Here is a 68,645-nt window from a genome sequence, read left to right on the forward strand (position 1 = left end):
TGCCCAGGCTGTGAGGGGCAATCTAGTAATTAGCCCATCTGACCTAAACCCTAGTTTTCCTATATATACTAGCTGGAGGCAGCAGTCTGGGTATTCCAAACTAGATACTCAGGGTGTAATGCTTTAAGCAACCTTGTGCTTAAAACCCTAACCCTAACAGAGCGGACAGTGAATTGGAGGTGATAATTATTTATAAAACTATGATGACCTAGGGTGGCCATTTATAACTCGAACTGGTGATCTGTCAGTATGACACGTATCCACCAGACATGCTTATTTCTCTGAAAAAAGATATTGTGCAGCCGTGGCTGCACAAATGCAACACCGTCAAACGACAACAAAAACATGGGTAAGATAGTCATTTCACAGGTGAATCTCACCTGGGCCTCACATGTGAAATGACCACCCTATATTTGGGGTGGTTTTCATGCTGCACATAGCTCCCGCCACGGGCTGCACAAGAGCCAAGTCCTATTTTTCTTTGCCTTCAAACCTAGTTCGTAGAAGTAGAAAATTTTGAATTTGAAAGCAAAGGTTTGGAACTAATTAATTTTGGTTCTAGTTTTCCTTCTCCATTGAATGTGGGTGGGTCCGATTTATATCCCATATAGGTTGAAACTTGGGTTATGCCGAACTTTTTTTTTTGATAAACGGGTTATGCCTAACTTAAGCGCAAATTATGGGTCTTGGATCTTCTATTGCCGAGCTGCCTGGCAGATTCGTGTTGCCCAGATACGGTGAGGCATGCAATGACCACCTTACCCCTGGTCGAGCACCTTGCCCAAATGGGGTAAGGCGATCATTGCATGCCTCACCATGTCTGGACAACACGATCGATTCTGCTAGAGTAACTCCTATTTGTATCCCATTAGGCCCTGATGATCTCTGGTAACAATCCCAATACCTCCTTGACGACAATCTTCCTTCCACGACGTATCTGTATTCAGTATTTAGCTTATAAAACTGTGGAGGGGGGGGTACATACGTTACAAATTTTAGAATCATGAGCATTGGGACTCTTATCGACATGTGCTTGAGAATTTAAGAATTCATCATGAGCGGATTGGAAGAATTCACTTTAGTGCTTTACCACCTGTCAAACCTAACGGTTTGTTAATTTGGGGCAAAAATAGAGAGTGACATGTCTGTTGATGTATGGAAAATTAATTCCAGACTGCTCGTTCTGTGTATAGATTCATATAATTCTTAACCAGAAAGTAAATGTTGGATCTTATAGTGGCATTCTCACATACATTAACATTATATACTTTTTAAAACTAATTTTATGTGGCGTTAGATCTGTAAAAACAATAATTTCACATCAGATGTGAGTAACTGGATGTGATTTAATCCCAAGTGCGCACACAAACACAAAAGATGGATGGAATAGATTTGATAGATTGACGAAAGAAAGAAGCAGAACAATATAGAAGATATGAAAATGCAGATCTCATATAACTGGGGCTTCAATGGCTTACATTACATACATGGCACATGAGAGTTCTGAGCTTCATTTCCCATACAAATGGGACATTCCTCCACACTATAGTAAGTAGCAACTAGTAACCAAAGGCAGCATCTCTTATTCATATCTAATAGCTCTCTACCGATCTATCTATGATAACCCAAGTCAAGTAACCCAGTAGTAACAAGTCACTTAGTTGGGGTGGCCAGATTGGGGAGGCTTATAGTATGGAGGGTGACCATATGGAGGACCTGGCTTGTACTTAGGTGGTGGTGGTGGTTTCCCCACCTTAGGGGGTGTGTACACAGGAGTTGGTGGTTTCTCCCCCTTTGGTGGTGGTGGTTTCTCCACCTTAGGGGGTGCGTACATAGGAGTTGGTGGTGGTGGTGGTGGTTTCTCCACCTTAGGGGGTGTGCACACAGGAGTTGGTGGTGGTGGTTTCTCCACCTTAGGGGGTGTGTACACAGGAGTTGGTGGTTTCTCCCCCTTGGGTGGTGGTGGTTTCTTAGGGGGTGTGTACACAGGAGTTGGTGGTGGTGGTTTTTCCACCTTGGGTGGTGAATACACAGGAGTTGGTGGTGGTTTTTCTTTCTCCGGTGGACTATAAACTGGAGTGGGTGGCTTCTCTACTGGAGGAGACTTGTGCACAGGTGTTGGTGGCTTTGCATAATAGGGAGGCTTGTGATAATTGGCCAAGGTTGGGGTGGTCATGAGAGCCACCACTCCGAGGAGGAGCAACACTAGGAGATGGTTCTGCAGAATAGACATCTTTGTGTTTATGACTGCATAAACTATGAGGACCGGGGTGTCTATTTATAAAGGAACTGGGGCTTTGTCAGCCTGACACGTGTCAATCAAAAATGCATATATATATTTCTTTGTTTTTAGACATATGATGTTGTTTTAGGCCAAAGTTTTGCAATTTAATTTGGTTCTTGCTCCCATTAAATGTGGGTGGGACCCATTTGGTCCCACATGTTGAAACTTGGGCAACGCCACCTTATAAGTAGCGTAAATTATGGGGCCGGCAATGGATTACTATCAAACACTTTACACTCTTTCTCTTCTCCAACTTTTGTTTTCTCCCGCTGTTCATTTGCAAGCTAGAAATTTGGGTAAAGATAAAGTGTCGGCAACAGGTGTTACAGACCGTTCCCTTATGTGATCTCGCCCAGGGAGTGCTCAGTGAGGCATCTATCGGTACTAGGTTACTGGACACACGGAGATGCACGCTGGGCTAGTCATTTCATATTTTAGTAGCGTTACATGAAAGCACACATCCCCGCATCCAACAACCCAGCACCATTGGAGACCTTACTAGGCACTCCTTGGTTGCTGGGCTCGTAGGAGAGGAGCCTGATCCGTCAAGGAGGATACTCTAGCAGCCTTTCCCTATCTCTCTCCTCTTATAATATAAAATGACGACTTTGCTTCCTTTTGATGTATGGAATCGTTTCCTCTCACTTCATTGGTGCGTTTCTCTATGCCGCTTGCTCAAATAATTCTCTCCTCAAGTCTTACATTGTTGAGAGTTTCATTTTGAAAATTGGCCAACTTTAATTGAATGAGGATCTCTTTTGTTTATCTAATTTAAAGTGCATCGGAGGATGATCACTGCACCTGGGGGGATAAAAATTCAATGCACAAGTGAGTTGCACTGTCCGATGCACTGAACAGTGCACCACACTTGAAAGGATAAAATTCTTTATTATGTGTAACTTCTTTCTCATGTTCTGGTTTTCATGGGAATTGATCGTATTTTTCCACAAGTGTCCGTGAGAACTTCATTTCTCCTCTTGTGTTGGGTGGGCTTGAGTGGATAGAAAAAGAGAAGGAAATATGCTTTTGAACTCCTCGTATGTGGATGCAGTGTGACATTGTTCTTCCAGTCAAAGAAAGAAGAGAAGATGATGTGTAGATTTTCTTGTGGAAAGAAATCTTTCCTCATCTTCCACTCGGTTGTTGTCAAGCTTTAATGAAATTATTTTCTACTGTTGAAAGCCTTATGTATGCAAAGAAATAGAAGAAATAGATTATTAATACAAAATCTATGAAATTAATTATGCTTAAGTAATTAATTATTCCATGCATGTCTGGTCCAGATCCTGTATTGCTGAGTTGCCCAGCAGGACTGTGCTGCTAAGACAAGGTGAGGTGCGCAATGATCGCCTTACCCCCACTCGGGTAAGGCGCTAGGGCAGGGGTAAGTGGTCATTGCGCGTCTCACTGTGTCTTAGCAGCACAGTTGTGCCGGACAGCTCGGTAGTAGAGGATCCAAATTAGTTAATTACGTCAACCATGTCAAATGACCATATCAAAATCATCAATATTACAATGAAATTAAGAGAAAGAAAGAGAACTACACAAAGCCACCCAACATGGTAACAAGGAGAGAAAAATCCAATTCCCAACAAAGAAAAACAAAACAATCAAAGGACCCTAATCTGAAGGCCCCATATAGATACAATAAAACGACTCAAAGTGCAATCTGAATTAGTAGCATGAAGATGATTCACTCTAGTTTTGATCTCAAAATCGATGGAACTCCATATTTGGCTGAAGGTGCGGGAGGAGGAGGATCACCTCCACATATTCCTTTCCCACTTAATATGATACATCGACGCACAAAAATCCATCTTGACTACCCTCCTACAAACCGAGTTGCCCTTAGATTCTTTTTTAATCTATTTCCATCACCTTCAAAAGAAGGTAAAGTGGCATAGGAAGGGCAGAACTTCTCAATCACTCCATTCCAAATACTCAAGGAAAAAGGGCATACAAAGAATAAGTGGTCAATATTTTCACTTGCATTCCAACAAAGAATAATTTGAAATGATGATATTCCCATGAAGCAAGAATCCCTGGATGGGAAGAGAACTAGTCAAGGCACATCAGAGAATGAAATTGTGCCTTGGAATGTGGTGCTTGAACCAAACAACCTTCCACTAAGAAATTTGACTACATCCCCATTCCCAGGGGGCCTTCTGAAAATAACTCCAAGTTGATCCCACATCAAAGCAAGAGTGGATCGAGGAGGCTAGAGGGTCTAGAAACCATAAACCAGTAGATAAAATAGAGGAGACCAAATCCAATTTACTAATGAAGAATATGAAAGCATGTAAGCAGTATGTAATTGACACTGGCCATATCTTGTGAAACCGCTATGTGGGGATTTCTCTCATAATCTCATCTAAGCTTTTCTACTATAAACTAACAATATTCGGGTCTTATGAGAGGCTTAATCAGAGCCAAAGAGTTAAATGTTGAAAGATTATGGATAGAATGTGATTCAGCTTCTGTGGTGGTTTCCGTTCTTTCAGGTTCATTACCATGGTATATATGTAAAACATGATTGATATTTCAGTCAACAATATTTGAATTCTATCACGTGGAAGATGATGCACTGCTGCAGAGAAGCCAACATTATTACAGACTTCTTGGCCAAAGAGGCAGAAACATTCAACCTCGTCCTCCAATATAGATTTTCTTTCTTACATAAAGGAAAAGCTAATATTATTTTGGATGCTAGTAGTAGCCCTAGATTTTGGTTGCGTTAATTTTTTATTTTTAGGTTTTAAGAAGATCCTATTGATGGCATTGCCAAAAGTGAGATCTTCTTCAACTTTTGTACATTTATTAGACGGTTTGCCCTCCTTACTTCTATGTAATATATTTTAAGACAATCTGACCTCCTAGCAAAAAAAAAAAAAGACAATCATGATAATGTAGACTAACCACCTTCTATCTTTGCAATTTTTCCAATAACCGCATCTTCAAACGAATTATGATTATCGAATGTTTATCGTGTATTAATGCGGTTTGAGCGTTAGTTATCAATAAAGCTCACACACACTACTACGTACCATTCTATAAGTGGCGTACATGAACTTAGAAGCTTACCCAAAAAAAAAAGTAGATGAACTTAACAGGAGAAAGAATCAATAATAATCTTGGATGTGTCTTAATATACCCTTGAGTTATCTCCATAAAATGTCTTGAGGTTTTGGGTTAGACCCTTGAGTGGTATTTTGTGGGCTACCCTCCCCTCCTCCCCCACTTTATACAGCAATCAATTCAGGGTGATATCTTATCATTCACGCATCAACAACCAATAACAGACTAATGAGGAAGTTACAAAGATCTCTCTAGATTGAATTCAAGTAACAACCATTTAATAATAATAAAAAAATCAATAGTTCATGACTTATAGTGTCGCTTGATGTATGAATAGATGGAAATTGATCCCATACTCACTTGCATGCGAGTTTTTAAACATCATTCCGGGTTGAAGCCATGTTCCTGCTGCTCCAATTGTATGCGTCAACTTGGAACCCCTTAGGATATTTTGGAAAATACAAAAACCTAAGGGGTATTTGTGAACCCAATGGGGAAGGGAATTATTCTAAATTGGAGCCTACGATTGGAGGTAGCAGGAACATGGGTTGCAACCAAATTTTTTCCCACTGGACTCGAGCATCAAAATTCGATACAAAGTCCAATTAAGTGATGTATCACCTACTCTTTTCTATTAAGTCAAACCTAACGGTTTCCTTGCTGCCAAAACTCAAGAGTGACACCGAAAAAGATCTAGTGCATCCGGGCAGCCAGGCTACATGTGCAGCACCAGACTCAAGGCACTGCGCTTTGACCACCTTACGCCTGCTCAGGCAAGGCGCTTGGGCAGGGGTAAGGCGGTCAAAGCGCAGCACCTTGAGTCTGGCTCTGTACATGCAGCCCGGCTGCCCGGATGCACAGGAGCCAGGTCCGAGTGTCACACTCTCATTGTTGGGGGTGTATGGAAAATTAATTCCTCCATTTCTTCCATTACATCTAATAGGGGGGTGGAAATGATCACCTTACCCCCTGTCCGAACACACTGCCCCGATGGGGTCCACTCCCCCTATTAGATGTAATGGAGGAAATAGAGGGGCAGATAAATGGAGACGAAAATTTTCCTAATTTTATGTGGCATTTTATCCGTCATATTTTTTTTAATCCTAATTTTTAGTGTGAACTTGGCCACACTAGTTAGTTGTTGCAGTACTGATGCTAGCAAAACCCGAGCAAGCCATTCACACACACACACACACACACATACACACAAGCAAAAGATGGATGGAATATTGGATTTGATAGATTAACCAAAGAAAGAAGCAGAACAACATAGAAGATATGAAAATGTAGATCTCATATAACTGGTGCTTCAATGGCTTACATTACATACATGGAATATGACAATTCTCAACTCCATTGTCCCCTACGAATTAATAGAAACCAAAGGCAGCAGCTCTTATTCATGTCTAATATATAGCTAGATCTCTACCGATCTATATATTGACGCATGTCAAGTAACTCAGTTGTAACAAGTCACTTAGTTGGGATGGCTGGGGGGTGGAGGCTTGTAGTATGGAGGGTGACCATATGGAGGACCTGGCTTGTACTTAGGTGGTGGTTTCTCCACTTTAGGGGGTGTGTGCACAGGAGTTGGTGGTTTCTCCCCCTTGGGTGGTGCGTATACAGGACTTGGTGGTGGTTTTTCCCCCTTGGGTGGTGTGTACACTGGAGTTGGTGGTGGTGGTTTCTCTCCCTTGGGTGGTGAGTACACAGGAGTTGGTGGTGGTTTTTCAACCTTGGGTGGTGAGTACACAGGAGTTGGTGGTGGTTTTTCTTTCTCCGGTGGACTATAAACTGGAGTGGGTGGCTTTTCAACTGGAGGAGGAGACTTGTGTACAGCTGTTGGTGGCTTTGCATAGTAGGGAGGCTTGTGGTAATCAGCCAAGGCGGGGGTGGTGAGAGCCACCACTCCAAGGAGGAGCAACACTGCTAGGAGATGGTTCTGTAGAAGAGACATCTTTTGTGTTAATTCTTAACTGCATAAACTATGAACATCGAGGGTGTGCATTTATATAGGAACTGGGGCTTTATCAGCCTGACACGTGTCCACCAAATATGCATATTTTTCTTTGTTTTCAGACCTAAAGTTGTTTTTGGCCAAAGGTGAAAGGTTGAAACTTGGGTTGGGCTATGCCACCTTAAGCGTAAATTATGGAATGGGGCCGCCCATGTTTATTTGCAAGAAATTTAGATCAAAGATAAAATGGCGGCAATCTGTTTTATGGGGGCCGTTCATATGGATGATTCACTTGTGCACAAATCCAATGGGAAAAGGTTTTTTGTTATCCAAAAGTGGGTTATGGCTACTAAGGACTGGTTAGGTTTCTTTCTTGTCATTGATGACAATTGCATCCTTTGCATGTCTGTTTTCGAAACATTATGGCATTTGTTTTTCTCTTGTAAGATATCTAAACACTTATGGTTTGCAAGGCCCCTTGGTCTGCACATTCAACACATTCAAGCTCCTTCAATCTTGAACTTTTTTTTTGAGGACCTCACCCTTAATTTCACCGGCCTCGATCTTCTTACCAAATTTAAGGGCACTGACATTCGGTCCATATCTTCTATTACCATGTACTATATTTGCTTATTTAGTAATAAAAGGGTCTTCCAAAACCTTCCCTTATCACCTGGTCGTATTCTACACTTGATTAATTGTTGGATTTCTATTCATAATCTTTTGTCATTCCTTGTAAAGTGACTTTACTGATGACTGTGGGCATTGGACCAAAGTTAAATACAAATCCCTACTCATGCTGATCGCCACATTCTTCCAGATCTTCTATGGTGCGGGCTGCCCGTCCTGCCTGTGTTGCGCAGACACAAGGCGGCGTGCATTGACCGCCTTACCTCTGCCCGAGTGGGGGTAAGGCGGTCATTACATGTAGCCCTGTGTCTGCGCAGCACAGACAGGACAGGGCAGCACGCCGTAGAAGATCTGTGTTGTATATATTGTGATAGTTGTGTGGACTATCACAAATATACCTTTCTTTGGATGGGCTGCATTTTAATCTGTAGTTCTTAATTTCACTTTGTTACTTTGAGCTGTGATGTTTTAGGGACGGTGTTGGCATCATGCATGGCTTGTCCCAAGCCATGGAAGAAGGAACCCTGTAGATAGAGGGTTTGGGTGTGGGTGGATAGTAAAGAACTCTATATATGGCTGATGCAACCGATTCCAAAAGACTAGCGGACCCTTGATATTTTCGAAATTTTTGATAAAAATCCGTGAATATACTTCCAAACTTAAGGTTTCCTTAAGATCCATGTTGCTCATGACCCCATATAGCTGAGTTTCCCTTGACTTCTTGGCTTGGGCCTATTTCCTCTTACTTTCAGTTACTTTCATATCTCTTTTCGCACTTCTCATTTCTTGTGTCTTCATTTATTTATTTTTCTTACTTTGTTTTACAAGGATACATGTAGCCAACCCCATTTAGATGGGATAAGGCTTAGCTTGTTGTTGTAGACTCAATCATTCAAGCTCAACTCAAGAATTAAATTTTATGAATTTTTCTTCAGTTCCCATTGCTCATGCGCATGGGAGTAGGTTTCATTGTCGGCAATCAGAATTTTAGAAGGTGGAAGATGAAGTTGGGAGGAAAAAGGAAGGGAATGTGCCTCTATCTTCGTTTTTAATCAAAAGGGTAGAGGAGTTCTTCTAGGGTTAGTTTGGAGATTAAAAAAACAGCAGTAGCCTAATTGCAAACCAATAACAGAAAAGCTATGAAAACCGGACCAAAACCAATCAAAAGTCAAAACTAATCAAACCCAAAATATTTCTTACCAGTTAGGATTGAGGTTAAACCATTAACAAACCAAAATCGATTCAACACAATCAAAACCAGACCAAACTGACCTATTGACACCCCTAACTCTGCGGCTCTGCCAATCAGAGATTGTCACTCAAAACATTCGGAAGAACCATTGGGATTTCAGGATTTTTATGCAGAAAGTTTTGCCGAGAAGGAAACGTCTTTTCATCTTCCAATGTACCGTCGCCACTTCTAAATCTTCAAAAAATTTGAATTTGAATTGTAACTTCCAAATATACTCAAGATCAAGAATGCCGGTGGTCGAAATACTCAAGAGTTCTTCTTTTGCAATTTCCGTGAGAAAAGAACCCCCCAAAGAAGAGCAAATGGATTGGTTTTATCATCTTCAGAAACCTATCGATCTTTGGAGGAGAAGAATCGATGAAGATGACAAACTTGAAGAATTCATCAGGAGCGGGTGTGTTCTTGAAGACTGTAACGGAGGGAGATGGATAAAACACTATTCCAGTTTTCACAGAATACTGTTAGTGGGAGAGGGAAACTTCTCCTTCTCTGCTTGCTTAGCCATGGCTTTTGGCCTTGCTACTAACATGGTTGCCACTTCTCTGGACTCTCTAGGGACACCCACCTTCTCCTCTCTCTCTCTCTCTCTCTCTCTCTCTGTTCGTGTGAACAATGAAATTAATTTAAGTGGGTTGCAGGGTTTTTGTCAGAGAACTACAAGGATGCCCTTTCAAACATTTTCAGTTACTGAGAAGAGGCTGCAATGTAATCCATGGGGTTGATGCGACAACAATGGCCGACCATTATTCCTTCCAAGGGATGAGATTCGATAGAATAGTTTTCAATTTCCCTCACACAAGCTTTGACAGTAGCCTACCTCGAGCAGAACATATTAAGTAAGTTTCAGAATCCCTCCATAAAAGAATGAAAAATGAGGGAAAACAGAGTACAAATATATTAACTTTTCCTTTTTTTGTTCTTAGGCGAAACCAAATGCTGTTACTGTATTTTTTTGGAAATGCACAGAAAATGCTATCTTATGCAGGAGAAGTTCATGTAGTACATAAGACAAATGGGTTTTTTCAAGAATGGGAGATTGAGAAGTTGGCTTTACAATCGGGTCTTCATTTGATAGATCAGTCAGATTTCAGCTTGAACGATTACCCAGGTTACAGAAACAAGTATGGGTTTGGGGGAGACAGGGACTTCGATTGGATGCCTAGCAAGACTTACAAATTTGGTATCCAAAGACAAAACTGCCTATTCTTTTAGTTTCTGATACAAAACCTGCATTGTGTTCTTGTTTGACCCAAACTGTCGATGAAGATTCTGTAATTTGCAGGTTGATCATGTTTTGGTCCTCTGGATAAATTAAAATACTATTATGTGAAATCTGACATAATTAAATCAATTCTGTTTTTTTTTTTAATCAGAAAATCAATTCTGTTTTTTTTTAATCAAAAAATCAATTCTGTTTTTGTATGTGATTTACAAAGAGAGACTGAAGAAGAAAGGTTTTTTGGAGGGTGGGGGTGCTGGATACACCCTGGGCGTGCTGGGCTCCCTGGAGAGGAGCTCAATATGTATCCAAGAGTTGAGCTATGCCGCACACATCTTGGTGCACGCCTAGGAATGTATACGGCACAGCCCAATGGCTGGATATACCCTGGGCGTGCTGGGCTCCTTGGAGAGGAGCTCAATCCCTAAACAATACTTCTTTAGTCTGTAGGTGTATTTATAGGGGTGCCAACTGATGAGTCCAGGCCGGTTTTGGTTGGGCCTAATCGGTCCCCCCCCCCCCTGACTTTTGGTTCCCTCATCATGATCGGTCCATTTAAGTGATTAGTCCTCGTATGTTAAGCATGATCCCATTTATAAAGAGGTGGTCGGGTACCATTCTTTAATAGGATTAGTATTAAGCCATTTATCTCTAAATGGGTTGCCATGCCTGAAAATAGGCTCTAAAGCAAGGCTGCAAGGGAAAGATCGTTCATTGTTGCCATGTTGGGAGCCTAGGAAGTAGAAAGTATTAATGAGTGGAGTTATTCTGCCAAAAAACACACCAAAGTTGGGCTCTTTTGGGCTTTATGGCTTTTGGGTTTGGGTTAGATTAAGAAATTAGCATGGCTTTTAAAGGGTTGGACTCTTGGGTGTTCAGCATTGGTCGGGCGACTGTCGGGTTGGACCTCTACATTGGGGATGACCGTCTGTTATTTGGTTTAGGCTTGAACTTGGCATGTTTAATTAAAAGTCTGGGCTTGAGCCAAGCACATTTAACAAACGGTTCGGATTTGAGCTCGACATGTTTAACAAATGGACCAGATCAATTTTGGGTGTTATTTCCTGTTCGATTTGGTCAGGCTTGTCGGTGTATGCTTGGAATTGACACCCCTGTATTTTGAACTTGACATTGTCATTTAATTGCCTTTTTTTTCTTATTCCTAAAAATTCTTCAAGTTAGATAAATAAATGGGGTTTTTTTAAAGATAATTTGAAAATGATTTATCATTATGTAATTATTAAAAGCTATCATTGTTTGTGCATGTTCCAAGATACATGTGAAATGATAGATATTTAACATCAGTGGAAAAAAAATGTATAACATATTTTTTTAAATTTTTTTGATAAAATAAAGTATGATATACTCAAAGGATAAGAAACTGAAGTTGCAAATCTATTCAGCCTAGGGGGTGTCAATAAGAAATCCTTTTTTAAAGTATTAAATAAGTGTCACTTTGTTGGTAAACCAAGTTTTTAGACTAAATCTGCCTTTCAAAAAACATAGTGACTTGGCCTAGTCAAACCTAATTAGGAAAAGCCACACCTATATATATGATAAAGGCTCTCTAAACCTAAGGTGCTTTTTTAGCTCCTTCAATCGGAATCATATCATTTATCTTTATTGAGATGTCCATAGGCCTCTGTTGAACATGATCATACCACCTCAAACGACTCTATTAGATCTCGTCATTGATCTGGGTAACTTCCAAAAAATCTCCAATATAATTGTTTTTTATTTTATCTTTCCTAATTTTTCACACATCCATCTTAACATCTTCATTTCTACTACACATAACTTTTCAATAAGACACTATTTAAATGCTACCCCATAAATCATAGTGAGTTGATGTAAAACACTAAAACTTAGGAACCTTGTCTCTCATATATAATGTCCACACCATGTTATCAAAACAGGTCGGCACATGAGCCGATGATCCCACACTCCTTTTTCTTGGTAAAAGCTGATGATCCCACTCCAACACCCAAAACTGATGGGAGGGCTGGAAAAAATCAAAGAAAATAATTTACGGGCGAATTAGGAAGTATTAGGGTTTTGTTTCACAATAACCCTAGATGCTCTTTACCGTCATTAGATACGCCTGAATGATTGAATTTTCTTCCGGCAAATCACTATACTTTCATGTCATCAAATCATGTCATCACCACGCTCCAAGCCACTGTAACCGGACAGTCTTGGTTTACCAAAAAAATAGAAAACTAGGCAGTTTTTCAAACTTGTGGGACCCAATTTTGCAAATGTTAATAAACGCTAAAATGGACCAAATGTTTCCGTTAGCCGCCTCAATTATAGCCCTTTTAAGCCTACCCCTATTTTGTTGATGTGAATATGCTTATCCACTGAACACGTGGCAGTTGATAGTGCTCCAAAACAATTATAAAAGGCAGCCCTAGTGTGCTTTTTTTTTAGCAAGAAACCACCCCCCAAGCAAAGATGGCTCTTTCCCGTTCCCATCTCCTGGTAGTGTTGTTACTATTGGGTGTGGTGGTGGCTCTCACCACTCCCTGCTTGGCCCAATACAAACCTCTTCCCCACAATCCCCCCCCCCTCGGGGAAGAAAGCACGGCCAGCGTTAGAGCACATGGCGGCACCAGTAGTAACCACTACCACTACTACAGCTTACAAGCCTCACAACAAGGGACCTGCATGTGTATAAGGCTTCTCCAGTATCAAATGTTGAGAAACCGTGAACCTAAACGATGGAACCACCGAAGTAATAAAGCACAACTCAATAGCCTCCCTTCTCGGTCTTCTAGACTAGGTGACTTACTTAGTATGTAGATATGGGTACTTACTCTTCTTAGATAGCTAGCTAGATACATAAAAAATTAGATATGAATAAAGAAGGGAGGTGTTGTGCTGCCTTAATTTGGAATGTGCTTATTATGATCGAGTTCAACTCTCAATGAACATAAGTTACTACTTATACTAAAGTGTTGAGGAATGTTCTTTCTATGATCTCTTTCTATGAGACTATGAGTAAACTCAGTAAAGGATAGCCATTGTTATTTGCATTTGCAATTTCCTAAATTTGAATTGTTTCCCTTCTACCATTAGTCTGTGATACGTCAAAAGACCACTCCCAGCGAGAACGAGCTAAATGGTGCGCGAATTAGCGAGCAGTCACCTAGCAGGAAGGAGCGACCTCATCAGGTGCGAGAGTAGATAAGCGAGATACGCGCTGACCGTAGCCTGAGGGCGCAACTTGTTCCCATGTCAGGGTTGGCCACGGCGCACCCTGGTCGTAACGGCCTAGCCCCAGCCAGTAGGAGGAGCGACCTCCATACTTCGTATAAATAACGCAAAACCTGCCATGAGCCAAAATGGCCCGAGATTCTCACCCACGTTGCGCCTAATCAGGCGCGTGGGAAGTTATGGATAAACCTTATCCCCCATATCTCTCCTAAACGTTCTCACTCCACTCCGGGAATCCAGCTTTCCTATTACGACATGATTCTGCCCATCGCCCACCTTAAGTAAGGGAGGTAACACTCATCACGATCATCTGAATTCAACCTTGATTATCTGTTGCTTAGAGTTCTAACTTAAGCATCAGAGTGAGATCATCGGCAACACCTGGTACTCTCTGCTAATCTCTTCTTGCAGGCACAGCACGCTCCGACGAGTTTCTTGACGCAACAGTCTGCAAAATCAATAGAGAAGGAGAGAGAGAGTCCAAGATGGGTCCGGATCTTCTACCCACGTGGTGGACTTTCCCCACATAGGAAGGAGGTCATTTTAGAGGGAGAGAGGATCCCACATGGACGGGCGAGATCACATGTGGGGAGGTCCCCACATAGGTAGAGGATCCTGACCCTGTTATGGAGAGGGTATACTAGCGAGCACGCTTTCTCTATCTCTCATGTGTCCAAACCTAACCAGCCAATCTCAAGGTTAATCGTATTATACATCGCTGCCAAGATGGTTGCCTCTAGACACATACGAACAACAAAAATCAAAAAGTTTTTAGAAAGGATCAATACAGAAATGCGTTTTCGAAGCTAAAACATGAAAACTTCTAGACTTCATGGTAAGCATCGTTATGTTATTTGTTTTTCTTGTCCATCTCTTTCGTCTCCTCTTCAATAGGAAGAGAGCACTCCGACTTCTATACGTTATTCCGTCTACATCTTTTCTCTATCTCTCATAACATGAAATAACCCCCCTAACTTGTGTATGAAACCCTTTCATCGCTCCTCAATGGTGCGGTTCGTATGCCACTTGCTCATAAAACCCAAGCTTATTTACTTCCCTAAATTGAGCTAATTAATTAGTATCATTCCTCTATACTTCCTTATATCTACTTGAACTTCCTTGTCCAAAACTTCTTTTTCTGTTTTCTTTTAAGGAACGACCGTATATGAAAACTTTCCCCTTCTTTTAAGGGAGAAAGTTCTTTGTCCAGGAGTGTGGCCTATGCCAGCACTCCCATGAATCTATCTCTCTTCCCTATTTGAAAAGATACCTCTACCCCCTTGTTTTAAGGAGAGAGACAGACACATAGGAGTGCTGGTGTAGGCCACACTCCCGGACAGAAAATTGCTTCCCTAAAATAAAACCCCTCCACCTCTCTTTCTTATCTTATAATTCAAAATTCCTAAATTACCCTTATCTCTTCCCCACCCCTTCTGCATCCTCTTCTCGGCAACACCTATGGGGAACTATGAAGGAATGAACTAGCATCTACAGTATATAAGGCTCTTTTTTATTGGATTTCAATTTTGATTTCGGGAAGTGATTTCAATTTTTGAGATCGTTCGGTACAAATTTAGGATAAATTTTTTTTTTGAAAAATAGAAGCAATTGAATCAGAAACCTTGAAATATAGTTCGAGAGATATTTCAAAATTCATATTCAACATTTTTTCAACCTATTTTACACTAGATTTTATTCGGGCTTTGCTTTTAACAATCACCAATCAAATCGGTGAATCTGCCGATTTGGATCGAAACCAATTGTAATTGATCCAACACGATTAATTCATATTTCACATCCAAAACCCTAGAAATTCCCTGTTTTAGATCTGAGGACCGATTCTAAAGTTCTTGAACACCGATTTGGAGCCGATTCCAATCTAAATCAGAATTGCCAATGACCAATTCTATCCTCGATTTCGCGTTTTATAACCCTGTTTTTATTGAACACGTGCTCACAATGGTTCAATATTTTGACGGTAAAAATGTAATTTCATCCAGAACTCAAATAACACCATTGTAGCTCTCTCTCGAAATTGTGGTTCATGGAGGTCGCCGGAGATTAAGAGAACCCTAGATCCGTCCGGTACATAATGGATCAAACCGACGACCTTGTGGTTTCCTCCGTCGCCCCAACCCCTCTAAACAAACCCTGCCCCACATCCCCTTCTTTGCAACCCCCGCCCCAGTTCTCTACAACCCGTCGCCCCCTCCCTACTTCTCGACATCTCATTGCTTGTAACGAGCGAGGCTCAACAAGAGGTAGATTCTCTAGTGAGAAGAATCAATGATAGAGAATATGGAGGCGCACCTTTTCTTTTCTTGGCTTCCAAACACAGGCTTAACATAAAATTGTCTTGTTGATCAAAAAAATATCTCAACATAACAGAACAAGTGCTAAATAGTCAAAATGAATTGATAGAGCTGCTATTACAAAAACACCCTCACTCAAGAGGTGATAAAATGAATAATAAAAATAATTAGAAAAGTAATTTACATATAAAATTACACACTAACTTTAATCAATTACACTAAAATTTCATTATTAAAATTAAAAATCAATCACTGAAATAGGAACATGACAGTTAATTTAGAGATACATTAACCTCAATCTTAGAATCTGTCAATATGGTCTCTTTTGATGTATCGGTTCTTGGATGGTCACCACATTCCAACCTTATTCTCAGATGCAGAGGCTTTATGAACACAACTTCTCCAAGATCTCTGTTTGCTTCTAACAAATATTGTATGCATGTTTCTCTTTCCTGCTTTCCAATTCTATCATTCTTTAAGATGTTTACCATCCTTCCTGCTTTTTCCTCTTGAGGGACCTCATCGACATTCCAAGTTCTGTTCAATTTCAAATATAACACTGCATATATGGTAACCTGGATGAGGATTAGAAATGAAAGGATCAGCTTGATTGCAAAATAATGATTTTACAATCTTAAAAAGACACATGAATTGTGTTGAGCTAGTTGTGGCAAACCAAACCATAAAAGGAAACTTCTTACATAAAAAGAACTTGTGAAATGTAAATATATTATGGAAGAGGGTTTGGTAAGCCACCAGTTCCAGGTAAGCTGGTGGCCGTACCCAATAGGAAGGGTGGGATGGAGACGGCAGGGGGGTTATTTCCATAGGGGGTGGGAGAGAGACAGACACAGTCTGGGTAAGCCGCCCGCTTACCCAGCCTTTTCCCATGTATTAATCATTAAGATATAGAGAATTATTCACCCAGAAAAAAAAAAAATATAGAGAATTTGATTTAAGGCAACAATCATTGGTATAGAGAGGTCAAGGGGGTTTCAGCATGAACACCATACATATCTAGCCAAAGGATAAACCTACTCATGAAGCAGGAGACAGCATCTTCTCATTTGATTCAAGACAGGGATTTTTTTAAACAAAATATGCAGATAAGTAGAAAAGCATTTCTCAAGACAACCATTGTCATTTTTCACACATCATTTCTTAAGCCAAAGTCGTTTCACTTTCTGGTTCTTATCTTGCATTGTAAAACCAGAAGGAAATATGAATCATTCATGAATCCTCTTCGGCAATTACATAGCCACTTCAAAGACATTGCAACCTCAAAGGATTCTCATGGATTAGGTATACCTCACTAGTTCCAGGACTTAAGTTGACAGCAGAATCAATGTGCACAGTGGTTGCTTCTTCAAAGTTTCTGTCTTGAGTTTTGTTTTCATTATGGACAGTTAATTCTGAACCAGGAGTTGAAAAGGCAAGGTTATCCAACTCATCAAACCACTGCTGAGCAACACCAACCTGCAAACACCCAAAACTAAGATCTTCAGATACTATTACAAGTTCAATACAACTTATGCAGATAAGAAAAAGTTATCAATCCCATACTTGATTATCTGACAAATATGGGAATCAACTAACCACCTCGTTTATAGTGAGGTAGCTTTTGCGGTACATGATCAATTTCTTCAATATGGTCTGTGGTTAGGCTGCCATTGGGATGTGATCCACTTTATAAATTATAATGCAACAGAACGCTCATTTCTGTTGGGAAAAAGAGAAAATATCCTGTGGTGTGTCGCGCGGAGATTGTTGGCTGAGAGGAGTAGCAGATTATTTGAAAATAAGGAGCCTTTCATTCAAGCCGTCATTAGTGTCATCGTTTCACAATTGCAAATTGGGCCATGGTTTCTGTTGCACAAAGAATGTTGCTTGAGGAAAATCCCCAAACACTGCAACTTTCAAGCTAGCCTGGGCTAGAAAAGATTATGGAGAACGAAGACCACTCTTTAATGTTTCTTGATTTCTCTATTGATCAAAGCATCCCTTTACATGGGTGCAAGGGCCCTTATTTATACAGGTTTCTTCCCAATCCCCTTTCTCTGATCCTCCTTGGATTCGCCAAAGGGCTTTCCTTCCTGGTAAGGCGGTCCCCCTATGCTCAGATTAGGAAACCCTTCCAAGAAGAGGAATTCCCTCCTCAGATCTCGGGATCTGGGATCTTCTCGCACGTGAATTACGGTTATTGGCTTTCATCCACTAGGAAATGCTCCACTGATCTTGCTGACGTGTCTAGACCAGTATAACCATTTCGCTAGTGGTCTGCCCTATCCCGGTCGTGGCACGGTCACTTATAGTTTGGATCATTCCACGCGTCACGCCCAGATTGAGTAGGTATATTGTGGTGTATCAGTTTCAAAGGGCTTCAAGGGTGCCAATCCTAACTAAATTTTGCGAGATACACTATCAGTGTCATGGACCTCAGTTTCTTCCTCTAAACTGAGCATTATGGATTAAATCCAGTGACTATGAGATTAAGTTGAACTCTGACAGATGCTCACTTAGAATGAAGGTCAGTCAGCGGCATGACACATCTTTCAGTCAGTCAGCGGCATGAAACATCTTTCATGATGTCACTTGTGTGTTTTCAGGCTATCAATGAGAGATTAAGACAGGGCATTAACTCCTGCCATTTTCCAGTTGAAGCTTGCCGATGAGATCAAACCTCATATCTAATTCCACGAGACTTTTAAGAATTTTCTGAAGTATAAGCAAAAGCTTAGCACTTCAGGACTATCTGATATTATTAGGGAAACCTTCTCCATATAAGCCTTGAACATCTCGTTCTGGTGAATACCCCTATCGAGGCAGATGAGAATCAGGCAGTTAAGAAACATTTGGGAGGGATTCTCTGTGGAACTTAATTGGTCCCATGGCAAAATCTTTCTGACAGTAATTATGAGGTTGTAGTTGTTCTGTTTATCGATATATTTATCCCTCACCTATAGAACATAAATGATAAATAAAAAGAAGAATTTCTCAGCAAGGGGAAACCTTCTCTGAGGATGTCGCAACACTATCGGAGACAGAGATTTCAGCAGCAGATCCTCTTGCTTGTCGCCAGATACAACCTTCTTGCAATGGTTCTGCGAGCATAGAATCCTCTGGGATATTGACTTTCACAGCTATATCACACTTACCTGTTCAATAAACAGGAAAGTCATCAATAATTGAAACCTGAAAAGGAATTTGATTAAATAGCTTTTGGAAATCACGTAAAGAAGCATGCACTTGTCTTCTAGAGTAATCTCCACTCAGTCAAGTTTTACAATAGAAAACCAAAAGATGTAGAGGAAAAAGAAAAATATCAAATGAGAACAATTCAATAGAGGAATTATGCAAGTACTTAAATAGGGTAGCATGGCACTTGGTTATATATCAATCTACTTTGAAAGAAAAAAACATTGCACTTTCCTTCTTGTTTGAGAAAAATAAATAAATAAAGTCTCTTGGTCATACACCGATCTGATTTGACATTGAAGTTTCCTTCCTATTTGAAGGGGGGAAAAACATCTTAGAGCTCACTTAGAAGGAGCATGTGAAAACAAGCACGGGACCAATTTGTCTGATACTATGATCCATGGTTTTAAAAACCAAACAGCTGGTCGAACTGGGTTAAAACAGAACCAGCTACTTAAACAGTTCCTCGTGTATTGGCAGAAACCAATCAAGGAAAGACCCCACTCTCCAACACTAAATCAGACGTTCGATCGGATGGCATAGCTTGTGCCTGACACCCGCCCACCACTCATGATCAATATATGTTAAACGTTGCGTTTTTAGCCTTCTCGATGATTTTTGTTTAGTTTCTCTTAGCCCTATTCCCTAGCTCTGGATCTGTGGATTCATAGTAAATCCTCTTTCAATTGGTTCTATTCCTTCCTAATATAAGGGTGCTATTCCTTACCAGCCACCCTTGGTCAATCATGGGCTTCTTTTCCAAAGCTTCTCAGGAAGATCTCGGACTTGGTCTATTTACGAAAAAAGAAGCGAAGTGGATTTTGCCTTGAACGAACGATCATTTCTTCCTCTGACCAACCGCCTAACCCAACCAAATCCAGGTTTTTTCTAGACTAGACCTTCGGGATTTATTAGGGTTCATACATGCATTGATCCCTGATCGTAGACCGCCCTGCTCCAGAGCAACTACTCCGTCTAGTGCATTAAGCTGGGAAAAATCTGAAATTGAGCACCAAAAATGGATTGATGCCAGGCTCCAGTTTTCAAACTATGGTGGTTCGACCATAACCATCACTTTGGTCAGCTTTCTCCAGCCTTCAAGAAAAGGACGAGTGTTTCACATGTCATATATCAAATCATCTGCTCCTGAAACACAGCAATTACTAAAGGACTTACATTTTACCTCCCAAGAAAGAAGTAGCTAGTGAAACAATGATCGAAAAAACCCATAGCGACCATAGAATATTCAGATAAGGGTAAGAAATCAGAAAACCTCAGGCTGTAGATGGTCAATTACCCGGCAGCACACTGAAACACTGGAAATGATCAACTGTTGATCCTTGATTTGCACCAGCCCTGTTAACATTGGAGGTGTTAACAAAAAACATACAGAAAAATGTACTCAATTGCCCTTTTCAGCATACTCACCGAATAAAAACATGTTCCAAAGGGCAAGACAACCAATATGGTAATCCAAGGACACCAAAGTCAGAAAATTGGAGGTTTGAGATGATCCCAGATCCTCTGTCAAGTTTCAAAACCCTTTGACAAACTTCATCAACATACAAAAATTATCAGAAATGAATACCTAGATGAACTACAAGAAGTATATATTTAAGTCGAAAGGTAAAGAACCCATTGAGAGCTTATTTACCTGTGTCACAAAATACTATGCTATTCTGAAAGGCAGTAAATGATGACATCAGGCTACAATATTGAAGTCCATCTAATGAACAATTATGATCTATCTTCTGCTGCAAACAACTATGAACTATATGTTTCAAGGTTGACCCTTTCTCCCTGATCATCTCCCCGCAGATCTCCAAAATATTTGGAAACCCTTTAGGAAATTAAAAGATAAAATATTAGATAAAAATATATAATAAGGAAGAATACAAGAAAATTTTGAGGTAAACCCAAACCTTTGACAACCTCTTTGATCTTCCCAGAAGTTAAATCCATAATCCATAGAGTTTCAAAGCTGCAAATTAAAGCAATTAATCAGGGACACGTCGAGATATGGCACCAACAGAATCGGGAGAGACATCTGAAATGCCAGATTAAATAGGTCAAGCAAGTTTGTAACATTTTACTAAACCACTCGTATTTTCTGAATGGGATTTCTAATTATCCATCAAAAGATTTAACTATAATACAGAGCCATAAAGCAAAAAACACAGGACACAGGTGCTGCTATTTTTTAATTTTCACCAATTGATTTATGGGATATTATATGCTCAGTCAGCACTCCCACCATGCATCACATTCAATTTCTGGCCATACTAAAAAATCCTAAGATAAAGTAGCACAAATTTGGGACGTTGGAAAGGATCAAGGATGTTACTTTTTTCCTCACAAAATTCTCTGGCTATTTTGGTTTCTACTATTTCAATGTTCCACACAAACTGGTCCATAGCGTCTAGAAAAAAGAAGTTAGAAAGACATAATGCAATCATTAAAGAATCATCAATGCAGTTCTCTTATAACTGTGCAGATTGGAAAATATGCATATATGTGACGATAACAAGAAAACAATAAATGTAAAAGGCCCAAAATATAAAGACTCAAGAATGTGGTATTAACAGATCTGTGTACACACAGATAAAAGGGAAAAAATAGGCCCCAAAAGCCAAAGCCATGTCACAGTCTACCATGGCTTCACAAACAGCTGATAACATTGATGGAAATATCTAATATTGCCATCACTTCTTTTATCCATTTGTGATGGGAATTTTCTCCCTAACATATTTCTTTATTTCCAGAAACTTGACATCCACACATCAGTATAAATGTTTCCTCCATCTCATTCTCACCCAAATCTCTATCCTCCATCTCGTCAAGAAGGACTAGTTCCTGCCTTACCCTTCTCTTCTTTCCTTTCCTCAAAATTACCAAATACTTCCTAGTTCCAGATTCTGATTTCTTCAATTAACTGGTGGGAAGATTGAGGGCGGACTTCGGCGCAACAGTAAGGTTGCTCCATTGCGACTCAGTGGTCGCAGGTTCGAGTCGGAAACAGCCTCTCCACAAAAGGGGGTAAGGCTGCGTACATTATGACCCTCCCAGACCCTGCAGTGGCAGGAGCCTAGTGCACTGGGTACGCCCTTTTTTTTAACTGGTGGGAAGATCATCATGAGCCTAAAGTCCTCCAAACCAGTATCTACCAGTCCTTCAATACTATTTTTTAGTTTCACCGAGAAATAAGGGGGCATAGCAGCATGATTTCAAACTTCAAAGACATTGGCCCCCTAGCCGATTTATAGATTGAGGAGTAAGGGAAAGACTATTAACATGTAAAGAACCCACTCATTAAGGCGATCTTATTGCATTCATATGAATCTTGGGTTGTTTCTCTTCTGCTTCCATTATTTGATGCTTACCCTACGCTTGAAAATTTGTACTCAGAAACTTTTGGGTGTTCATGATCCCATAATGGATGAAGATCAATTTGTTAGCTCTTTTTAAGTGCGAATCAACTATATCAACTGTACTTACTACTTTTTGTATACGGAGCCCTTCTCTTTTGGGGGATTTGTAATGGAGCTCCATCCATTTATTTTCATTAGAGACTCTAAATTTAAGCACAAAATTTAAAGAAAAAAAAAAAAAACATGATAAAGTTATGTTGGGACGTAGACGAATTACCTGCGGTTAATAATTAAGAAGTCTCTACCTGATCCCATCAAATGCCAAGGAAAATTTAGTGATTCCATATCAAATTCATCAGACTTTTGAGCAACTTCTGCCATCCCCAGCTTATCTAAGATCCAGCTCCATATGCTACTAATTTTCTTATCAGTGCCACATTTGGGATAAACTGTCTCAACAATCCGCCCCACCAAATCAGCTCTTCTGACAGAATGGTTCTACCCAAAGAGAAAACCAACATAAGTATATACTATAAATAACAAAATTGCTGGCAGAAACAGAATAAAAATTAGAACCCAACACATAAGAAAAGAACTTGCTGGTGAATATTTAGCGATAATCTTATAAACAATTCAGTTCCTTTTAACTCTTTCAACTGCACTGAGCCTTACCCTAACTATTAGCAGTTAGCTACAAAAATCCTATTCCACTCTGACTAGGGACATATGTTCCTTTAAATCACAAAAAGTCGTGTCTATAGTCACCATTGACTTATTTTTGGCATTTCCAAACATGCACACATGCTATATGGTAATCATTGATGACAATAGTGATAAAGAATCCTTCATAGAAGAACCATAGCTGAAACAGACCTCTGAGTCCACAAAATACAGGCAATCCTCAGCGGCCATATAAGAGGAGGCTGCAGGACGCAACAACTTGGCATCTTCAAATTCACCATCCTCAAAACCTGGGGAAGAACCAATCTAACAAATAAAATAGATTAGTATGAAATAAGCCATTAAAATGTCTTACAGTTTCACAGACATTTAAATGTCTGAGAGTTTCAACAAAGAATAATAACTGAGGAAAGGCCAGAGGAATGAAAGCCATAAACACAAAATTGCAATATAATTTCGATGTATTAATAAATTATTTGAAAAAAAAAATTGGGGGGGGGGGGTGCCTGACAGATGAATGACCTAAAGGGGTAGAATATTTTCATATAAAGGATCCTGGAAGATAAAAGAAGAAGAGTAACACAATAGAGCTTGAGACCATTTCTATCCATGCAGTGACATCCAAAGTACAAAAACACAACCTGCCACTGGAATTTTAGACGGTGAACTGAGTGATATTTGACATTTTAAGAAAATGATTGCTTTTGCAATCTTAGGAAAAAAATAGCAGGATCATGTTTTAAAATGAATCAGCTTCACTATCCCCAACAATAGAGCTTATGCTTACATCAAATTCATTCAGATGACAAAAAGAGCTTTACTACGTACACAATCTAAGATTTTCCCATCGGCATCAAATATGATAATTCTATGATGATTGATGTCTGAGAGAAACAAGCGGTTTCCATTTTCATCTACAGATATGCAGCCTGAAATCATAAGAAAATGAAATTATTAGTTTCTAAAATTAATCAGTTAAAGAATTGCAATTCATGTCATACAAGAGACAGCCTTTTTCCAGACTTTGTACTTAAAAAATGTAATGGAAGTAAAATAAAAAGAGATCATGGTTGTCAAGGCATCCAACGTGACAGCATGCCTAGATTGATGCAAAAAAGGCGATCGGCTTGGATGCCTAGCTGTCACCTTGTGGCCTTGTGACAGCACGCCATGTATTATGTCTATTTTTAACACTTTACAAGTCTATGTTGATTTATATTTATTGCTTTGTTTGTTTTTTTTTTTTTAATGAAAAAGTTTATATTATATCCTATGCTTTATTGATTAAATGTTGGTTTTCTCATATTAGATCATTACTAGCATAATTATATCCATAGTTGTCATGGCGACTAGGCGACCCAAGGTGCCCACCTAGGTGCCTTAGGCATGCAGTATATGACTATGTAATATAACAATGATAATTTAACATAATATAATTATATTTATATGCAACAAAGAAGCCATATCAATGCAATATTATATTAATATACTAGGTATAAACCTAATATGAGAAAATCAACATCTAATAAATAAAGCATAGGATAAAATAAGAATATTCATCAATACACAAAACAATAAACATAAATCAACATAAACTCACGCAGTGTCAACAAAGCATGCTATCGCCTTGGACCCAAGAAAGAGCTTGGATGCCTAGGCAGTGCCTAGGCGATGCCTTTACAGCTATGATTATACCATATTGCATTGATATGGCTCCTATGTTGCATATAAGCATAATTCTATAAAATTATCATTGTTATAGGACATGTACTGCATGCAGCATGCCTAGGGCGCCTAGACGGCAGGAGGCGCTTTGTCGCCTAGGCACCCCTTCAATGCCTTTGGTCGCCTAGTCGCTTTGACAACTAAGAAACCAATATAAATAGTTTCTAAGATTTCAAGACAGTACAGAAGAAAACTTATAATAATATGGATTATGGACTAATTGCTTAGAGAATGAGAAAAAGAATCAGTAAATTGTACAAACAAGTAATTTGTTCGAACAAGTATTACACATTCTACTAAATCATATAAGCAACCATGTTTTCTTTTTCCTACTTTAACACTTCATTTTCTTTTCTCATCGTCATTGTAACACCTTCATCTTGCATCACATAATTTCTTTCGTCTTCACTCAACAAGAATGAACTATATCAATCAAATCTTGCTGCAATACCTAATTTCCCTTAAATTTTTATATTTGCAGCTCTCTCCTCCAAGTCTCAATACTCATCCACCTGAACATCTCCATCTAATTCAAATTCATTTTATGAATATAAATTTCCTGATTGCAACATTCAGATCCATGAAGAGGACGAAGAAGGAAATTAAACTTCACATGACTTTCAGCAACCAAAATCCAGTTATTAATATAGAACTATATAGTACCATAAACCACCAAACTCTTTTTCTGGGTCTCAAGCAAATGAGAAAGCAGAAGGAAATGGGGAGCTGTTCTGCATGGACAACACAAAAACCCTGAACAACTATTTCCAATAGCTCGCAACTGTTTTCTCACTCATGAATATAATCGGAACTTGGAGGGCTCCCAGAAATCTGTACTTCTTACCTAACAATTAGTTTTGCAGGACCAAGAAAACCTTCCATTGGAAGACCCAAGTTGCAGATAAAGCCCCCTTCAATGATGGGTCATCATCCGTACAGCCATATGCTCAGTCCTTTTTTATCTTAGTATAGTGAAAACCTGATACCTCACCAATTTCTTTCTACACTGAACGACTTTAACCCTGACTGAGAGAGAGACAGAGATGGGATAGGACAATGGTAAGAGTGAAAAATAATAAGTTTCTGGTGGTAATTAGACTTCATAAAACAACTAAAGATTTAATAAATCATCATCATTGTCTTCTACCAACCATTAACCTTGATTTCAATCTACCAAGACACATCTTCATTGAATTCAGTATTAAACTCCTTCAAAATATTAGTCAATGGATTCTCTTTTCCTTTTTCTTTTTTAGAGGAACAGATCCAGTCATTGAGAATGGCCTCTAGAGGAACCTAAGCAACTACGATGAATTTGGTTCATATGCCCTCTCATAGTTAACCTAGAGCAGCCTCTTTTGCTCCATAGATTTCATATCTACATCAAACTCTACCTTATTAAATACAAAATCAGTTTGTAGGAATATTGCAAGGCATAGAGAGTGACTGAGTGTACCATGGTACATTCACTATAACCCTTTTTTTTTTTTCTTTAACAATGTGAACTAATGAAGCACATATCAAGACCCATGTTGAGGTAATCTCCTCATACTTTTGACTCTCCTGTTTCTAGATTTAATATGGTGTTAAAGCTTTAAAACCTCGAAATAATCCTATTCATCCTGTTTCCTTGGACACAAGCCTCACAAGCAAGTCAAAAACAAAATATAGACAGAAAGTGAATTGCTTCAGAGGGTTGCCTTGGTGCAACAGTAAGGTTGCTCCATTGTGACCAAGTTGTCACGAGTTCGGCTCTTTTTGGTATAGTTTAAATTTATGTATATGACACAAACAAAAATAGATGCGTTTGGTATGATATATAACCCCTATTTCTCATTAAAATAAATCAATATAAGCAAAAATTCATAAACAGCTAGAGAGTTGTTTATGATTTATCATCATAAACTGTTAATGTTTATTTATGTGGATGCCCATTAGTGAACATGTGCAGAATTACTACTTAAGTGGGGATAAAAGGGTAAAATTAACGAAAATTAGAATAAAACCTCTCTTTTGTCACTCTCTCTCTCTCTCTCTGTGGGGGAGTGTATCACCCACGCCCAGACAAAGGGGAAAACGCAAAATGACCGCCCTACCCCCCATGAAAAGTGGAAATGCCACCCCCATGATGCCAATGCTATCACTGGCCCCCATGGTGTGTGTAGGAACCATGCTCCCCGACAGTAAACATCAACACTTATATTATATAATATGTACTATATAATATAGTTTCTTAATATAAAATAATATATATATATATATATATATATATATATATATACCACTATATATATTATAATATTATATTCTATAATATAAAAGGAAGGCTTTTGTTATATATATGAACAATATAATAATAATATGGAGAAAAGACCGACATGTGGCCCATGTGGCTCCTACTCCTAGACACAGAAGTGCGTGAAAGTACCGCGCTACCCCATGGAAAGGCTGATATCCTTCCCAAGGCGATGCTTGCGCGTGCACGCCCATTGGCCAGCGTGCATGTGCAAGTTCCAGAGGCCCAGATAGCGATCTCTTGCCCTAATTAAATATTTTTCACTTAAGCATACCAAACATATATATAATCTATTAAGTCTACTAGTAACCAAGCGATTATTGTTTATAGCCCATAACCCATTATTCATAAATATGTCATAAATATAAATATAAACTATGCCAAAGAGAGCCTTTGAGTCTCTGGAAACAGCCTCTCTGCGAAGCGGGGGTAAGGCTGCATACAGTATGACCCTCCCCAGACCCCGCAGTGGCGGGAGCCTCATGCACGGGGTACGCCCTTTTTAGAGTGAAATGCTTCACTTGACAAAAAGACATCCATAATTATCATTATTCTTTTTATAAATTAGTTAAGATAGTGTATTAAAAAGAAAAGGGAGATAAAGGCTAAAGGCTCAAAGTGCAAAAGTAGAAGCAGTGAGCTGCAAAACTACTTAGAAAGAAGCAGCTTCAATGAAAATTTTAAAATGTATACAATCTCTATAACAAATGAATTAACAATTGCAATTAAATGAAAAGACAGGGAGTCATTCATTGGAAAACGAAACCTGGAAAGTATAGGAAAAAGTTTCGCAAAGAAGAACAGAAGTTTGGTTCCTTAATGACCCCAGATGGCTTCATTAGAGAGCTTTTAAAGTTCTGGACAATTGCCGTGTCCTCATTCTTCAGCAATAATTCCTCAATTGCTGCACATAGTAAACAAGTTGAAAGTCGCAAATTGTTAGAGATATCGAATACTCAAAACAACACATCTATGAGAAAAGATGAAAAGAAACAAACATCCTTACCAAACCAATACGTATGAACAACATGCACACTGTTCTCAAATGTCAAATCTAGTTTTATGATGAAAGGCTTGAAAAGAAAAAAAGTTCACATGGGACAACTTCTTCAACCGAGAAAGAATTAGTCCAGAAAGATCAATATTGGTGGAATGACTCTGTCAGAGTATTCTGGGTCTGCCCTCCCAATGTTGGATTCAAGTCACCTTCTCTTTTTCACAGTTAGTTTAATGTAGGAGAGAATACTTTCTTTGTTGAACTGAGTTCATACTTATAGATGATGTTTCTTCAGGAGAACCTTGAACATTTAATCCAGTAGGGAGACTTGATTATAATATTTTTCCTGTATTTTTGCAACTTTGCTTAGTTACGCTGTTATTACTTGTTGATCCTTTAATTGTCTCAAGCAAATCAAATCTAAGACGCTAAACCGAATTTCAGGACCCGTTATATAGTTCCAATGTCTCTTTTATACGTATGTCTAATATTGTCTTCAAATTTCAAATAAAACCTAATCCCAACCTCCTGAAAACCTCGGCCTATTTTGTCTGCAAAACCATATTCCAACTAGCTGGCCTGACAGTTGAAGTGCGACCACAGCCCACTAGTTTATTAAATGCCCATCAGATTTTCTTTTGTTTTCCTCAGTAGGGCTGTTTATTTGGTGGCATAGTTAAGATCTGGTAATAAGTAATATACAAGCTGCTTATGAGAAATTAGATGCCCATTTCAAATATTTGGCTGCGGACCATGAGGGTACCAACCATTTCATTGTTGCCCCTAGGAACCGAAACCAAAGGTGATCTTTTCCATCATTCTCTCACTAAAACCATGACCACAGTTAATGAAATCTTAAAATGCATAGATGTAGGAGCATCTTAATTGTAGCATTGTTAATTTACTATTTCTACAGACGAGATATTTACTATTTATAGTAAGTCAAAAAATAATTATCGCAAACAGTAACCAAGTATCATTTTAATACATGCTTATAGAAGATTCCTAGGAAATCATGGCAGCAGTTAGTGAAATGATATAGCTTGATTCTTAATATAGTGATCTAATCAAGTAGAACCTATGGAAACAGTTAGACTAAATGAGATATAACAATTTATGATTGTTGCTTCAGAAAGAGCAAGAGTTCGCTGGATGAGAAAGCACAAGGCATAGTTGTCAAGGTGACAAGGCAGCTTGAGGTACGAGGTGACCAATCGTCTTAGATGTCAAGGTGCCCAGACCTAAAAACCAGTCTTGGGCCATCCATATTGTATCTTATGAACCTTAACATTATCTTTTCTACTTATACTCTAAATAGGAGTATAAGCTTAAACAAATAAAATAAATAAACACTTATCCCTCTAAAATCGTGGACGGAGAACTTAAGAAAAATAAATATAAAAAGATTGTTTTAACCCTAAAAGTAAAAAAAAGGCTCCAACAAAAATCAAAGGCTGCTCTTCTTCTTCCTGCGTGAACTTGGACCTGCATCAGCTCTCCCCGGCTTAGAAACATTCATCTCCGATGAATGGGTGAATGCCATGTAGCGATCATACAACTCCGGATCGAGCCTCTTGAAATCGTCAGCATGGATCCACGTGCTGTCCTGGCGTGGGCGACCTTTCCACTTGACAAGGAAAGAGTGATAACCGGTGCCTTGACGAGTCGTCTTGTGCATATCATCCAGAACTTCTTCAATCACATCTTCTGGAGGTGGCTTCAGTTGGCGTAGCCGCAACATGTGCTCTGAATCGCCATCATCGGAATGATGCCCCGTGTACAAGTATAGATCAGCCACGTTGAAAACATTGCTTATGCCCATATCATCAGGCAACTCTAGAACATATGCATTAGGTCCAATACGTTTCGGCACCTTGTATGGACCCATCTTCTTTGGATGGAGCTTACTGTTGACACCCGGTTGGTGTCTCTCTGGATTCATCCGTACCATGACCATGTCTCCTAGCTTAAACTCAACAAACCGGTGATGCTTGTCGGCAGTGGACTTGTAGTGATCATAACTGAGAGCAATTTTGCACCGAACATCTGCATGCACGTCGGTGATATGGCGAATGAATTCATCGGCTTCAACACTTACCCGAGCTTGAGGGGGTAAGGGAATGAGATCAATCGGGCGGCGGGGCTGTATCCCAAGGAGAATCTCGAAAGGAGTACGACTAGTGGTCCTGTTTACGGAGCTGTTGTATGCAAACTCAGCAATGTCAAGGATAGAGGGCCACGTCTTCTCATAATCTCGGACCAAACACCGCAGCAAATTACCAATGCTTCTGTTGACTACCTCTGTCTGTTCGTCAGTCTAGGGATGGGATGCAGTAGAGAACAAAAGCTTGGTGTTTGTCTTCAGCCATAGAGTCTTCCAGAAGTAGCTCATAAACTTCACATCACGATCGAATACAATGGTACTGGGTAACCCACGGATGCGAACAATCTCCTTGAAGAATAGCTTGGCAATGTGGGAGGCATCAAGTGTTCTTCGACAAGAAATGAAGTGAGCCATCTTGGTGAATCTGTCAACAACCACCATGATGGAGTCAAATCTCTCTCTGGTAGGGGGTAGACCAAGTACGAAATCCATACTGAGATCAACCCATGGCTGGTGAGGGCTCAGCAATGGTGAATAGAGGCCCGTGTTTTGCTTGGTACCTTTAGCTAGTTGGCAAACTCGGCACTGCTTGATTACATGATCCACATCCTTGGCCAAGTGAGGCCAATAGTACCGATCAGTCACCTGTAAGATGGTTTTATCTTTCCCGAAGTGTCCTCCTAAACCTCCTCCATGTAACTCCCTTATAATGTGGTGTCATAAGGACTAATTGGGAATGCACAGTCGGGTTCCTAAGAACAAATAACCATCATGTAATGAGTACTTAGGGTGCTGTCCACCCTGCTTCAAATCAGCATATAGGACTTGAAAGTCCTTATCACTAGCATACTCGTCTCTGATCTGCTCGATGCTAAGTGCATGGGCTGAGAGAGTGTTCAAGGTCAAGACTTTTCTTCCCAGTGCATCAGCCACTGTATTTTCCTTTCCAGACTTGTATTTGAGAGCAAAGTTGAAATCCTGTAAGTATGCAACCCATTTAGCATATTGGGTGCTAATGGACTTTTGTGAGTGGAGGTGCTTGAGTGCCTCATGATCAATGTACAGGACGAATTCTTTGCCAATAAGGTAGTGTCTCCAATGCCGCAAGACCTAAACAATAGCATAAAGCTCTATATCATAAGTAGAGTACCGAGTCTTGGTATCATTGAGTTTCTCACTATAGAATGCAATAGGATGCCCATTCTGCATAAGAACTCCGCCTAAACCAACATGGGAAGCATCTGTAGCAACTTTGAAAATATGGTCAAAGTTGGGCAGGCGTAGTACTGGAGCTGCAGTCATCTTCTTCTTGATCAGCTGGAAGGCTTTGTGAGCAGCTGCTGTCCATTCGAACTGACCCTTGTTCTGCTTGGTGCATTCTGTTATGGGTGCCATGATGGCACTGAAATTACGAATGAATCGCCTGTAACAGGAAGCCAAACCATGGAAACTCCATGCTTCAGTGAATGTCGTCGGAATAGGCCACTCAACAATGCTTCGAACCTTTTCTGGATCAGCTTCAACACCCTTGGATGATATTATAAAGCCAAGGAAAACAACCTTGGGCAGCATGAAGGAACATTTCTTTAAATTGATAAATAACTTCTCTTGCCGGAGTACTTTGAGAACTTGTTTCAGGTGGTCTATGTGCTCATCTAGGTCTTTACTGTACACCAAAATATCATCAAAATAAACAAGAAGAAATTTACCGATGAAAGGACGAAGTATCTGGGTCATGACTCTCATGAAAGTGTTAGGTGCATTCGTCAGGCCAAAGGGCATAACCTTCCACTCGAACAATCCATCTTTGGTCTTGAAGGCTGTCTTCCATTCGTCTCCAGGCCGGATACGAATTTGATGGTATCCACTGCGAAGATCAATCTTGGAGAAGATCTTAGAACTGGACAGCATGTCTAACATGTCATCAAGCCTAGGAATTGGGAACCTATACTTGATGGTGATCTTGTTGATAGCTCGGCTATCCACACACATGCGCCACGAACCATCCTTCTTTGGTGTCAACAAGGCTGGAACAGCACTGGGCTTATGCTTTCTTCAATAAATCCCTTCTTGAGAAGCTCTCCAACTTGTTTATTAAGCTCTTCATGCTCAGAGGGGCTCATCCTGTAGGCGGGCAGATTTGATAACATCGCACCAGGTACCAAGTCAATGGCATGTTGAATGTCTCTGAGTGGTGGCAACTCGTTGGCAGTTCTTCTGGCACTACATCTGAAAAATCCTGCAACAAATCTTTGATGGGTTGTACAAACTTCATCTCAGATTGAGCACCAACCTCTTGAGTCACCAAGGCAAGAACCAGGCATGTATCATGGCTGGTTTGTTCAAATTCTCTCTGTGGAACTGCTAACAATTTATTTCCAGATTCTGTCCCCTTCTGATTAGTGCGCATGACACGACGTTTACATATTTCTGTAGGCAAATTAAGTGGGTACCACTTGATCTCTTCTCCTTTATGCTGAAACACACACAGGTTTTTCCTTCCTAGGAGAGCAACATCATTGTCGTATAGCCATGGTCTTCCTAGCAGAACATCAGTCATTCTCATCGGAATGATATCACACCAAATTTCTTCTAAATATTTTTTGGCTTGTAAGGGAACATAGCATCTCTTGTTCACATCAAGCTTATTCCCATTCAATAAGGAGACTTTGTAGGGCATCGGGTGCTTCTCAAATTTCAAATTAGCCTTCTTCACAAGGTCTTCGGACACAACATTAACGCAGCTACCACTATCAACAATTATCTGGGCAGTGCGCTCACCTGCTCGCAAGCGAGTATAGAAGATGCAACTACGTCGCCAATCTTCACCTTTAGATTCAACACTTAATATACGTGCTACTACGTGCACACCTCGGGAATCTTCAAGGTCATCACCCAAGTCATCAAAATAAGCAGCCCCATCATCATCATCTTCAGGGGGTAATGCATAAATCATAGTTATCAAGGCGTCGCCAAGGCGACGACATGGCGTCCAGGCAGAAGTATGGGAGCAAGACGGTGGAGCGCCTTATGGTATGTAAGAAAGGCGACCGCCTTGGTCACCAAGGCGTCTCCTAGGCGACGCCTTAGGACGCCTTGTGACCAAGGCGGTCGCTTTTTGTTGTTAAATTTATTTTATGTACTTACTTTTTTATTCTATTTCCTAACTTATTATTTGAAAGTGTATATGGAGTATCTACACTGAGATATGCTGGATCAATACTATAAAAACCCCATTTATTTATTTTTATTGTTTTATTCTATTTACTAACTTTTCATTGGCTGGTGTATGTATTATCTAAACTGAGATACATGTTATCAAGGGTATAAAAGACTTTTTCTTCTTTTTCAACTAAAGTCCAAAACTGAAACCCTCGACTTTTCATCTTCGTTATTTGTTTGGGAGGAAAAACCTGCGGTGAAGGAACAACTCCAAGTCTCCATCAATTCCGGTATTGGTCTTCTCCTGCCGGCCGCTTTGATTCCGATGAAGCTTCCTCCGACTACCAAGTTTCCAGCAAGGTAAATAACCTTCTACTCTTCTTCTTCTTCTCTTCTATTTTTCTATGCTACTGCTGCTGCTCCTCCAACCTCCACCCCCATCGGCGATTCCTACCTTGGGGCCTACTGCCTAGGCCTACTGATAATCGATTTTTTTTTCTGTTTCTTCTCACCCTCCTCCTCCTCCTTTCCAATTTTTTTTCTTCCTTCTCCTTCCCTGTGACGCACTTTGTTCTTTTCTTTCTTTTCTTTTTTATTTTTCCATCCTCATTTCTTTTGCCTATAATAAATTGAATGATATATCCTCATCCTGAGACAATGTGGACCTGTGAATACATATCATAGACGTCATTTTGTTATTTTGTCGAAATCATGATATGATAGTGCGGCTTCTCCACCCCCACCAGCAATTCTTATGCTGTTGTTCCGCCTTAGGGCCTACTGCTTAGGCACTCATTTTGGCATCATAGAGGTAAGTATTAGCAACCCTTTATTCTTTATATTTAATAATTTATAATGTAGTTCCACATTTATATGCTATATTTCTATGATAATATGATGAACTTAGTTTGTTAATTTGTTTTTTTTATGAATATCTCGCATTTGTTTAGTTTGTTAATTTGTTTTTTTTATGAATATCTTGCATTGGTTTGAATCATTAATATTTATTTAGCAAAGTAGAATTAAATAATTTGTAATATGCTATTTGTACCAAATAAAATGGTTATATAAGAAAAAGAATACTAGAACGCCTTGTTCGCCAAGGCGCCGCCTTGTGGCCGCCCTATCGCCAAGGCGCTTATGAAGGCCCTCAAACGCCGTGGTCGCCTTGCCGCCTTGATAACTATGGCATAATACCCTGTTCATCAAAATCTTCAGGGCTGTCTTCTTCCTTTTCAGCTACATGAATCGGTCTCTGTTTTTGTGGGCAGTCCTTAGCATAATGTCCCTTTTCATTGCAGCGATAACAAGTATTTGATTCACTGGTGGTCATTGGAGCTTTGCCCTTGTCCACACGTGAAGAGCTGCCAGTGTAGGGGGCTGCCCGTGTAGAACCAGCAGTGACATTATTACTTCTATTGTATCCATTAGTTGGTTTGGACGCTGGAAAAGATTTCTTGGTGTCGACAGCAGTAGAGCCAAACCTTCTAGCAGTGTTCAATAGGTCTTCAGCCTTCAATGCTTTCTCAAAGCAGTCCTTGATGTCTAGAACATCTGCCATGCCAATAGCTCTAGTAATATCATATCTTAATCCCAACCGAAATCGAGATAACATCTGAGTTGCACTCTCTATGGTATCAGTACGGGATGAAAGAGAGTCAAACTTCTGCATGTACTTGGATACAGTCATATTCCCTTGCCAAAGGGAGTTGAATTGATCTTGCATCTGAGCTTTGTAGTGTCTAGGCAAGTATTTCTCTTTTAGATCAGATTTCATATCTTCCCAGTTGGTAGGTGCTTTACCTTCACGTTCCATGTCCCTCTTTGTCTTACGCCACCATTCTCGAGCAGAACCAATTAGTTTAGTACGTGCCAGTCTCATCTTTCGGTCTTCAGGTAAGTCATACCAATCAAAATAGTCATCTAGGGCAGCAAGCCAGTCATAGAATTTCTATGGATCACCATGTCCATCATACTCTTTCAATTCTAGCTTGACCTTCTGTGTATTACAAATCTCCTGTTATGGGCTTCATCTCCACTGAAGTAGGATCTCAAGTATTCCTCAAAGTTAGGTCTTCGAGGTGCTTCAGTAGTTCTGTCCCTATCTTCTCTGTAGTCATCTCTGTCATACCTACGTCGATCCCTATAGTCTCGGTCATGTCTAGACTGATCTCTGTGGTCCCTGTGACGTGTGGGATGATCTCTGTGATATTCATCCCTTCCCAGAGTTCCATGAACTTCAGAATGTACTTGTAGTTGATCCTCCTCTACGTATAGAGGGTTATTTACAATAGGCACAACTTGCCTTTGCTCAACAATCTGTAATCGATCACTGATCTTATGGAGCATGTCAAGAATTGCAGCCATTGGATCAGGTGGGGGCGGCAGTGGTGGATCAACAATAGGGTTGCTTTGTCCAGTCATAGCTCTGATACCATTTTGATGTAGCCTAGGTGGAATAAGCCTCACTTAGGACCAGGTTGTATAAGGGAGTTTGCCGAATGGGGCAAGTTAGGTTGATTAGGGCAAAATTAGGGTTAGGAGTTGGAGATTGAGTTAGGGTTTTATTAGGTAATGGTATGCAGGGTTTTAGGAGTCTATTAGGATAGGTTTTAATTAGGTTTGAATAGGAAATAAGATTTCAGAATTATTAGGGTTAGGGTTTTGGGTTTTGAGAATGAGGGGAATAAAGGGATCTAGGGTTTTTAGGGGGAGACAGGCCAAGAGCTTCTGGCCGAGTGTCACAGAGGTGGGGGAGAAGGCTCGGTTGAGGTTTGGGGTGATTTGGATGGCTGGTTAGGGCTGGGCAATGTTTAGGAGCTTTTAGGGTTTAAGGGAGAACCAGGGTTTTGCAAGAAAAATAGTTGCAGGTTAGGGTTCAGCAAAGGAAAGTAGTAAATCAGATGTCACTTACTGGTTGCAGGCCTAAGATTGCAGAAACAGCAGCAGCTTGATGATTCGATGAGACCTCCTGACCTTCATAGTGCAAGGAGTCGCAGGTTTCCCCACCCTTCACCACCTTGAGTCCACAAGGATGTAAGCTCGCAGAAGGAGCAGAGGCAGCAGCTCAAAAGCAGCAATTCCAGATCTGAAAACAGATTTTTTTTTATGTTCAAAGTTGTGGGGAACCCTCCCACGAAATATCTATTTATAATAAAGGGGGGGGGCAAAAGGCCTTACAAATAATCAATCTAAAAGCAATCCTAGTCAGATTAGGAGTGGGAATTCCTAATCTGAATCCTAATTCGTAATCTGAATCCTAATCACAAGACATAAAACATAATAGACTTATACCCTAAATAGGAGTATAAGCTTAAACAAATAAAATAAATAAACACTTATCCCTCTAAAATCGTGGAGGGAGAACTTAAGAAAAATAAATATAAAAAGACTGTTTTAACCCTAAAAGTAAAAAAAAGGCTCCAACGAAAATCAAAGGCTGCTCAAAGGCTGCTCTTCTTCTTCCTGCATGAACTTGAACCTGCATCACCTGGGTTATAAACCTTTGTGCCTTGACCATGCCTATGCATTACCAAGGCACCAAGGGGTGCCACCATATTTTTAGGTAACATATTGATTCAAGAATGCCCACAAAAGGTAAACTTATCTATTCAAGGCTATAAAAATTAAAGCATAAGATTTTGACTCCCAAGAACTCTACAAGAACTAGCATAAAAACAACAAAAAGAACATACCTTTGCTAATTATTCCATGATCTGTACTCTTTTTATGATAATATAGAGGATTCCTAAAACCTTTAAATAAAACGTAGCATTCTCCACTTGTCATTGTCATCTAGATACATCAAAACAAAAAAAAGATACATAATTATATGAGAAAGAATATAAATCAGTAAATTTATTTATGGATAGTCAATAGTAGAATGGATTGCAAACAGAATAGAAGAGAATGATGACATTTAATTTTTAAAGCAATTATAGTTGCAGCCATAGTTCGAGAACTCGCGAGATCTCGCCGAGTTTCTCGGTTTTTGGAAAAGCCAAGACGATACTGCCTGCGAGTCTCAAAAGTGCAATATCTCGGTGAGATCTCAAATCTCGGTTCAGATCTCGGTTTTGACCCATTTTTTTAACCCACCTACCACTTAAATACCTCACCTAACTCGACAGAACTCGACATATCTCGGCGAGATCTCAGATCTCGGGTTGACCCAAAGTTAAGGCTTCGAGTTGGGGAAAAAAAATGCACCAACTGAGATCTCGACTTGTCTCGGTTTTTCCAAGAGCCGAGTTGGTACTGAGACCCGAGTTTTAGTATCCTGGTAGCAGCACGTGCTGTTCTTATGGCAATTGTATATCACATTCACTGATTCAAGTACATTTTCATTCCATTACGAAAATGGTTTCTGCCTATTCAACTAAAGACCTAACAGATCATAATCTAATGGATGGTCAAGTTATCAACAAGAAGTCAGTGTAATGTTAACCAATTAAGACGGAGAAATTGTCACCAACTTATAAAGTTATGAAAAATATTACAGTTGACATGGGAGGTACTGTTCTACAAATGGTAGGTTACAGTTCCAGTCCCAACTTTTTGGGGTGGTTCCCAACCGAAACTTTCTAGGCAGGTAGTACAATACTATAAGTTACAGGGAAATGGCCCAAAATCCATTGTGGCTGTAAAATGTGCCTGTACCATCAAGCTCTCACACAGGCCACAACATAAAAGTAGATTTTACATAGACCAGACAAGAAAGCTCCTCCAAACATGTTTTCTGGGCAGACCCAAATCCCCAAGCTAAAGAAGTGGGTCAGAAACTTTTGGCACATTCCCACACAGTGAGGTGGGCCAGAATCTTCTGGCATGTTCCCACAAGGTGAGGATAAAAGCACCTGCAGAAGAGAAATGCTAGTTCATCTCTCTATGATTTAGCAATTTCTAGTGGATCCATAGAGAAGGCATCCGAGATGCTGCAGATAACATTCTCTTTCTCAATATATGGTATCAAAGGGTTGGATGCCTGATAAACGGAATCAGTAAGATAAGTTTTATGGGGATAGATATGCAGTTCTCCATCATAGTTATCTGATGAGGCAATGTTTCATTCAAGAGGAACACTCATATTGCAGTGAAGAGTAAGAGGTTGGGCCAGATCATGTCAATAATGCAGCAACAAACTATTTATCTGATTATGACCAATACCCCAAGCAATCTGGGGTCTTAAGTAAGGAATTCAAATTGATGGACTGCAAGCAAATACCGTGATTCTCTAGCAACAGTAGTTTCTCACGGGGCTAGTAGAACATAAGGAAGTAGTCACAAGTTATGTCTCTGAAGAGCTTCACTTAAGGCCAACAAGCCACTCGGATAAAGATCCCATCAATAACATCTTGAGCAGGTCTACAGTGGTTCTAAAAAGAATCTAGCATTTTTTACCACCCTAATGGTCCAAAATGTTGCTACAATAACACTTAATGCAAAAAAATATCCTTCTTATGCTATAAAAAGCATTGTATAACCATGTCATCCAATTACATCTTTGGAAATAATCGAAGCCAATCCACCCAAGCATAGTGAGTGGTGTTAGACCTTCAAAGAAACTCTTAGAAAAATGGAAACTGATTCTCCATCTGTCTTGCACAAAAGACAAACACAAGGGAGCAGAGACCAGGCCAACTGTCTCATCTTGTACATAAAATCAGACTTTTGTGTGGGCACTTTTCAACACCAAATGCCTTAAATCTAAAAGAGATTGGAGTCTTCCGTATAATTTTGCTTGGAAACAGTCCCCATCTGGTCTGGCCTACAAGGTGCAGGGAACAAGAATTTGGTACAAAGCACCATTATACCAAGAGATAATTTCCTCCCATCCCACTGACACTGAGAAAAATACGATACATCACTAAGTCCATTTAACAAAAGAACCTAATGTAGTCCTAGATTGGTAGGAGACCAACTAGGAGCCAATCAACCAGGATCTGTTATGAACAGGTGAATCGGCATGTGATTTTCGCAAAGGGAAGAAGAATAGTTGCAAGTTTTCAGTTCTAGACTTGTGGATAAATAACAGATTGGATCAGACTTGGGGTGATGTTGTAGACTTGAACAGTGCTTGATGATGTAGAACTTGAACGTAACAGCAATGGAGAAAAAAAAATAACCAATTTGAATCACCCGGGCTTCACACTGCAAGGTGTCAATCGGATCAAACACCGATTCCTTTAAATGATCCACCACCCGAGCTTCACACCACAAGGTGTCGATTGGATCAAACACCAATCCCTTGATCAAACACAAGAAAAAAATCTTCAATGGAGAAGAAGAACAGCAAAAAAAGCTTTTCATTAATCAAAATTCGTGTCCCATACTTGTCCACCTTACAACCTTATATAAAAAGATTCAAAAAATAGACTCCTACACTAAAAAGGAAAGGCCTAACCCAATCCTTAACCTATTAGGTAACTTAAACTGACTAGGAAAGGAAATAGACCCAAAACATGGCTGGACTTATAAAGTCCTAATCCAACCCAACTTACATAACAATTAAATAGTCACATGACCACTCATTACATAAAAATAAAACTAAGAAATTAAAACAGCTAATCCCGTATGCAACCTAATTACCCATATTTTATGCCTATTACATAGAAAACCCATGAGATCAAAAGCCCAACATGTATATAACCCAACCCTAGACTTATTCTTAATAAAACAAGCTTATATTGGCGATGAATCTGCATCAAAACCACATTTTCAAGTTCACTAATTATGATTGTATAGTTTTCTCTTTATTTATTTTTCAATTCTTTAGAAGTTAATAAAAATGAAATCTTGTGACTTCTACTTGACATGGGCATAATATTTTCTTCACTATGATATAACTGTATGAATTAATAACATACCCCAATGTCTATCATGCACATGTAAGTGTGAAGTGCCCTGTGTGTGAACATATGAGTGACATGTCTCTCTAATTTTACATGTCCAAATCCCTGTCTCATATTTTATGCTACCAATCTTCAGAAACTAAATAATGAAAAAAAGAAAGCCTATTATATGTAAAATTTGAATTAGACTTCTTCCACAAAGCTGATTACCCAGTCACAGTACATGAACTTGTTGGCTTCTTTAAAAAAGAACCTTCATTTCTTATTCCAAAGATCACAGCAAGGATTTGTTCCTCACCTCAGTAAGATTCTTGCTAGACAATAAGATGGGAAACGTGATATACTCTTTCATAATAGTCTGGAATAGACGAGCTTGAGTAGCAGATGAACAAATTGAACTGCAAGACTGAAAACCAAAAATATGGAGCTCTTTATACCTGCAATAACCAAAATTACAAAACTAAATACCATAAACTAATACCCAATTATATCAAACTCTTCCATGTCCAAGAAGTGAGACAGAATTTTGTTACACTACCTCTGCTGAAGCAATTTCACTCTTTCAAACATAATGGCACGGTCAGTATCCAATAACAAAGAATCCTCGAGGAAGGCATCAACTAGAACTAAGAAGACCCCATCTCTATCAAACTCCTTTTTCCCCTCACATTTATTGAGCCAACAATGGTAAGGGCCTGTAGATTCATTAGTAACCAAATTATACAGTTTTTGTTTAATAAAGGCAACATAAGGCTCAACTTAAACAGGTATAAGCACTCTTTAATTCAAAAAGAAGTGATTTCATCAGTCACACCATTACCTAGGATAACCTTAAGGCTCAGTCTATTGCAAGGAAAGGGAAATGTAGGGAAGTTAAACTAATTTATAAAAGAAATGAAAACTTCGGTAATCATGATTGTGTTACTGACTTAAAATCTAACCAAATGCTCGACTTACCTTATTTGGAGGCCCAATTAGAAGAATATTGTTCTGCAGCATGGACAACATTGGCATCTAGCTATTGGTACCCAAAGTTGTTATTATGAGCCCCAATCCCATGTTAAAACCATGACTAAGAGCAGAAGCATCCTAAACCGTGGGAAAACCACCTATCTCTCATCATTTTCTCTTTTCCCTACTCTCGCTACTCACATTCCCTCTTTTTCTAAACAAGAGAAGCTATACTAAAGATTTTTTAAAAAATCATCAATCTCACTTCCCTCAATCCCTTTTTATATTTTTTATCACAAAAATCAGCTCCTAAATTCCCCTCCCCCTCCCCCCAAAAAAAATTTTTTTAATCCCTTTTAAGATAAGCAAACTTGTGTTTATCTTTATAATCTGTTCGCAAATATGATATATGTGTTTAGAATAGTTTTTCCTATTTATATTATTTTTTAACTAAATATTCCTATATTCAGAATATGATAAATGCAGACACCCCAACACTTTGGGGCTTTTAAATTTCATGGCAAATGGTTTTGCTCAACTCTACTCAACACTTTAACAGCCACGTCATAAAATCAAGCATCTTCTATTCTGAAGTCATTTCCACCATCAGCCCACTTATGCATCCATTTCATATGGAAAGTCCTTTTACAGTCAAAGTTGTTTGGAATTCTACATTTTGTCCTATGACCACATTGCTTGAGAAAGCCTTCAAATTGATAAGCATCCCCATTTATCCAAAAGAAAAAATGCATCCTCTATACCAAAGTCACTTCCACCATCCAGTCCTCTAATGCAACCATTTCAGCCATGGAAACAGCTTGTTTACCAGCAAATTTGTGTGGAACTCTACGTTGTGCCCCTGGATAGCATTGTTTGAGAAACCCTTACAATGAATAAGCTCATCGAATGAAGAAACAGAGATGCTACATGCTTTGTATGCGTCGAGGACAACGAACTTCAATCCACCTTTATTTACATTATAAGTTTGCAAAGTCTTGGAGGAATTTCCAAGTGTTTAATTCAATTAAGCATAAAACATTTTCAATCTTTTTCATTCTTTAATGGAGATTTGGAGGGTAAGACTAATAATCATTTTCGTTAGGGGGAGGGGGAACTTTTCTTTCTTAATAATTTAACTCAAACAGCTGCAAAGACTTTACCTTCAAGCTCATCAAGGGTAGATTCAAGGAATATTAAAGGATCTGCTTCAGAAGGGGACACTTGTGTCATTTCTGAGACTGTTGAAAACCTGAGATGTAACTGTAAATGGTAAGTTAGGACTGCTCAAAAAGCTTCAAAGAACAAAGGATGAAAACTTGAATGTACTAGCCATAAGATCCATTAATAGAGCATCAAACATCCAGCACAGTAAATTTTAAGGCTCAGGAAGTTATCCACTTTCATGAAAATAGTGCAGTGCAGAGTGGCATTTTCCAAAATTTAGACATGCATTTTTCCCATAGATATTTTTGTGTATAATAGTTTATCTCCTTTAGGAAACGGAATTAACCACCAACGCACCACCAATTTTCTACATTAAATCAAATAGAAGGCAAAGACAAGCAAAGAACATATAAATAAGCAGGCTACCAAACCAAATATGAGGTAAGGGAAAAACTTCACATGCTATCTGGAGATCAAAAATGTATTTACCTGTGGACATGACATGGTCTGTTCAATATGCTTTCATTGGTACCAAACCAAATATGAGGTAAGGGAAGCATAAATGGGGCCGCAGGAAAGATAATATGCTGTCTATACCGCTGACAGGAAAGACCTGAGTAGACAAAAAAAACATACATTTAAGATAAAAAAGTTCCAGTTTTCATAATAAAATTTAAAGAAGGATTTATATGTACATAGGTGGGCTAGCCAGATGACCCATCTGACAAAGAAATCTAGATGCTAGAGAACCCAGAATCTTCCATGATGCAGCTTCAGTGGTGGCTCTGAAGGGATGCTCATGTTTAATGTATTAACCTCGCCTCAGGTGGTGAACAAAGCTTGATCAATGGAAAATGAATGCTCTTTTTCAGGGCATTATGAGCATTTGAATTTCTAACGGCACACCTTACAAAAGGAAAGGCCAACACAAGGGTTTTTTTTTTTTTTGGGGGGGGGAGGGGGTGTACTACATAATGGTGCAAGACATGGCCAATCCAGAAAGTCAACTATTTCATATGGATGGACTGGACTCTGGATTAGCCACATTTTACACCCATATGGGAACATATTTTTCTGCATCACCAATCTCAGGTGGTGGAGAAGTTGACACCCCAGCAGAGATGAAGCCCTCCATGAATTTTTATCCTCTGCTGTTCGCTGCCCGAACAGCACAGTGCTGTCCCCTCACATGGGGCGCAAAATGACGACTTAACCTCCCTCAGGCAGTGTGTTCAGGCAGGGAGGTTAAGTCGTCATTTCACCCCCATGTGAGGGGACAGCAGGTGCTGTTCGGGCAGCGGACAGCAGAGGATAACGATCCTCTCTCCTAACGCCTTCCTCCCAAATTCTAATTGAAATTAGCAAATAGGTCTATATAATACCTACTATCAATCCTCTCCTCCCCTGCAAGAGAGTAGCCAGCATTCATTTGGGTCATTCACACACTATGCAACACCAACTAAATCCCATTTTTTTCTTTAAGTTTCACTGACCCACTAAGTTTGATTTCAATATGCAAAGTTTAAACCAAAGCAGTTAATAGAAAACTAAAACAAATACACTTCTAATCAGCTAGGTCAAGGGGGATTTACTACAACACTCAATCCACTCATTATGTAACAAATATAAATTACTTGAGAAGATGAACATCTAAATAGTGAGGAATGTGAAATGGAAGTAGCTGTTACCTGAGTGGAAGTATCGAGGCAGAAACTTAGAAATTTCCCTGAAACGTTGTATTCTGAAGGCCATATTAACGAAGAAACAAAAGTTACAGAGAAGCTTAGAATGCTCCTCCGAATTTACAGACCGAAATCAATTCACCATTTCTTTTCGATACTGAATGTGAACTTTTAGAACTAAGAAGTAGCGTCGGCACTTTTTGTTTTCAGAGCTTCAGTTGCCGGGATTGTATACCTAAAGAGACAAAGAGTTTATACATAATACATCAGTACTTTGACAGAAATACCCCTGCTTCACTATCTAAATTTTGTGTTATGGGTTTTTTTTTTTTTTTGTATTATGGTTTGAGGAATCAGAAACGAATAGCATTGATCGGCCAATCCGAAACAGAGAATCCGCCAAACTTGGCTGATTCTAATTCTTCCAACCCTAATTTGAATTGCCTATTAATAATTCATGTTTGAACAATTGAGAATAGAGTTGAAAAATCAGGTTTTGATTGGAGCGAGTCGCTCAACTTGAATCAACATTTTGGAAAATCTAGTCAAGACTCAAGAGTCGAGTAGACTCATCCAAGTGAAAAAATATGAGATTGGATCATAAATCATCTGAGTCATATAAGACTCGGTATTCTTACCTCAGTCATGACAAACTTAACAAGCTTAATCGTTTTTTAAAAAACCCATAAAACCAATTCACTTAGAAATTTTGTTGAATAAAATAATAAATTCATATTCTAAAACAATAATAAACCCTCAACTCCTCGACTACATTATGTTGTTCAATGATATAAACTCAAACTGCACTGATTTGTAATTTCTTCTTCTTCTTTCTTCAATATTATCCTCTTTTTTTTTCTATTTTATACACATTTATTGCATTAAAATAATAAAACAGGTGACTCACCTTAACTGGGTTTGATAAGGCGGAGTGACTAAGTTTTTTTCTAAAAGACAAATCAAGTAAGATTCCAACTACGTGTTTGACTTTTATTTTTTTTCAATTTTAACTTTCTTTTAGTTTATGAAATAACAGAAAATCAATGAAATTTATCTCTTATACTAAAAAGTTCCAACGAGTCACCTAGTGAATAAAAAATTCTAAAAAATCTTTATTTCTTTTCAAGTTCAATTTCTAAGGTTATGTTTGAAAGTCACAAAAAGAAAAGAAAAGAAAACAAATAATACAAATATGCGAAAAAGATCTTTACTTGGTGGTGTTTCCTACGCTCTCAAATGAGTGAGCACATCTGGGTATCTATATAGGGGCAGAGGCGTCATTTCACGGTGCCCTGTGAGAGGGAGCAAGAAACGCCACCAAGTAGCGATCTCTTGCCCAATATATATTATTATGACACAATAATACCTAAGTAAGATGAGTTAAATTATATTTAGTCACTAGACTTCACTTGTATTTACACCAACTCTCCCATGAAATATACTTCTATTCTAAGATCTTCCATAAAACAAACTTTCACTTCCTCTTCTCCCTTGGTAGTTTAAATTAAATGCTCATTTTACCTTTCAATGACATGTGCACCATTACATAATTATGCAGCATACAATTAGATCATCTCAATACGTAATTAAGGATTGGATGTAGGAATAAAGAGTAGCCTAAGGATGTTTGGGTAAATACTGGATGAGGTATAGGGGACAAGCAAAGTAAGATTTTACTGAGTTTAGATATGCTACCCACATGGGGAGAATCCGGATCAGCTACCCACATGGGGAGCCTCCATGGGATGTGGGTCCCACACCCTAGAGGCAGGTCCCACACCCCCATGGAGGGTTCAGATCTATCCTCAACCGTTCCCATGTGGGCAGCAGATCTGAACTCACATGGGGACGGGTGGGGACAGATCTGAACCCTCCATGGGGGTGTGGGACCCATGCCCCATGGAGGGGTCAGATCTGTACCACCCGTCCCCATTTGGGTAGCTGATCCGGATTCAAATTTTACGAGGGGCAAATCTGCAATGGACTAACTAATTTGGAGTCTGCAGTGAAGAAACTTTAGAAGTAGGACCAATCGGCCCAGCCCATCCCAATTAGGATTTGAGAGTAAGCCCTGAGCCCAATATAAGCATGGATTGGCTGGGGCAAAGTCAAACAAGCCCAGTACACCCACTATTTGAATAACTTGGGCCACTAAAAACTTTACCAAGCCTATTGGGATTTTTAGCTTAGCCCAGTGTCTGCGTAATGCCGCCTAAGTAGAGATGTAAATGGGTCGAATATGGATCGGATGTGATTGGATGTAGATATCCCCTAATCATATATAGATACATACCACTGAACAAATGAGAATCAAATGTGGATTTTCGATTATCTGTTTACATCCTTGACTTGTGTAACTCGGACCTTCCTCCCTCCGATGAATAGATTCACTCTCAGTCCATGTCTCTAACTCTTTTCCTCATTCTCTAGAGCTTGTCAAATCTTCAAGATACCTCAAGATATTAGCTACTTATATATTTTTTATTATTATTATTAGTAGGACATCTATTCAAATCGCATAGATTATTTTCCGCATTATTTGAATTCAGATCAGAATACCTTTTAACGGGATACAAATACCCCTAAAACGGATATGGATGCGAATCGAAATTCGGATTTTCGACTATCCATTTACATCCCTACATACGCCTATGGGTTAAAACTTAGATTCAAGACCTTTGGGAGAAGGCTCTTGAACATTACATTTTGTTGTCAATTTTATTGAGAACTAACGATAGCACAAATGTTCTTTAAATTGTATATTTGTGTATATGATAACCAAAAATTAAAAAAATGTATCTCATTTAGCTCTTTCATGCTTTAGAGTTGAGCAAACTTTACAATGATACAAAGAGCTTCAAGACATTATAGCTCTATCCTTGGGTTGGATGAATTATCAAAAGAGGATCGCTACAAGGCCTAGAAGTTGCAATCTTCTTATTTAGAGTTAGATATTTAAGAAATTAACATGGAATTCCAACTCCTATAACTGAATAGGACCCAAAATTTTAACTAAAATCTGATGCACAGAGATATTTGGCTCGATTCAAGCATGAGATAAGGTAGTTGCTTGATTGTGTTTCAAGTCTATAATGCTCATTTGGGAGTAATGATAAATGTAAAGAATTGGTTTAGTTTTACATTTAGGTCTGATTAGGTATGATTTCTATTTCTGAAATTGTTTGGTTTAATTTTTTTGCACATTCTATTAGTGGAATAGAAATTCTGAAATAGCCAGGGAAATGTTTTAATTTTGAAATGGAAATTGATTTCACTTTTGATCTTTAATGAGCACATTGTTAATTTGATTGTTAAAACAATTTCATGTAAAAAAAAATAAAACAATTTAAATTTCTTGACCAAAAATTTATTTGTTATCTATTTAATGAAATCAATTCGAAATTGAAATAGAAATCATACCAAATCTGACCTTAATCAGTTAATTAATACCAGGGGAATTCAAATGTTTATCTCTACATCCAACTCAAGTGATTGTAGGAATTAATTCCAATCACCACCAAACTAATGGAGGCTTAAAGTCCCATGGAACATAAAGCTTAATTTCCTAACATTGATGGATTCTAAAATTCCTATTAAAGCTAGATTATGTGCTAACCTATTAAGGGTAGTGCCTTAAAATCACAAGGGTTCAAAATTCAAATGATCCAAACACTAAATTTCTTTGGAAGATGATGTTAGATACTTATTTCCTCTCATCCACCCTTTCTTCCTCTTTTTATCCTAAAAAGGGAGATAACATGCTTTCAAGTTTCCATAATATGGAGAGAAAATGTTTTAGTTTTCCAACTATATATTAAGCCAATGTTGAACACTAAGATCCAAATAATTTAATAAAGCATTATGAAAAGGGAATAAATTCCTTCTACTCGTAGGGTTTGTTGGTAGCCTATACACTATGAGTTATGGATGAGGATGACCCTAGAAAGTTCTACTCGTTTTGAATTTTGTTCTCATTTTACACTCACCTAATGGCTACCAAACATCTAAACAATCTTTTTGGAAGCAGAAACACAATTGAGTAGGAGGGAGAGTGATGATAGAGGAGGGCGGGCCTTCATGCAACGGTAAAGGTTGCTCTATTGTGACCAAGTGGTCACAGGTTCGAGTCTAGAAACAACTTCTCTGCAAAAGCAGGGGTAAGACTGTGTACATTAAGACCCTCCCCATACCTCACAATGGTAGTTGTCTCGTGCATTGGGTACACCTTTTTTTAGGGTGAGTGATGATAAAGATGTAAAGAATGATGACTTGATGCAAGATAAAACATTGTAGTACTATAGAAATGAGTTACCCTCATTGCTTCGGGTAAAATAAGATAGGACCGAGTTTCCCTCCATCCATGGTGAATGGGATCCCATTAACCGAGGGGTAGGAGAGGACGGAAATGGGTATCAAGAGGGTATTTTGGAACATACAAAAACCCTAGGAGGGGTTTGTATCCCTAGGATGGTAGGTGAATCGTTCTCTATGGTCGGAAGAAAACTTTGTCCAATTAGATATATATATCCCATTATGTAATAGTACTTTTATGTATTAACTTACAATCTTAGCTTTCTGAGGTCCGCTTTTTCTTTTTTCAAATCGTTTCATGAACTATAAAAAATGTTTTATTTTTAAATTAGGATCAATGTTTACTAAGTGAAGCAATGAGAATTGAACTGCAGAACTTAACGGTATAATATATATATATATTTTTTTTGGATTGAGTCAAACATTAATTTATACCCTTATTGGTTTCTATTAGAATTGAACTGCAGAGATCAACTAATCAGTCTCTACACTGAAAGTGTCTAGCATAACAAAAATCTCACTTTTTTAAAGGAAAATTTTCTATTTCTATAGTGATCTAAAATTTCACAATAATCTTCTAAATTACCCTTTATAGACTTACTACACTTACATTACATTCTCCTTCCTTTTAATGACCAGCCTCTCTCCCTCTTTTAATACATTAAATTAACAAGGTAGTATAAGTAACAAAATTGTAAATCATTTGACAACATGCTGGACAAACAAATTGAGACATAAATAGAAAAAATATCCAATTCAATCTGCCTTTGTGGGTTGGAAGGTATATACACTATAATCCATTTAACATAATAGTTTCAATAAAAAAGGTATAACCCAGTGCACAAGGCTCCCACTATTGCGGGGTCTGAGGAGGATCATAATGTACACAGCATTACCCCTGCTTTCACAGATTGACTTTCGCTCTTTTCTAGAAAATCAAGTGTATTGTTTCCTAGAGATAAATGTTTAAAGTTAACAGCACAGACTGAAAACTTTAACTGTTGTAGCTATTTAACTTCTTATTGCCACATACTTAAAATGAGGGTACCAACTGATGTAAGAGGAGATTTCATGCTATTTGTGGTGGTGTATGAATATTAAGAAGATATATTCTAGTCCAAAGTTAGGAGGGGGGGGGGGGGAAAGGAAGAAAAAAGAAGCCCCTCATCTAGCTATCAAGCACCAATCTGCCCTAAAAGTGTGAAGAAATGCTAGATAGCAATCTACACTAGATATTTAGGCTCCATTTCTCGATCCCAGGTTAAAAAAAAAAATTTGAAAAAGGGAAATTAACACCATACAAGTGCACACATTAATGAGACTTAAGAGACATCCTTTCATGAGCTCTTTTTGGTTTTGCACAATTATACTAGATTTAGTAATTTTGAAGAATATGTTTTCCCACACCAAATTTCTAGTCTATTTCTCCATAAATTTCAAGGGAATAATAAATAAATTGATCTCACAAGGTATGGAAAACTCAAAAGAATGAGCAATTCAATAATAATAAATCTGGGATCAATTTGATATTGATAAATCAAATGCCTATTAGTAGGATTTCATTAAAATAAAAAAAATCTATATTAGTAGGAAATATTCTGGCAATCCCCAAATTAAGGCTGTGTTTAATGTGAATTCTTGGAATTGATTTTGCATTCTTGAGCGATAAAAACAATTATTTTTATCATCCAAGAATGAGAAATCGATCTAGAATGCATACCAAACACTGCATAAATTTCATCAACTATGGAACCCGCCGGCCGGTGAAGAGAAATCACAGTCATAAACTCATGATCATAAGATAACATAAGTCAAAGACAGTATGATTTCTCTCATGGCCATCTATGACCAGATGGTAGAAAACCAGAGATCTTAGAGATATATATATTCTAGTCAAAGTAGATTTTTCATTTTTGATTTCCTCATGACCATCAAGAGCACATGATTAGTTAGAGCTGATTCAATAATAGGAAGAAGTACTATTATTACCAAATCATGAGTCATGACTTTAGCTCAGATTTCGAGTTCTGAGAAGACAAAAAAAGCAAAATCCAAATCATCATTTTATTAAACATATAATTTCTCAATCAAAGACAAAAAGTAGTCATTTTGCAGTAGATCTGACACCACTCCCTGTGGTTCGTAATTCCTATCTTATCATCTCTTTCCCTTCTTCTCTTCCTCCTCATCTTTCAAGCCATAAGAAAAAAGAAAGAAGATCTCTCATGGCTTATAAGTTCTCTTCCAAATGATAATTTCAGATCCAACAAGAAACCCATCTTAACCAAAGCAATCACATATAAATATATCTTGAAAGTTCTACATAATTTTCTGTTTCTCTCACAAAGATCTCTCATTTAAGTAAAGAACAATACCAATACTTCACCATCATCTATATGTAATTAAGACATATATGAGATGGGTACATAAAAATACCAAAAAAGAAAGGAAAATTAAGTATGACTTGCTATACATTTCTAGAGAAAGAAGATGAGAAAACGGAAAAAAAAAAAAAAGTGGAGCTGAGAGAAGGAAGCTAGCTAGATAAAGCTGATGGTGATGAAGATGATGGCAATGGTAACAAACCTCTCAATAAGTACTGATGGTGATCATCAAGCTTTTTCCAAACCTACCTGTTGGAGATAGGGTTTGGACCACTTGGGACTTCATGTTCACCTGCTTCAAATTGTCTACTAGGAGTCTTCTTGGTATGGTGTGAATGCAAATTCATGGTGGTTTGAGAAGTAGTAGTTGTAGTAGTAGTGGATGAGTCAGAAGAAGAAGGCAAAGAGGACATGATTAATATCCTTGATTGGTCAGAAGGTCTAGCTAGGAGAAGAAAGATGAAGAGAAGAGCCAGAAAGAGAAGCAGAGTTTGTGATTTCTGAGAGTTTCCTTCAATTGATGTTGTAGTAGTTGCAGCTGCCATGCAATCAGGACCTAGAAACCACCCCCCAAAAGCCCACAAGAGATCAATATCCATTAACCAGTTCAAACACCGATGAGGCTATGAAGGAAGGAAAGAAGGAAAGAAGAAAAGAAAGAAAGAAAAGAAAGGAAATTAAAAAGAAGGAGAAGAAGCTTCAATAAAAGTAAATGGAAAGGAAGTTTTGAAATTCGAACCGCATTTGTTGATGATTGGAACCCTAAGCATAAAAACTTACCAACATGGATTTGTATAATATACGATATGTTTTGAGAATAAGATTATCTTCAGTTATCATCATCATATTACCCCTATTCTTTCTTTGAAATTACAAGAGTGTCCCTTTCATTTGAAAAATCTAAAGTTTGTAATTTTGAATATAATGACCATTATGCCCTCTATACTCTTTTAAACAAAAGAACACAAATTTTCACCTCTCTCAATAGGGCCATTACATTGGAGAACAACTTTTTTTTGTGTGTGTGTGTCTGTTGGGGGGGGAGGGGGTAAAGGAGGTTCTTACCCTAAATGTAGGGTTCAAAATCCATGAGCTTTTTTTACTGAAGACCCATTACACCCACTTTACCAATCAAAAGAAGAGAAAGTATAAGAGAGAAAATGATCAAGAAGAGGAAAATAAAACAGTACTAACACCTATCTTTTCCTTTTTCTTTTCTGTGAATACCTAGCTAACATATATAAGTTTTCAAAAAAAATACTTCCCCCCACCCCCCATCCCCCTCCCAAAAAAAAAAACCAAAATAGAGAAAATTTGGAGGAAATGGTTTGTTAGGTAAAGCACACAAAATTAATTTGGAAGTAAAAGAATTGGAAAGTGTAAATGATACATTGGTCAAAACAAAAGGCTAGAAAGGTAATACCTTTATTAGTCAACAAAAAAAAAAAAACCATTCAAGACTTGGGTAATCCTGTAATTTAGTCAATAAAGAATCTTGAGAAAAAAATAAAGCAAATTGTATAAGAAAGTGAGAATAAGGAAGAGAGAGGAGTACTAGTGGCTTTTTTTCTTTCTTGGCCGGTTGCCCAAGAAATCTACCTTATTGTTTGACTTGGAGAACCCTAAGAAAGAAAGATAAAAAAAAAAACACATTCATAGTGTTGTTTCTTTGGGTGATGCTTGTTTTTACAGGAAAAAACAAATTTTGAGAAATAAAAACACAGAAAGCAAACCATTGTATTCCCTATGAAGCTAAGCACTGTTACTCTCCTTGTGAAAAGGCAGGACATGTCTCCTTGATGGCTTGCATGGGTCCCCACTACCTTTGGTAATTTGTTCAAGAAAGAGAGGTTGTACGTTAAGGGTGTTTCCATCATTTCACACCTATATGTTTCCTTTTCCTTTTCCTTCTAGAGATCTAGTGGCTCATGGTGCTTTATCTGCTTTAACCTGCATGTGCTGCTGTGCTGTGCACTTGGGAATGCTTAATTGCTTACACACCAGAGATTCGTTTTTTATAATTATTTTCTCTTATTTATGTCGAAAGTAATTCTCTTAAAAAGACAAAATTACCCTTAATGTTGAAAATTAAATTTGTGATATTTCTTTGCCAAAGGTTGTCTCGGAAATGCAGTGCAGGACCAGAAAATTCAATGTTAAGTTGTTAACAACCCATCAAAAAGACAAAATAGCAATTATTTTAATGTAAAGAATAATTAAATATTAATTTTTAATAAAAAATTGGGAAAAAATCCCACACTGTTTGCTTAAGTTACGCCTTTTCACAAGGTTTAATTTTTTTTTAATTCATTTTTCTTTCCTCTTGATTATTGTGGACCCCTTATGAATAATGTGATTTCACTCAATGCCATTGATGTGGTGTTGAGAACCCTCTCCCCAGTACACAAATAATGTTTAGAGGACAATCTAAATCCAACCCACCTAAGGGCTTGGTTTATATGGTTTGATATGAGTTGGGTGATTCAAAGCAGGGATTGAGATATCGGTATGGATATTGGTATCAGTTTTTGCTGATACTGATCTAATATTGATTCGAAGCAGTCAATTTTACCCCTATTTTTCATTACAAATTTACCCTTGATCCGATATTGATATCCAATCGAAGATTAGTTAAGTATCGATATCAGCCTCGACCAATACCAATATGATGCCGATTTTATACCGATACTTCAATCCATGATCCAAAGTTCCACACACAGCTTAAATTTAGATTAAGTTCAAGTTGGGCATTTCCCAACATGACCTTTGTATAAATCATTTTATGCAGAGACCCAACTAGGTCCTCCCCCCCCCCCCCCTGTCCTTTTTTAAAGGTCAGGAAACATTTTATTTTCTTCTTTCACAGCCGGGTCAGTAGATGAATTGGCATGTTCCTATCCAAATGTAACATGACCCGAGTCCATTGTGATTCCCATCCATCCTTAAAAGTCATTAAGAACATAATAATGGTAATAAAAGTCAATTCTTCCTACAAGGGTTTGTACCTTGCTTGCAAATATATATGTTTTACTTTGAAATAACAAAATTGGTATATTTTTTTAATCAAAGTTTTACTGATAGAAGCGTGTAGTACATATGAATTTCAAATTACAAGCTTCGAAAAACCATGAAATGAAAATTAACCAATCAATCCTAAACATCAAGAACTAGACCCTCCTGGCGGCAAAGGAATGAGCCAAACTATCGCCATGAGGATAGAGATGAGTACACCCCTGAATGATAGGGATCACTGAAACTGATGTATCAATGCGTTCACAAATGAGAATAGAAGTCAGTACTTTATTGTCAGATTCGATATATAATTAGACAACAACTTAAAATGTGCCCATCCAAATTGCTATTGCCTCCTCTATTAGAATAGTTGAGAAAATGATCTCAAGTCCTACTTTAGTGCTATCACATACCAAGAATAAATCACAATTAATCTTTATAAAACCTCTTGCATAGACTCTCATGGAGTGGAGTAAGTGGGTTAGTTGTTAGGGAGGAGAAGAATTATGTATTTTATTATGCTTTTATTTTTAGGGGCCCGGAAAGGATCTTTTCTTGTCATCAAAACCCAAAAAACTAGGAGCGATGTTCTCTAGGTTAGGTTGTGTTTTGTTTTTAATCCCTTTAATTCCGGGTAGTTAAGGCCAGCAAGAGAGGCCCGGTCCCCCAAGCTTACTGTTATGGCTGCATATTTGTCAACCAATTAGTACTACTTAAGCCAAAATTATACAATGGATATTTTAGACCTTTCCACATAAGGGTATTTTAGTCAATCACATAAATAATTTAGAGTCTCTCAAAAAGGCAGTTTTTGTGCGTGGGAGGTGGGGAAGCTGAATCAGATGATAGACCCAGAAAACCAATGGTGCGCATTACGCATCAGGTGTGGGGTAGAGAAACCAACTTTCTCAATCCAAAAAAGAAAGAAAGAAAATCGAAGATAATACATGCATAGCCAAGTCCACGTAAACTTTCCATTTATGTGACGTAACAATTCGATGCCATCTTTTTCCTTCTTTTTCTTTTTTTGGGGGGAGCATCAGAAATCCAATTCCAATTCTCCTTTCTTTTTTCTTTTTTCTTTTTTTTTTTTAAAATTCCAATTTTCCTTTTAAAAGCATATATAAAATATTAAAAATATATATATTTATTATATCTTCAAATCGCTTTTTCTCTCTTCTATTCTATTCTCACTCTTTCAGTATCTATGGACAATTTAAAGTTAAAATCTATCTCTCTCTTTACATGTGTGTGTGTGTGTGTGAATGAGATCTCTAATAGCTTTGACAAAAAAACGGTTGCTCGGATAGAAAGATGCTGTGGATGCATCTAATTAAGGTATGCTTTCAGATTCCAGACCTGGCCATGGTACAATAATTACTATATCATCTGAATATAGACAACATATGCTGCCAATCAATCAATCAAGCAAGCAAGCAAAGCTGCTTCTACCCACAAAAAAAGCAAGCAAAGCTGCTGCATTCAGCTTTGGTTATAGATTCCATTGCAGTCAAACCATTTTAATTTGTGATGAAACTGTTTAAACCTATTGGAATTAATAAACTAGATCTTAACTTGGGTGAGTCACCTCAGTCAGGTAAAAGAAAAAAAAAAAAAGATTTGAGTATCTCTTCACCCGTGGTGAAAATTCCCTTTCGGAATAGTGAAGGGCATTTTGATCCTTCAACATACAGGGACAAGCATTTATGACGGCAGATTCATAGGTGAAGAGTTTGCCCTAGTTACATGAAAACTTTCTCCAAACAAAAGAAAAAAAAAAAAAAAAACTGGTCAAGAGTCAAAAAGTGATAAGATTCGATTCAAGTTGTCTAGAGTTGCTTGTGTCTCCGTATTTTTTACCCAAATCGATCAAAACTTGTCTGAGTTTGGTCATTTTGAGTCCCAATTTCATTGGGTTTACAAAAATAAAAAAACAGACTTGCTCTAACCAAATTTGATTCACTTGAGTCACCAGGTTTTGTTGAGAGCAATTCGAGTTGAAATGGAATGAGAGCAAAATCTGATATCCTCTTGTTCCATCCATTGAGATTATTGATTTTTTGGGTTAACTTGGGTAAGCCTATAATTCAATTTGGTGACAGGTCATTTTCCTTAAAACTAGATATAATCAACCGGATAACCCCAGACGTGTACCAAACCCTGACCCTAAGCACAAATAAAGCAACCCTTTAAACTCCAGGTTAATGTCTTGCTTAGTAGCTTAATAAGCTAAAAACACAAGCAAAACTTATCAAAATATTGGGGGTCCTTGGAAGGATAGAGTACTACAATAGTAAGTAAGAAAGAAGATACATAGATAGTAGGAGGCAATGTAGGTATTAATTCTACTTTCCCTATGAAATGTATTCTAATAATGCTTTCAAACCTCAATTAATAGTCAAACAATTATAATCTAATCCCTAAAAACATAAAGGTATGATTAGTCACATCTGTATGAACAAAGCGGTCCAGAGGCCTAAAGGTGAAAAGTTGGTCTGCTGTGGATAACCCACATGTCATGGCCACTTGTACATTTGTGACATTGACAACAAATAATAATATTTGGCTATTAGGTCTCATTCATACCTATAGCTTTATATCAACCATGCTAAGACATCCTATTGCTATGAAGGAGTAATTAAATATCAACCCATACTAAAAGTCCTTTTCTCTTGCCGCTTAATCTCTTCTAAATTCAAAAGATAAGACAAAAGAGAAAAAGACTGAACCTTTAGGTGTCATCCTCTATCATTGATTGTAACTGGAAGATCTCTCGATCAAATTACATGCATCACCATCTGATCCATATAAGCTTTGTTTTTTTAAAGCTTTCATAATATTTTCTTGTCTGCCAATAGAAGGCCATCCATCATATTGCAAGACCATAGTTGAGATTTTAAGACATGAATCCCTACTCCACCCAGAAAAATAAAATCTGATTTCCTTCTACTAAATTCTAATGTTCTTCTTGTAGATGCACCAGAGATCAAACTTCAGAATAAACCTCAATAGATCAATGTTTCACTCTCTTCCTGAAATGTTTGAAGGGGGGGGGGGGGTCCTCAGAATCAGTAATCAAATTGCTCTTTTTCCCCCTCCCAATTATTGCTGTGAGATTATGGGGCAAAGGAAGGATCATCAGGTAGTAATGACAATGCCTTGACATAGAATTCTGGGATCTTCTTCAAAGTTGATGCATCATTAACCCTGTCATTTATGGGACCAACTTCATCCTCTCATTATATACCCCCCCCCACCCCCCAATCTTGTTGAGTTTGATTTCTTGATTAGTGCTCCAAAATGGATTGAAATGTTATTCCAAATATTTTATGGGTTGATTTCTGGGGAAGAAAAGAAGTAGTCCTAAGTGGAGACCTTACTTTACAGAAAGGTGTGGACACCACAAAATGGTGTGTATAATAAGAAGTTTCTTAGTAAAAGAGATTACCATGTAAAGATGGTAGGGCACAAGGATAAATGAGGGGATCTTAAGAAATGTACTTTTGCTTTTATGATCTTTTTAAAAGTATTAACAAATCTGTGCCTATCGTTTTCCTATGCCTGTGTGTTCCCATTTCTGCTCTAAATACATCAATCAAATGTTCGAACACACACAAGCAATTCTAACAATCTAAACACATCAAAGACTATTAGATGGAGAGCTACTCCGATAGACAAAGAAGATCTTAATTCATCTATTAACTCATGTCGCTAGAGCAAAGAAAACGTGTTTAAACAAGAGCCCAGATTCTACATTGATGCTAATGATGATTATAATAATTTAGTTTTTTGGAAGATTCAGGAGGACTTACTTCAGCCTCAAAATAATTTACTCTCTCTCTCTCCCATTTAAATTGGAATGGTATTTAGACTTGTTGAATTCAACGGATTAGTGCGAATTGATGCTTTCGGCTTGAGCCTCAGGATAAAAAGTTACATTTAACCCCCCACCCTCCACGCCCACCAAAAAAAATAAAAATAAAAAAACTGTGACCAGTGTGAAATTTCACTCTTAAATATGCTACAGGTTAAACAAATTCTAAAAAAAAAGCTGCGAAGTTCTCCACATTAGGAATGACAAAATTCTCATCTTCCTAAGGTTATGTTAGCAAACTAATTTCATACTGTATTGGTCAACTTTCTGAAGGTTAAATAAGCTTGTGAATCGATATAAGCTCAAGTGTACCTCAGTAAAGAAGGTTGCCATCCTGGTAAAGCAATCAAAAATAGGTAGAAAGCCAGTTCCACTATAATCTGCAATAACCAAGCAGAATGCATATTTTAATAGATCAGTCATTTCTTCCCCCAAGATTCAGAACTTTGTTCACTTTATAACATTTTATGACAATTATGCATACATTATACTAGTGTGAAGACATAAAGTGATATTGTACCTAGCTGTTTGATATAATCAGGGAAAAGAATTGCTGGTTCAATTAAACTAAGTTAGGGAAAGGGAAAGGGTTCTCTGAGCTAGTGGTAAGGAGAACCCACCAACAGTCCAATATAGGGGCAGGAGGAGAGAGAGAGAGAAGCTGTTGATATAGCGTCCACCTGAGCTCCACCGGCAGCTCAGAGATACTTTTCCCATCAATATTAGGTTACCTGTCATCAAATAATGTGAATGTTTGGTGGGGATAATAGTCAAGGAATGGATTGGTAGGCAAGCTAGCAATATCATTCCACATTAATTGTAGTTGGATCATCAGGCTACGTAAGCTGATTCACCAAACAGGAGATTGATTTGATTAACAAGTCAACCAATTTTAGCATCAATTGCAATGGTCTAATCACGAGAGCCCACCTGCATTTATTCCTGAAAGCAATGTTTATTTATTAAGTCAAATCAACCAACAATCAGTGAAACTTCATGCCCAATAATTTTGCACCTGCTGCATGCAACTTAAGAGAATGATACCTTAGCTGAACTGAACTGAACTGAAACTCCCCTCCAGCTGTGGAATGAAAAAGCATCTTGTCTTATAACTGAACCATCATCCAGTTGGTTTGGCTGTGCTATCAGTGGACCCTGATTTCATTCTACCATATATTTCACTACCTAAACTTCCATGCAAGTCCGAGACATGTGTACTGAAGAACTACTAAGATATCAAATGATGGATGCATCATCCAATCAGTTCCATAAAGACAATATTCATGCAAGTTACAAAAACATATATCAGATTTTATGCATTCTGATTATAATTTAAGATCAGAACCAACAACAGGGCCATCAATGCAGTTTAACATGGACATGGAAGATGAATTGGGGCAGACTGGAACTTCTGATGGCTCTGGATAAAATGATATTGTTCAGAACTGCAGCTTGATCATAATTATATGCAAATGGTGTTTTATACTAATGCTTTATACTTTCTGTTATTCTCCTAGTTAGCACTGATTAAAAAAAATAAAAAGAAAAAATGCCAAAGAACTCTGCATGGACTTCACCAACTTAGTGGCTTAAGGGGGCAGTTTAAGACACCTTTTTTTTCGTCCCCACCCGACCCCAAATCTGGCCAAAATAAATAGATAAGTAATATGGAATGTTCAAATCTTTTTAGTCCCTTGCAGGCATCTGATGAAGGCAGCAGATCAAACTTGCTGAAGTGCCAAAGCAGCAATATACTCAACATGGTGTACTCATATTGCACAATTACTTTCACACAGCTCCACTGACTTGAGTAGCCGGCTAAACATGCCCTGTATTCTTCCTAGATATATAGTCGTAAGGACTTAGTTTTCCTTCACCCATTATGAAGAAAGAAACTCTTCAGCCCCAGAATCTGAACCTCTGATTCAACCGAGGAAGGGTATTCCAGATGTTCTTCAATCAGGTGCGGGAGTTAATGATGAAACTCACAGTTCAAGGAGTACAATCATAGCATCAGATCATCGTGGATCTCTTCACCCTGGGCGACCAAAAAAGTGCCTAGACTTATATCCCACTTACACCAAATAATAGATAGATTGTGAGTTACACCACATGCATTGATCACAACCAAGCAATTCCCAACTTACTAGCTGCTAACCAGTGTTTGGCCATAAAAAACATTTACCTAGGGGAGGGGGGAGGGGGGCTACCTGCACATTAATGATGTGAAACTGAAAGAGCCAGCAAATACAATTTAAGGGGGAGGGCAGAAACAAATTTTAAATGAACATTCTCACTCTGATAATGTTACATATTAAGTCCTTCAAGCTGAAGAAAGCAAAGCCCAATAGAAAAAATGAAAATGAGGGAAGATAGAATGGAAATAGAGAAGAACAACCAAATAAATAGGATACTAGATCTCACCGCCATCCAAGGGATTGCCTTATCCCAGTGTAGATTAGTCCTAAGGACCTCCCAATCAAGCAAACAAGAAAGAAAGAGATAGTACTGCTGATTTTTGCAAAAATTACTCTAACTAAGCGCATTGTAATATCGAAAAATTCAAGAAATAAACTGAATTAGTACCTCCTGCAATCAAATTCAACCAGCTCCAATAAGTCAAAATTGCAAAAGGAAGTAAGAAAACCAACAATATTTTATATATTTGGTCATGTGCAATTATGCCTGTCCTGTATAGTAATAGAATCGGAAAGCTGAGACTTTTCTTGCAAACTCCAAATTACAGAGCTGGTTTCCGGACTTTCCTGATCTCCACAAACTCAGAAAAATGAAGCGTTTAGCAGGACTAACTGTTGGCAGAATCGTGAGCTAGAAAAGAGAGAATGAGAGAATAATTGCTTGTATTAATTGATAGGGAAGCCCCTCTTTTTATAATAGAGGGGAAAGTTACAAGAGACTAAAATAGGAGATGTGGGACTAAAACCCACATAGCCGACTTACACTTTATAACATAAAACTACCCCTAAAGGATCAGAATACCCCCACGGTATTCTGGAGTACATATTCCAACACTCCCCCTCAAGCTGGATTATACAAATAATTAAAGAAAGAAGATCTAGCTTGAACTAAAGAAAAAAAAGAACTCCATAATAATGCTAACACTCTCCCTCAAGATGGCGCATACAAGGTACTAATGCCCAACTTAAACAAAATGGGAAAAATAAGTTGTAGCAGAATCCAACTTGACATATGAATGCAGTTCCCGAATAAACCTTCAAGAACTTGAAAAAATAGATCTTCAAAACTTGGACAGACATGATCAGCAAATCGGGACTGGAATGGCTTCCAAAAAAAAGGCAGCTTTCAACGATCTTCAATAGCTATCCAGTGATGAATCTCAGATTGTCATAGTGACATAGAATCTTGAAGTGAAATAACTAGAGCAGCAAGCAGCGAAAACAAACTGAATCAGGCAACGGAAAAAAACTGTATCAACCCAACTGAAAGTCCTCAAATAGGCAACAACCAAATATCTTCAATACTCTTCAATACTTCAATCTCCCCCTTACGGCAAACTCAACCCAATAACGAAGGATACCCAATGGCAATGGTGGAGAAAACTGATCTTCTATGTTTTGCACCAATGTTTCTGCAAGTTCTGCGTTCTGCAATGTCTGCAGGTGTATTGTACATAATCCCCCCCTCACGTGTAGTACACGTGGACAAATAATGGAGATGATGTAAGGTTTAATGGCACAAACATAACTTTCCAGAATTTTCCAAAGGTGCTATGGGTAAGTAAAAAGGAAAGAATGGCAAAATTGTAATTTACCAAGAGTTTCCAAAGGTGTTATGGGTAAATACCAAAGGTATGGGATATGAAGGGTATTAGACTTATTGAAAAGGAACGGTGTTGGAAAAAAAAGGATGGCATGGCTGCAATTTGGTAGAAACCCACTTTTAAATACAATCCAAGCCAAAGGGCAAACTAGTAATAAACCAGAATTTTCAAGGGTCAATTGGGTAGTCAAATAGGGGAATGTATGAAAAAGTAATGGCAGTTCCGTAAATAATCAGAATTTTGCAAGGGCTTTTTGGTAAACAAAAAGCAATGGGATGCAATGAGTAAAATAATGGCTATGGAGAGTGGCACTTTGGTAAATAACCAGAATTTTCAAGGGGTTATTGGAAAATAATGAAGCAAGGGGACAGATTTGGAAAATAATTTAATTCCCTAGTAGAAAGGGTAAACTAGGAAAGGAATGTAAAAAATGGATAAAAGATAATAAGAGATAGATAGAAGGGCATTATGGGAAATCACAAAATAACGTTTTAAGAAACCAACGTACGAAGGTTGTCTTCAACCTTACGACAGAGAAACCAGGGAAAAAAAGGAGGCGAAAGTGGGTGGTGACCAGAGAAACATCAGAGAAAAAAATGGGTTTTATACAAAACCACGTGAAGGTGTTGTCTTCAACATTCGACCAACAACATCTCAAGCAACCATATTTTCAAGCACTGGACGAAACCAGCAAAGGCGGAAAAAAGGACTGGTTCGAAGGTGGAAGAAGAAGGACATCCACCTGCAATTTTCTGTTGGCTGTGTTATCTATCTGGGGATGGGGCTGCTATTACTGCCTTTTTTAATTTTATTGTGGAGTGATTCTGTTGGAGAAGATGACTGCTGTTGTGTGAATCGAACCAACATCTGAAGAAAATCCATTCATCGAAGGTGCAGCCCTCTCTAGAAGAAAAATGTCCTGCAGATTTACATATTGGTTTCCTGCTGGGCTGGTTGCGGTGTTTGGTGCTCTGGTTGTACGGTGTTTGCAGCAGCTGTAGTTTACTTCTCTTCCCTTGCGAGATTTTGCTGGGTTGCCGCTGCATCTACGACTACCGCCCCTGGTTTCATTAAGGAAACGAGAGGGTCTCGAAGTTATTAATTTGATGGGGTGCCTGACTGAAGGATTTCTCTGCTGCATCGAATCGAACCAACAACAGTCATCTTCTCCAACGGAATCACTCCACAATAAAATAAAAAAAGGCAGTAATAGCAGCCCCATCCCCAAACAGATAACCAGCCCAGCAGGAAACCAATATGTAAATTTGCAGGACCTTTTTCTTCTAGAGAGGGCTGCACCTTCGATGAACGGATTTTCTTCAGATGTTGGTTCGATTCACACAACAGCAGTCATCTTCGACCACAACATCTCAAGCAACCATGTTTTCAAGCACTGGACAAAACCTGCAAAGGCGGAAAAAAGGATCTGTTCGATTCGATGCAGCAGAGAAATCCTTCAGTCAAGCACCCCATCAAATTAACTTCGAGACCCTCTCGTTTCCTTCACGAAACCAGGGGCGATAGTCATAGATGCACCGGCAACCCAGCAAAATCTCGCAAGGGAAGAGAAGTAAACCACAGCTGCTGCAAACACCGTACAACCAGAGCACCAAACACCGCAACCAGCCCAGCAGGAAACCAATATGTATATCATACAGGAGCTTTTTAACACGGCGGACTATCCAAAGGGGGACACAGGCGGATAAATAATTTTTTAACACCTGCCCGCTCCCAGGGGGACTCGATACCATGACCCCTGCCTGCTTCGATACCATGTTGGCAGAATCGTGGGCTAGAAAAGAGAGAATGAGAGAATAATTGCTTGTATTAATTGATAGGTAAGCCCCTCTATTTATAATAGAGGGGAAAGTTACAAGAGACTAAAATAGGCGATGTGGGACTAAAACCCACATAGCCGACTTACACTTTATAACATAAAAACTACCCCTAAAGGACCAGAATACCCCCACGGTATTCTGAAGTACATATTCCAACACTAACCCATGCTTATAATAATGCATGAGGTATGAACAATGGCATGCACAACAGAATGTGGGCCAGGGTGAAAGAATGTACCACCCAGTCAGGGCTCTTAGTTCCTTTGTCCTTTTCATAGAGATGGACAATTGACTGATGACAACATAACAAATTGGGGATAAAGTTTGCTTAGATTTTCTGAGACCAAGCTTCGTCCACCAGTAGAATTTCTCAGTCTCACTCTTCTAATGCTGCTCCTTGAGGAGCTGAACCTGAAGAGTGCACAACTTGAAGCAGCCTCATGCATCAATGTAATGGATTTCATGTTTTGATGAAGCCACTAGTTCAATGCCACCTGTCATCAAGAGATCCCAGTCAGAAACAAAGTATGAATAATAAAAACCTAAGGGAGGTGCCTTCTGAAATGGGAATATTGTCCAAATAATAGATGTGGACTCGTACACTTCAACATATAAGTATTTCTGCATACATCAACCATCTGGATGCATGAAAATAACCAACAAGCCCAAAACTCCCCAAAACAAGGGAGAATTCATGCATAAGTGCAGAACAAAGAGAAATGCCAAACCTCATTCCATAATCTTTGAAGTGATCGGGTTGACAAAGAGCACACAGTTAAACCCAAGCTATTCATTTCACTGGACAGTTACTTACCGTCAACAGAAATAAGCTCTAAATAAATGCCTTCGATTCCATCTACCAAAGTAAGCACCAGATCTTCTAATATGTCAACCCCATTATCAGTCAACAGTCTGCAGTCATAACAGCAAACTCCCCTGAAACAAGAGGAAAAATATTATACCAAAAGTTACATTAAATGCCAAAAAAAAAATTGTCACATTTGATGAAAATACAAAACATAAGCTTATATATATATATATATATATATAAAGAAGCCTATCAGTAACATTCCCTGACAGCAGGACAAGAAAAAATAGGAGAAAATTCCAAAAAAATAGCATGATTATGAAGACAGAATATATAAATTACAATAAAAAAAACCATTTATGATATCCAAAACCTCCAAACTGTCAAGTGTCAAGACAATAATTGAACAAATTTATATACCAAGACCCTAGGATTTTTTTTTAAGCGCTAAACAGTTGTGAAGGTTTCTCAACAAAAAAAGAAAAATAACTACATTGAAACTCTCCTCCTAACTTTGATTCAGATACTTGAAATGCCATTAAACATAAGAAAGAGCAAGAGCAAGCGCAAGCAGGAGAGAGAAAGAGAGAGAGAGAGAGAGAGAGTCTTTTGGTAACATGCATTGCATCCCAAGCTACTACGGTACTACCTGCAGTCTGCCAATATTTAACGTAGGCTTCTTTTTCACAATCTGTTATTTGAGTTTGGCCAATGGATGATAAATTTGATGACTTGAGTCCACATCCTAATACTGCATACTATTTACAAGAGTGAACCCATATGGGTCTGAAACCCTTCTTGGACCAAGATCAGACTAACATGATCTTGGTCCCACTCTCATCCCACTGACAGATATCACACCAGCAGGGACTTTTTGATCATTTTACAGGATCAACATGACTCCAACTGTGAGTCTGGCACATTGACAATCTACCTAGGACCAGCATGATCTTGATCACATCCATTTTTGTCCTTCAAAATACTGTTGCGGAAGGGCATTTCAGTCATTTGCAAAATTAGTGAACCATGCCAATACATGCAATGCCCAGCATAGCAACAAAAGCATCTTGACCAAAATAATCTTAATAGAATCCCACTTGGTAGTCATTGCATGCCATCATGAATTGTGTATCTAAAAACCCTTCTTGGGGCAACACATCATAGTTGTCACGGCGGCATGGCGGTCCAAGGCGGTGCAGGCATGTCTAAGCGCTTAGGCGGTAAAGCGGCCGCCTAAGCGGTAAAGGCGGTCTAGTATTAGTTTTTCCCCTCCCCCCCCCCCCCCAAACACTCAATACATGCTGGCATGATGCACCTTATATCATTAAAAATTAAATTTAAGCCACCTCAAGTCATCAAAATGAAAAATAATACATGATACATTAAAATTCAGAATAATCATACATCATAAATTAATTCAAAATCTAAAAGAAATAACACAAAGTAAAAAATGAATAATCAGCATTCTCTTATTTATTAATCAGTTAATCACTAATCAATAATCACTAAGTCCTAGATAAAAAACTAACTATTATCATCATTTCATAAAAGACATAGTTGCAGCAGGTGTTAGTACTACAGAGAAGAAGAAGAAGAAGCAGCAGTTCAACAAAGCAAAAAAAAAAAAACAGAGAAGCAGCTGCAGCAGGAGGCGTTACAGACTACAGAGAAGAAGAAGCTGCAGTTAAACAAAGAAAAAAAATAAAACAAAACAGAGAAGAAGAAGCAGCAGTTATGCAAAGGAAAAAAAACAGAGAACCTGCAGCAGCATCAGCATGCGTTACAAACTACAGAGAAGAACAAGAGCAGTTAACCAAGCATTCAAGCCAAAAAGAAAAAACAGAGAAGCAGTAGCAGGTTAGTGCGTTAAAGTGAAGAAGACGCAGAGCAGCTATCCAAGCAAAAAAGAAAAAGAGAAGCAGCAGCATGCGTTACAAACTACAGAGAAGAAGAAGAGAAGTTAACCAAGCATTCAGCAAAAAAAAAAAAAAAAAAACCGAGAAGAAGAAGCAGAAGAAGCAAAGCAGCTATCCAAGCATTCCAAGCCAAAAAAGAAAAAGACAAGCAGCAGCAGACGATAAAAAAAAAAAAAAAAGAGTTGAAGAAGAAGAAGACGACTATGGAGTTGGAAGAAGCTTACCTTGCCGCAGATGGAAGAAGCTTTGCGCTTTAGTGCGAAATAGTGCCGGAATAGAGGAACTAGGAAGAAGCTTGCGCCTTCGTTTGCGCAGAGATTTCGCAGAGAGAAAAAACTGGTCGAGGACTTTCACTTTTTTTAAACTTTTTGAGAAGTTTTAGGTTTTTAACTTTTAGCTTTTTAGGGATTTCAGTTTTGTATGATCCCATGTAACAGCATTACACGAAATACTTTTACATCAACAAATAAAAAGCAAAGAAACAGAATAAAGGAATAATGCATGAAAAAAAAAAACCACTCTCAAGAGAGGCGGCCAACTTGACCACATGGCGCACCAAGGCATCGCTTTAACCGCCTTGGCGACGCCTAGTTGGTCAAGGCGGACGCCTTTCGTGACTCTAATTAAGCGTACCATAGCTTAGCCCTTGGATTCCCGCTTGGACGCCAAGGCGACGCCTTGACAACTATGCAACACATTCTTGATTGGATCAGATTTTAAAATCCATTAGACCATCAATGGAGCTGAATGTTGCTGACAAAGAAATAACACGTACGCAAAATAAGTGAAGCTGAGATGGGGAGGTTGAGGTAGACGACGGGTAAAATAAAACAAGAGATGAAAAACATCAGGGTGAAGATAAGTTGAAGAAGAGTCATCTAATGTAGTATGACCATTTGCAGCAGAGCCATTAAGTCCAACAGTAAGGAGAGTAATAAGATAAGATTAGAGGAGTCAAAAGACCAAGGGTTAGACCAAAAGAGCCATGGAAAGTCAGGAGAAAATATATGAATGGCCTAAGCTTCATAATTAACATGACCTTAAATAGAGTTGAATGTTAGAACAAAATCTGTGTAGCAGACCCATTAGTCAAGAGAAGGCTTAATTACAATGCGTCAGACCATTGATGGCAGCAAGGTCATTTTGGGCCACAAAACTTCATGATTTTATGCTCGGAAAATGCTCTTGTTTTGCTGGGAAGCTCTCCCTTTCCATGCACATCAAACTGTGATTGACATCTGATTGCCCGTGTCAATACCTACAACTGTGGAATGTTTATTTTATTTTATTAAAAGAGATTAAAAGAGAAAGTAAAAACTACACTTTGTCTTGCACACTGACTTCAATCATATAGAGGCAGGGGGCCTTTTGACGAAGCCGTTGATGCAGCAGAAGTGGACTCTTTATGTTATGTCGATTCAGCAGCCTCTGTTAGTCCCAAGTTGCTTGATATGTCATTAAAACTGAAACGTCCTACAATCTACTATTAGGATGAACCTTGATCCATGAAAATCTGGTGGTCCCCTCCACAATCCATTATGTTGGGGGTCTCTTTTATCATTTTCACATCCACTACGGCCATGGACTTCACATAACAGCTTCGCAGATTTTATTTCAAACACTAGTTTAGACAACAACAACTCAGCCTTATCCCAACTAAGTGGGGTCGGCTACATAGATCCTTGCAAAGACAAAATATTAATAAGAAAAGTAAAAAGAAAGGAACACGACAACTACAACTAAAACTCAGTCACTACTATAGCAAATATTATATGTTGGATGAGGAATAAATAAAGAGGAAACTCGGCACCATGTTCACTTGTTCAGCTTATAAGGCAGCTCATTCAGCATTTAATTTCTCAGATGAGCCTTGCAGTCCAATGGACTCCAAGAAGTGCTAACAAGATTACTGATGGCTTGGCAAAACAATGGGTGGTTCAGTCTAGACTTTGTTTTATGATGGTAGCACTCTTGAGCTGGGTTGTATTTTATGTAGTTTATAATTGATGGGCCACCAACATAATGAGAAACTCAATTACAATGAACAGTGGCAATTTCATGAGATTTAGAATATAGTTTATGACTGTTTTGGAAAGGAAATATAGGAATTGGGACGAATCAATAATTAATGTAATTAATAATCAAAGGAAAGGACAACTATGGAATTTAAACAAGCAGGGACAAAACAAAATGAACTTAAAGAGGAGGGCTTTTGTGTAAATAAGATAAGATATTTTTTAGCAGTAAATAAGAAGACAAGTTCCTCCTTCCTCACGATAACAAGGGGAGCCAACGGTGACCTGCTCCAATCGATGGAGCTGCAACTGCTCAAGGATCATCCGAATGGTGCTGAAACATTAGGAATGGACTGATGGAGCTCAGCCCTGGTAAGTAGAACCAGCCGAACAAGTATTACTTTAATGGGGCTGGAATCCTACAGTAGATCAGTTGCAGGAAAAAATACAGAAACAGAGCAGGTTATAAAAATATAGCCTATAAACTGATGAAGAAAATAATAGGTATGGACAGAAACTATGAGAGAATGATGCCAGCAGTAAAAATACCAAATATCAGGGCTA

The 68,645-nt window shown here is 38.5% G+C and overlaps 2 protein-coding genes, 2 long non-coding RNA genes and 1 pseudogene across 16 annotated transcripts; 3 read left to right on the forward strand and 2 right to left on the reverse strand.

Moving 5' to 3' along the window:
- Window positions 1-1,434: 1,434 nt before the first annotated feature.
- On the reverse strand, window positions 1,435-2,237 carry LOC122666950 (proline-rich extensin-like protein EPR1). 4 transcript variants are annotated; one of them, XR_006333730.1, is made up of 2 exons: window positions 1,913-2,237; window positions 1,435-1,726 (listed from the first exon to the last, which is right to left on the reverse strand). XR_006333730.1 is itself a non-coding variant. In XM_043863075.1 (2 exons), exons 1-2 carry the CDS (start codon window positions 2,231-2,233, stop codon window positions 1,658-1,660), a joined length of 531 nt encoding a protein of 176 aa, XP_043719010.1. In that variant the 5' UTR covers window positions 2,234-2,237; the 3' UTR covers window positions 1,435-1,657. The 4 variants fall into 4 exon arrangements, 3 of the variants coding, with proteins under 3 accessions (XP_043719010.1, XP_043719013.1, XP_043719011.1); XM_043863075.1 differs by having other exon boundaries at window positions 1,435-1,952; window positions 1,998-2,237; XM_043863078.1 differs by having other exon boundaries at window positions 1,435-1,816.
- Window positions 1,616-7,165, forward strand: LOC122666951. 2 transcript variants are annotated; one of them, XR_006333731.1, is made up of 4 exons: window positions 1,616-1,731; window positions 1,918-1,959; window positions 6,911-7,012; window positions 7,076-7,165. It is a non-coding gene; the product is annotated as an uncharacterized LOC122666951 (long non-coding RNA). The 2 variants fall into 2 exon arrangements; XR_006333732.1 differs by lacking the exons at window positions 1,616-1,731; window positions 1,918-1,959 and having other exon boundaries at window positions 6,796-6,913; window positions 6,950-7,012.
- Window positions 7,166-9,425: 2,260 nt separating this feature from the next.
- LOC122668376 lies at window positions 9,426-10,410 on the forward strand (annotated as a pseudogene).
- Window positions 10,411-16,093: 5,683 nt separating this feature from the next.
- On the reverse strand, window positions 16,094-44,363 carry LOC122669282. 9 transcript variants are annotated; one of them, XM_043866017.1, is made up of 17 exons: window positions 44,128-44,361; window positions 42,929-43,052; window positions 42,436-42,524; window positions 40,863-41,028; window positions 40,623-40,761; window positions 37,169-37,268; window positions 27,977-28,114; window positions 24,018-24,118; window positions 23,382-23,495; window positions 22,786-23,006; window positions 21,063-21,121; window positions 20,795-20,980; window positions 20,569-20,692; window positions 20,438-20,496; window positions 18,955-19,100; window positions 17,254-17,421; window positions 16,094-16,520 (listed from the first exon to the last, which is right to left on the reverse strand). In XM_043866017.1, the coding sequence occupies exons 1-17, from the start codon at window positions 44,189-44,191 to the stop codon at window positions 16,218-16,220; spliced, it is 2,301 nt and encodes a 766-aa protein (XP_043721952.1). In that variant the 5' UTR covers window positions 44,192-44,361; the 3' UTR covers window positions 16,094-16,217. The 9 variants fall into 9 exon arrangements, with proteins under 9 accessions (XP_043721952.1, XP_043721953.1, XP_043721954.1 ...); XM_043866018.1 differs by having other exon boundaries at window positions 40,863-41,019; window positions 44,128-44,360; XM_043866019.1 differs by having other exon boundaries at window positions 42,436-42,535; window positions 44,128-44,360.
- Window positions 21,596-33,518, forward strand: LOC122669283. The gene is made up of 3 exons (XR_006333987.1): window positions 21,596-21,729; window positions 32,842-32,846; window positions 33,505-33,518. It is a non-coding gene; the product is annotated as an uncharacterized LOC122669283 (long non-coding RNA).
- Window positions 44,364-68,645: the final 24,282 nt, after the last annotated feature.

The sequence above is a fragment of the Telopea speciosissima genome, chromosome 7 (assembly GCF_018873765.1).
Source record: "Telopea speciosissima isolate NSW1024214 ecotype Mountain lineage chromosome 7, Tspe_v1, whole genome shotgun sequence".
In the NCBI taxonomy this organism is placed as follows: Eukaryota; Viridiplantae; Streptophyta; class Magnoliopsida; order Proteales; family Proteaceae; genus Telopea; species Telopea speciosissima.

Coding starts and splice junctions, on each gene's coding strand:
- LOC122669282 (XM_043866017.1), bottom strand. CDS start 44,191: ATGGCCTTCAGAATACAACGTTTCAGGGAAATTTCTAAGTTTCTGCCT. Junction 37,269..40,622: donor CTAGCAAGAATCTTACTGAG/GTGAGGAACAAA, acceptor TGATGTATCTAG/ATGACAATGACAAGTGGAGA. Junction 20,981..21,062: donor GATCAAAGAGGTTGTCAAAG/GTTTGGGTTTAC, acceptor AATTTCCTAAAG/GGTTTCCAAATATTTTGGAG.
- LOC122666950 (XM_043863075.1), bottom strand. CDS start 2,233: ATGTCTATTCTGCAGAACCATCTCCTAGTGTTGCTCCTCCTCGGAGTG. Junction 1,953..1,997: donor AAGGTGGAAAAACCACCACC/ACCAACTCCTGT, acceptor ACCACCACCCAA/GGGGGAGAAACCACCAACTC.